The 72089-nt window shown below is 40.0% G+C and overlaps 1 long non-coding RNA gene across 1 annotated transcript; it reads right to left on the minus strand.

The window, feature by feature from the left end:
• Positions 1-11185: 11185 nt before the first annotated feature.
• On the minus strand, positions 11186-60390 carry Gm34346. The gene is made up of 9 exons (XR_871991.2): positions 60112-60390; positions 59473-59731; positions 52830-52908; positions 51803-51916; positions 50886-51568; positions 49942-50032; positions 14511-14644; positions 12274-12357; positions 11186-11760 (listed from the first exon to the last, which is right to left on the minus strand). It is a non-coding gene; the product is annotated as a predicted gene, 34346 (long non-coding RNA).
• Between the last annotated feature and the right edge of the window lie 11699 nt (positions 60391-72089).

The raw sequence follows: 72089 nt of genomic DNA on the forward strand, positions 1-72089 counted from the left end.
GGGAGAGGGAAAGACAGAGAGACAGGGAGGGAGAGACAGAGGGGTGAGGGAGAGAGAGGGGGAGAAGGAGAGAGAGGGGAAGAGAGAGACAGAGAGGGGGAGGGAGAGGGAAGGAGGGAGAAAGAGAAAGGGTGGGAGGGAAAGAGAGAGGTAGAGAGAGAGAGACCCCCAAAATAATTGTCAACCCCAGAAAGCCAGTGATGGGAAACCATAGTCTTGAAAACTGAAGATTCTAGAAACAAAGAGACTTTAGCACAACAGACAGTTAGTGGGCAGCTAAGCAGAAAAACCTAGCTAGAAAGGCTCCTGAAGGGAATATCTCTATGGTAAAGACAGAGGAAAATAATGGAATTAAATGTCAGTTGCTATGTTTTAAAACCTGAAAGAGATTCATACCTTTGCCAGAGAAATAGTGGGGGAAAAAAATCAGCAGAGGCATACAGAAGAGTAAGCTGAAGAAAGTGAGATAGTTATTGCCTTGAGGGGAAAGCAATTATCACGTACGAGAAATGAAGGAGACCCTTAAGTCGCACTACTCAACTGTAAATAATGTTTTCCCACTTGGTACAGTTTGGATGTGTCCATCAGAGCTCCTGTATTGAAATATCAATGCCTACTGAGATAGTGTTGCGAAGTGAGGCCTAATGAGGGGTGTGGATCGTGGGGTAGAACTTCAGGAATGATTATACGGTAGTAAGTTAGCGTACATGACGCACGTAGTTGCATTGAGTCGGCCTTTGTGCTTTGTCTGTGTGCAAGCACTCACTTGCCGCCTCTGCTCTTCTGCTACAAGAACAGCAAACAGATGAGAGCAAGTGTAAATATGAAAGGCCAATAAAAACTCCGTATCTATGTTTAAAAAGGTGAGAAAGCGAGTGTGCGAAGGTGATTACAGAGACATCAGAGAAGAGCTATTCCGTGTTCTTTCAAAGAAAGTGAAGAAGTAATGAATCCAAGTGGAAAATAAGCAAGAAACAACATAAAAATGCTACTTAGAAATAAAAAAATATGAGGACCAGAAGAAATGGAAAAATGTATACAAAGACTATGACTCTCAGGAGTCAAAAGATCGATCCCAAATCCCAGCACTTGGGAGGCTATGATGAGAGAAAGAAAGAAAGAGAAGGAAAGAAGGAACAAGAGGAGAAGGAGAAAGAAACAAATGGAAAGTAAATACAAAATTTAAAAAAATTATTAGTATGTCTCTCACAAAAAAAAAGAAAGATTGACTTTTGAAACCTCAAAATGTATGTACCATTGGTACAAATAAGTAATTAAATTAAAATCATGAACAGCAGCTCATAAGCAAATTTACTAGTTCCAAGGTCTTTGAGTTCAGCTCATTTCTCTCCCATTTTCTGGGCAGGGTTTTTAATGGCTGTGAAGTGTTTCTGGAAATCAAGGGAAACACTGCTTTTCGAAATTAGTAGAATTAGGTTGAGAAGACAGACGCAAGCACTCTTCTTTGTCTAATCACAGTAGTGGTTAATACAGAGAAACCAACCTTAGAGAAAAATGGATGATGGGTTGGAGGGTAAGACTTAGTCATAGACAGCTTCCAGAAGTGACTCTCTCCTACAACAATGGACTTACGTGTGAGCTGCTACTCCTATCACCATGGAAAATTAGGAGAAAGGGAAAATGTAATTGCCTGTCCCACCCCAGCCAAAATCCACACCTGCCCAAGAGTTGTTTAAAGGGTGGCCACACAGCACCCTACTGCAGAAACCCAAACAGCCAGGGATCAACTTTTCCAGAACAACAATGGTACCACCCCACCTCACATCTGACTTTCAGTCTTACCCATGAGCCCCTTAGTGAATACTTCTCATCCTCTTCCCTTTAATGAGGCAAGGCCCTCTGTTTGGAGAGAAGTTGGGTGAGCCAAAGAACAGTATGTTTTAAGATCAGTATATGATGCTAAAGCTGCCAATTTACTAATAGGCCCCAGATGGTGCTGACCACCCACTCAGGTCTGGACTAAGGCTAGGGTAGTTAATCCTTATTATGGAATTGTTAGAAAGGTTTCTAAAAATGACCCTACTAGAAAAGACAGAATTTTATGAAGTGTCATTAATAAATGATAACGAATAGAACATACTTACAGATAAGTATGTATCATACTATATTATCATGCCTATTGTTCTAGAGACTAACAGACTTGGTAGTTACAGATTCATTGAGAAGACTCTCATGTCAGTCAATCTGGACAGGAAAGAATGAACTTCTGATGGTCCTCGGGAAATGGGGAAGAAAGATAAATTAACTAGAAAATTAACTCCATATACCATTCAAATAATGGCTTCATTAAGAAAGCTCACAGTGGAATCTAAGAGAGTGTCTTAAGATGGGTCCTAGCATACTTGTGGCTGACACAAAATGAAAGCTTGGCATGTCAGTAAGTGAAACATAGGTCTTGTTTATAGGCAGTGTGGGAGTCTAAACCCTGCCAAGCCAGGAACCTTATTAACCCATTCTATGATTTGAAAGAAAATCAAAGAAATGACTATCCATGTTCTAAAGTCTGAATACACCAACCCAGTCTTAGGCAGCTCGTTTAGTGAAGGAAGAGGATTAGTTAAGTTAATATTAGATACTAGAAGAATCTCTTTGAAATCTTACTATAAAACCTGACTACAGTGGTCCTCTTGTTTTATGCTCCAAGGTGACATTCCCAGACACAAGTAGATACTTCAAACCACCACTAGAACTAAATGTTATGTACACTTGCTGCTATATTGTGACAGTGAGTCTGACTGATAGGAGAATAGTTTATACTTTGTGGATATGCTAGATACAGAGATGATTTTCATGCTAGCAGAAGAGAGAGCTGATAGTTCAAGCCATCATCACACTACCCAGTCTCTTGTGAGACTAGGCCGGGGCCTAGCAAACACATAAGTAGATGCTCACAGTCAGCTATTGGATGGAGCACAGGGCCCCCAATGGAGGAGCTAGAGAAAGTATCCAAGGAGCTAAAGAGATCTGCAACCCTGAAGGTGCAACAACATTATGAACTAACCATGAGTACCCCGGAGCTCTTGACTCTAGCTGCATATGTATCAAAAGATGGCCTAGTCGGCCATCACTGGAAAGAGAGGCCCATTGGACACGCAAACTTTATATGCCCCAGTACAGGGGAATGCCAGGGCCAAAAAATGGGAATGGATGGGTAGGGAAGTGGGGGGGGGGGGTATAGGGGACTTTTGGGATAGCATTCTAAATGTAATTGAGGAAAATACGTAATAATAAAAAATATTAAAAAAAGAATAATTTCACAGGAAACATCAGAAAAAAAAGAGCATACAATTTAAATCTTTAAATTGTTCTAGAATTTTCCATTTAGAATTTTCAGACTGTGGTTGACTGCATATAACTGAAATTGCACATGAAAGGAGGCTGTTAGGCAGTGTTTGGAGTAGGTTACTAGTTAGTCAATGACTATGCGTGTGCACCAAAAACATACATATCCTATACACAAGCACATTTAAGATTAAAGTCTCCAAGCAAAGTGGCATTAGAATGAAGTGGCATGCATGAATGATTCTCCTCACAGTTTCATCAGTGAAAACCTATACTGTCCGAGAGCAGCATGCTAGCTGGTCCCTGACCTTCTCTCTCAGAGCCATAGCTTGCTTTTGGTGTCTGCTCAAATCTGTAGGCTAAAAAGTCTGCTCCCGGGGCTTGTTTCCCAGCCTCTGGTGTCAACTGTCATTCTGGTGGGCCTAGTTGATGAGCAATTCTGATTAGAAACAGAAGAAAGCAGGCAGGACAAATCTGAAGAGAATAAAGAGCCATGAAGAAGGAGGGTCAATTCCAATTGTGTGGTCAGAAAAAAACAAGTATCCAAAGCGAAGAACATTTCACAATGAGACCAGAAAGATGAACATCTGGTCAGCAAACTGGGGAATAGGAGCGTGTGTCTTCATGAAGTTATAAATTATTTGTCCTACTTGTGGATCAGTCAAATTTGACACAAACTGAAAACTCCAGGTAACATTGGAGAAAGAGATAGGAGTCATCATATTCGGGTCCTTGTGGCCAAGTGCTGCTTTAATCAGAGAAGTAACACTTTGGAGGATATTCTGAGGCAATTGCATCAGAAAGGTTAGAGGAAGGCAAAGAAGAAAGACAATTTGAACATTAAAATCGTCAAAGACACAATATGTTATGAGATTCTTGATTACTGATTTTTGTCCTAGGCTATTTATATATAATCCATAAAAATAACATTTATCTTCACTCTGGGGAAAAAAGAAAAGGCAGAGTATCCCCCTACCTCCCTACTCCAACTCTCCTACCCTACTCCCCACCCTGCTACCCCCATCTTCCCACTCCCTCCAACACACACACACACATACACACACACAGAGAGAGAGAGAGAGAGAGAGAGAGAGAGAGAGAGATATCTCTGCTTTGGGAGTATTTCTGGCAGCAGCTGCTTCTCCCCAGTGGCTCCTGCTGAAGTGGGAAAATACCACAAAGAGAAGGATCTGGAAGACCTTGAGCAAAGTCTTACAATTTGGCAAAGGGCCAGGCTTACCCTTCCTGAAGCTGGCTTAAACTAGCCAGTGCCACTCTAGATGCAGAAGTACTGTAGAGTGACTAAAGGGCCTTAAGGCTCACTCTAGTAATAAACAGCAAAGCTTGGGATGGAGAGTGGAAATATGTGGTGCTGTGAATGTGCTGTGAGCCCCCATAGGCTTATATGTTTAAATATTTGGTCCCCTGTTGGTGCAACTGTTTGAGATTAGAGGGTGTGGCCTTGTGAAAGAAGGTGTGCCGAAGGGGAAGCTTTGAGGCTTCAAAACCCTCCTAACCATCTGACCTGCACATGCGCAGTGTGGCACACATGCACACAACATATTCAAAGAAGGATGGCAAGTTTTTAAAACCTAAATTCTTTGTACAGCAGGGCATTCAAGCTACTGAACTTGCTCAGGGGTTTGCTTTAGCTTGCTTCCTCCCTGGGAACTTTATCCTGTTTTAGTAAATTCTCACTTTGCTGGTTACCATCTGTGTGTATCTCTTCAACTGTTTATTCAAAGACACAAGAAGCTGGAACTCCCAGCAAGTGTCCCCTGAATCCTCCCTATTGACTAATATCAATTAGAGATACTCTGATTGATCCCACCTTGGTTCTAGCTTCCTTCCTGAAACCCAGGCTCCTGGTCTGTGATAGCTTCAACAGCTCTTTTGGGTCTTCCTGCAGCTTCCAATCTCCTCCATAATACTTGCATCTAACACCCCTCACTAAACTATCTACCTTAGCTGATTGAATCCCAGTAATATAGTTCCAGAAATTCTCTTGAGCTTATCTATAGATAAATCAGAGAGTTGATACTTAGCCAGTGAGTCTCCTGGGTAATCAACTTTTGTTCTTTTCTCTCATTTAAGTTTATTGACTTTTTCTAGTGAGGTAGAATGCGTAGGTCAAGGGGTTCATGTGAGAGGTGAAGGGGACTGTTTTATTGCAACTATGAACCTCTGGAAGTTCTTAAGCAGGAAATAAAACCCAGCCATCTAGGACAATAGTTCTCAGCCTGGCTCTCCATTAAAATCATCTGGGGAGCCTTAAATCCTCCCCTCCTCAGAAGAATCTGATTTAGCTCATAAGGGATGAAAAAAAAAAAAAAACACGTTTAAGCCGTGGTCTAGAGACCAATAGTATCAGTATGGCCTGGAACTGGTTATAAATGCAAAATTGGGGGCCCCACCCTAGAATTACTGAGTCAGAAGCTTGGGGTTGGCCTGAGAATCTTTTTAAGTTTTACCAAGTGAAACGATGCACACCACAGTTTGAGAGCCATTATTTCAAAACTACTGAGATGAAACTAATGTACAGCCCAATTAGAAAAAATAGGAAGTAGACTATTCAGAAAACCAGCACCTAAATTACGTGTAGGCTTGTTAAATGCCTAATACGTGTTGTAATTTCCTATTGTCCCAACAACAACAACAGCAAAACAATATTTGAGAGCATTAATAGATGATGCCCTAAATTCTAAAAACTGGAGAAGACACAAAAATGTACTCAGAAGACAAAAAGGAAAACAAAGAAAATCACTTCTGCCAGATGTGGCACACATCTATAATCCCAACATTCCAGAGAGCAAGACCACCCTAGGACACATACAAGATCAAGGCCAGTCACAGATACATAGGAAGACCATGTATTAAAAAAAGTAAAAAATACTCTTTCTGAATTGAAAATTACTACCTAGATAGTAAATGTATTTCAACAATAAGGCTAAGGTTCCCTGAAGAATGCATAGCCAATCATCAAACAAACATGTCTCCCTCCACCTTCTCAAGTCTAGCTTTTGTTATTCTTGATAAATAATAAAGCAGTTACTCATCAAGATGAACTTACATACCATATATCAACTCATGAGCCCCCAGGGCTGACCAAGGTTCTTCTGGCCACTGAGCAGTTAAGGTGGTTTCTGAATCAAACAACATTCATTTGTCCTGGCATTAATGTTCAAATGGATATTTGTTTCACATACAATATATACAAGCAATAGTGTACAAACAGTGGTGGTTTCAAGTGAAGTTTGACCTTGTAGACCTCAACTTCATTTTCCTTGGATTTATCCCCCTCATAGATCCTGGTTTTTCTTTAATCCGGGTTGCTTCTTGGGATCAACCTGGATTTTGACCCAATTCTACAGCTATGGGATGAAGTTCTTTTCGCTTGAGACAAACAGAAAGCTGAGATATTGCTGCCATGAAAATGTGCCATCATGATGCCAAGAAGCAAAATATCTGCTTCGGGAGAAAGAATGAACATATAAGGTTGGGAAATCAAGGGGCTGCTTGTGCGTTAGTCTTTACATGAGGAGCAGGTTTGAGTCACCAAGAGTTTATCAAATAAACACTCATGGCAGTCAACGGTGACTGGAGAGGTGTTGCCATGACTCACTCACTTAGACCCAGGTTAATTCTACCTGGCAAATGTTTTGCTTATCGTTCAGGTTTACATAATTTCATTCTTAGTCATTTATTATATAATTTAACTATAATAATGAATGACTAAGTGGGAACCGAGGAAGCCTGTGTGTTAAGATGTGTTATGCCTGTTTCACTCAGCATATCCCAAAGACAATACTTTTCCCTTCCTCTTCCTGGGTTATGAACCTAAGAGGACTGTCAATCCAATATAGGACTTATTCCTAGAACCAAACAGTGACCACGTGACTCATCGCTTTTTGTGAGTATGAGTCTTAACCTGAGTTATCACAGATAAGAGAAACGCTGATATATGTGTGCTGAAGACTATCAGCTAACCCTCTCCGACTAGACTATAAAGACCCTAACAATGTTCCAGGTTCCACTCCTTCCTCAAACCGACTCCCTGAGCTTCCTTTCAACGAGAGTCATTCAATGTCTTCTTGTCAATTGCCAATTAAAAAATAATCTTCAAGCATCTACAGCACACAATCTGACATGAATTATATGGGGCTGTGATGGTGCCTCAGCAGCTGGAAGCCCTTTGCCACCAAAGCCTGGTTTGAGCTTGAGTTCAGAAAACCACAGTGGAAGGGAGAGAACCAACTCCTGAAAGTTGTCCTTTGACCTCAATGTCTGCATTGTGGCATGGGAACGACTGAGCTTCACACGCACACACGCACACACACAGACACACACACACACACACAGACACAGACACACACACTCACACATACTCACACACACAGACACACACACACACAGACACACACACAGACACACACACATACACACACATACACAGACACACACTCACACAGACACACACAGACACACACACACAGACACACACACTCACACATACTCACACACACAGACACACAGACACAGACACACACACTCACACAGACACACATTCACACACACAGACACAACACATTCACACACACAGACACACACACATAGACACACACATACACTCACACACGGAAAATATTTTAAACTTTTTAAAATTCAAATAATTCTACATTTTTTTGTATGATGAGTCACATTAGTTTTATAAATTGTATGTATCTCATCAAAACGTTTAGCAATTTCATCAGTATGTTTCCAGTCATTTAAAAACTAGTATTTAATTGAAAATTATAGTAGCATTTTATCCAATTTGACTTAGAACTTGTTAGCAGTATAGACTTTCTACACACTCAGTATGTTATTTGTGGATAGCTGCTTGGAAATAGCAACTTGAATCCTGATACCCAACCATTTAGGAACAAAAGAAAAAGATTACAAAAATAAGCTAGCTTTTTTAGAGCAATTGTAAGAATTCTAAGTATAGGAACAAAAGCAGCTTTCTGTCACAGCTTGATGCTTTACAGAGAATTAAATTGACTGTGTATTTAATATCTATTTAACCCTATACTGATTAACTGAAGCCTCACCAAGCTATGCTTTTTCTGATATAATAAAATTCAGGAAAATGTAAATGTTTTTAAAGCCAAAATATACATTTAAATATACATTAGAGAATACATATAAAAACAAAACTAAATGAGGTAAAAGGGCTTGTCATACTTGGGAGGTAGAGGTCAAAGGTTAAAGGTCATCCACAGTTAGTAACTTCCAGACCACCCTGGGCTACATGAAGTCCTGTTAATAAGAAAGAGAAAGAGGAAGGAGGGAATTAAAGTTTATATAGCAATTGTTAAAGATATACTGATCTCAAATTTTTGATCCTCTTACTGAACCAACAACCAAGGAGCCTATGTGGGTCTGACCTAGGCCCTGTGTGTATAAATTACAGTTGTATAACTTGGTCTTATTATGGGACTCCTAACAGCGGGAGCCGGGGCTGTCTCTGGTTCTTTTGCTGGCTTTTGAGACCCTTTTTCTCATACTGACTTGCTTGGTCCAACCTTAATAAGAACGGAGGTGCTAAAATTGATTTGAATTTGATATGACATCTTTGGTTAATATCCATTGCAGCCTGCCCTTTTCAGGAGAAAAGGGGAGAAGGAGTAGGGGTGGGGTGGGCAGAGGTGTGGTGGGGGTAAGGGGGACTGGGAGGAGAGAAGCGAGATGTAAAAAAAATTAAAAATTAAAAATTTTTAAAAAGAACAAAAACATTTTTGTTCCTCTTTAAAAATCTCTTCTTTATCATATTAAGTTGTGAGAAACATAACGAGATTGTATTGGTCATAAATAGGTGTTTGAAGTAAAGAGAGTGAGGAAAAAAACCAAAAACCTCTGGGAAACACCAATTCACTCTCTGGCCTGACAGGAATCTAGAGGGAAGATGGAAGGCAGAAACTTTGTAGTGAAACACAAGGCGAGTAAGCCCTTATCCTCAGCGGTCGTCTGATGTTCCTACTTCCTGATACTATAAATCACTTCTGTTTCCGCACTGCTGGCCAACAAGTCAACCCCAAAGCACGCGCTTTTACAGAGTTAGCATTCCATAGGAGTGTTGGGCCTCCAGTGAGTATTGCCCTGGGACTGGATACTTGGCTTTGGGGGTTGTTCGCTTTTGTTTTATTTAATTAAAATAAAATTACATAATTTCCCCTTCTCTCTTTCTTCCATCCTCATCTCCCCTCTCTCTCAAGTTTATGGCCTCTTACTCTTTAACTATTATTGTTTCATATGTGTGAAATAACCACATAAACCCAACCCGCTGAGTCCATTTGGTGATGTTTGTATGTATATGATTTGAAGCCTGGCACTTCAGAATGGATAATCAATTAAGGATCTCATCTCTGGGGAAGACAACTTCTCCCTCTCTCAAAAATCTTGTAGGTCTTTATCTCTGTGAGATTTCCCCATCCCCACTGGCGGGTCAACTGGTGTTGTCACGGTTCATGTCTTATTTGAACAGCCGAATTGTTGAGATTTCATGAGTTTAGTCTCCCAGTTATAACTAGGGCACACGATCTTAGAGCAGACTTTCTGGGTCTCTGGATTTTATGGTCTCTCCATCCTTCATCTTTGATGTTCTCGGAGCCTTAGGGATAGAGTTGTGTTGGAGGTGTATCCAGTGAGGCTAGACACTCCATAGGCAGTCGTTCTCTCCAACTATCTGTGGCAATAAGCTTCTGTGATGTGGGGGGAGAGCTACACTTATAAATTATACTGGTTTCAGAAAGTGACCATAGGAAGTTCTTCTTTAATAGCTGTCTCTTGTGAGACTATGCCGGGGCCTAGTAAACATAGAAGTGGATGATCACAGTCAGCTATTGGATGGGTCACATGGCCCCCAATGGAGGAGCTAGTGAAATTACCCAAGGAGCTAAAGGGAACTGCAACCCTATAGGTGGAACAACAATATGAACTAACCAGTACCCCGGAGCTCTTGTCTCTAGCTGCATATGTATCAAAAGATGGCCTAGTCGGCCATCACTGCAAAGAGAGGCCCATTGGACTTGCAAACTTTATATGCCCCAGTAAAGGGGAACGCCAGGGCCAAAAAGGGGGAGTGGGTGGGTAGGGGATGGGGGGGTGGGTATGGGGGACTTTTGGGATAGCATTGAAAATGTAAACGAGGAAAATACCTAATTAAAAAAAAATCATAGATTTTTTTTTCCAGCCATAGGTAGTATTAGCTAGGTTCCCTGTATCAGTCATGATACCCCTTCTGTTACTTGGGCCCCAAGTCTACTTAGGTAACTGTCAGCTACCACACAAGAAGTGCTACCACTGTCCCTTTAGGAACAACCTGCAGTTCTGGTCATTGTTGCAGATACCAGAGTTGAATAGGACTATTGATTGCTTTCCTCCCTTAGCAGCTTATAAAACACCTTCTTCCAGTTCAATTAAACTAAATCCTCAGAGATGGAGGTTTAGGTCAGACTCAGCCCAAATTATCTGAGTCTTCGGACCAAAGTAGGTTGTAGCTTCAGCCCTGCGGATTTACTTTCAACCAAGGAAGCAACCAAGGGCAAAGGTAATAGCTGACTTTGTTTTAGGAGTCTCTTGAATTTGCCTGCCCAACAAAGCAAAAGTAACTTTCGGATGCTTGGCAGAATGAATCTAAGAGCTGGTTCTTTGAGAAGATAAACAATGGCTGAGGAGATGGTTCAGCCATTAAAGGCTAGGCTCACAACCAAAAATAGAATATAAATAAAATCAACAGATCCTTGGCCCAACTATCCAAAAAAAAGGACTATCCAGATTAACAGGAATAACAGGGAACTATTACAACAGACACTGAAGAAACCCAGGCATCTATCAAAAAATATCCTCTTCCATGATCAAGTTGGCTTTATTCATGGTTCAACATACATAAGTCAATGAATGTAATAAATCATATAAATGGGCTGAAAAACAAAAATCACAGTATCATTTCAATAAATGCATAAGAAAGCTTTTAACAAAATCTAACATGTCTCTAAAGAGACAGGATAGATATAGGTATAGACATAGATATAGATAGATACTGAAGAATAAAAAATTACTGAACTCTTCTTCACCCCAGAGCTCTGGTCTATGTGCTTTCTTGCTGTTGCTTTACTTGTACTTTCCCTGCCCCGCTCTCCCCCCTTGAGTTTTTCCTATATAAGCCTGTGAAAAATTTGGCTCGTCGTCGATTCTCCTCTACACCATACTAGGTGCATGAGTTTCGACCCCAGAGCTCTGGTCTATGTGCTTTCTTGCTGTTGCTTTATTAAATCTTGCCCTCAACATTTTGAGTTCGGTCTCAGTGTCTTCTTGGGTCCGCGGCTGTCCCGAGGCTTGAGTGAGGGTCTCCCTTCGGGGGTCTTTCAATACGAATATATGTATACATCAAGAAGATATGGAAGTATCAGCAAGAACCTGGAAACGAATGGAAGGTGGATCCATAAGGAGAAATGGGGAAGAAAGATGAGGTAAATGATTGAAATACAGGATTCATATATGAGATTCTAAAAAAAAAATTTTTTTAAACTGTGGAGTCAACCCTCCTATTCTGTTTTCTGACTAGAGCTTTGGTCTTATACAATAACCCAGCGCTAAGCATGGCACACACTGAACTTCACTCTTTCTTTTGGTTACTTTTGTTCATCTAACCACTCACTCTTAAAATTTTCTACTACTTCTGAAACCAATATGAAAATTTTTGATAATTCAGATTCCATGACACCAAAACACCTCAAAATCTGTAATAGAGTTTTGAGTGCCTAGGCACAATCGCTAACTTTTAAAATGAGCTATCCCGATAACCAATAACTGGATAGAATCGGATGCCTAGAAAGGTTTTAGTAGTAGAGTTTTATAATTCGTTGTTTAAGAAAACTGCTATAGATTGTGCCTAATGGCTGCTGCTCTGAAAACTGTCTAAAAACTCACCAAATGGGCTGCGCATGGTTGTGTTTTCTCGCTCCTTCGTGTGCAGGGTGACCCCAGCATGCTGGAACAATAAAACTGCTCTTGCTTTAGCATTGAAGGAAAAAGAAAAGAAAAGAAAAGAAAAGGAAAGGAAAGGAAAGGAAAGGAAAGGAAAGGAAAGGAAAGGAAAGGAAAGGAAAGGAAAGGAAAGGAAAGGAAAGGAAAGGAAAGGAAAGGAAAGGAAAGGAAAGGGAAAAGAAAAGAAAGCTGTTATAATAGTTTAGGGATTCACTTGAATTCCACGGTTCAGTAAGTGCCTTGTGGATAATATAATCTCATTCTGGACCATAGTTTCCATGTTCTTTTAAAGTGATTCAAGAGTCCCATGATCTGCAGCTACAAAACCTTCATGGATGAGTAAGCAAATAAATGGGAGGACGCTTTGGATTGCTGTCACACTGCAGGTGCCACCTACCCAATTCATTGGCATTCTTGATGTTTACTATTTCTAAATTAAGTCACAAGAGCACATGTTTCTTGGACCCCCTGTGGCATGGCCAAGAACACAAGTGTGTCTGGGTTTTTGTACTGCTGTGAAACTTGGATTCAAACCTACTGCGTATGTCTAATTCCATCTCCATCTCAAAAACAATGACTTTCTTTTTTTTTTTAATTTATTAGATATTTTATTTATTTACATTTCAACTGTTATGCCCTTTCTTAGTTTCCCCTCCAAAAACCCACTATCCCTTACCCCCTCCCCCTGCTAACCAACCCACCCACTCCTGCTTCCTGGCCCTGGCAGTCCAATGACTTTCACCTCAATTCCAGAACGCTACGGATCAGAGTTTTTCATTACCGCAGTATGACAGTCCTTATACTTCTGACAGCGTCGTGCCCATGAGAAATGGTCAACCTTTCCCTTTTGTGATCTGTCAGTGTTTGACCTGACAGTTAAGTCCTTGGGGCCTCCTAGAAAAATCTGCTTAATGGATAATAACCCTGAACTATGGTATTAATACTATCATATCTTAACATGCAGGGTGTCTGCCTGAAGAGCTAATTACACATCTTCCTTTGCTACAGTGGAAGGATAGATTTAAAAGCTGTATGAAAAAAATGCCTTAGAATCAGGCTTAATCTACTCTACTATCTGACTTTATTGTGGAATGGACACTAAGTAGGCACTGCATAAACTTTTCTAAGTTTTCTTCTGCTAAATTTAAGGTAGCATTGCATACACGTGTGCACTGGCACATATGCAAACACATAAATAAATAAATAAATAAATAAATAGTATAATATAATATAATTAAAATGTAAAGAACTCCCAAAACTCATAGCCAGTAAAAAGAAGTATGACTAGGCACCATAATGTCTTCTATACTTCTTCTATTTATATGTCCATATATTGATTACTTGGGTGGTGAGTATATCAAGGAAGCACAGACACTCAAGAGAGGTCTATGTTTATTTATCCATCTCTACACCTGAGCTATCTGATTTTTGAAATTAGTGTTTTCTTCAGAGAAAGCAATGGGACACGCTTTAGACTATTGGATATTTTACATATGGACGTTGTAGAGCATCTGGTGGTCTGAGAAGGTATAAATAATACAAATGCTGTCCTAGATGTGAAACAGCACAGATGTTCAAAGAGTAAAAGCACCTAGGTACAGGATAAGAACTGGGATGTGTCTCAGATACCTTTGATTATGAATTTAATGTCTTCATATAACAGACCATCTAATTGTAAAATCAGTAGTCGACACAGCTCTTAATTTCAAATATCTATTCATCCTACATCTGTTCATGCTTCCATTTTCTTTATCTCTAGCAAATGAAATAGCTTTCTGATCAGTACACAGACTCTTTTAAATAAATATAGTATCTAATCCATAGCTTATTGAGTATATCTATATGTGTGTGTGTATATATATTTACTTAGCTATTCAGGAAACACAGCAAAAATTCCCTATGTTATTTATCTAAAAGCAACTGAAACAACAACCTTCTGACAATTGTAACAAAGATATCTCAAAAAATGACACTGAACATCAACATAATACTGAATGTAATTTTATCCACATATTCCAAAAATTTATGAATTAATTATTACCTATTCTTTAATTAAGTAACCACCAAATAAAATAATTAAGCCAATCATTGTAGAATTACAAAGGAAAAAATATGTATAGCATGGATCCATCATTAATGCCTTGCTTTGGATAACCTAGGTGTATGTGTGCTTGGCTGACCTGGTCTTTCTCTTGCTGACAACTAGGGCTGCACAATAGAAAGGGCACTGGTCCAGGAGCCAGAAGATCAGACATCAGTTCTGCAGCATCCCTGAGAAAAACTTTCAGCCTTTTTCAACTCTCAGTTTTTTCATCTGTAAAATAGAATAAAAATATCTTCTGGCTTGCCCTGCTGGGCTGTCAAGAGAATTAGGAGGTGCATATGAGAGCATTTTGGAGATGCAAAAACATTAGTAATACACTTTTTTTCTTAAGTGGTAGTTGATAGTCTCCTGATTTAAACCCACATTTTCAGAAACTAAGGCAATTAATTAGTCATGGCAGTTGAGATATACCCCAAAGCTAAATGTGACATGAAAGCATCAAGTTCAAAGCCACAAAGCATGCACCCTGTCCTTAGGCCTGAAAATTATTCAATGCCTTCTAGAGCTGAGCTCGGTCAGTTGGAGCCTCAGGATGGTCTCAGCAGCATGCTAATGATACTCTGCTTCAGAACTGGACCAGTTTTCCTCTGACCTCAATGTTACATTGTCAACTGGCACATGTGGAAAGTCTGAGAAGCTGATCAGTAAGAAAAATGAGACGGGATCTGAACACCTGGGGTACTGACACTTTACGTGGGGTAAGACTGTTAGAGGTCCTCAGCCCCGGGTCTTGTGGTATATTTAAATTGATGCCAACCTTCAAATAATCTATGAAGCTTTAAGGACACGAAGGTAAAGCCTCAGTGAGGTCTTTGAGTTCAGTCGTTGAAAGCACCCATCTCGGACCCATGCTTTAAATGAACATACTCTCAACTGTCCCCTGGGGTATTCAATAAAGACAGAAATGGTTCCCCAGAGTCACACTGAATGTTTTCCCCTTTAAGTGGACAAGGGAGGACAGCCCTTCTAAGGCATGATTTATGCAAAGGGATTCTGAAGAGAGGAACCTGCTGGAGAACGTGTCACGATAGCAATCTCATCATCAAGAGTTAAAATTTCAGCTTTTTAAATCCCAGGCGTCAAAGCAGCAAGACAGGTTTCTATGAATGACCTGATACTTTTCCCTGCCCCTGCCACGTTGCGGCCACGTTATATCTGGAAGCTAAGATATGGGCACAGAACTTTCGGTGTTTCCATTAACAGCTTGGTTTGCACCTCTAGATAAAGATGTCTGGGGGAGTCCAAATCTCACTTAGCACAAGGCTCCTTTGTATTTTTCCACTCGCCTTCTATAGTGTGTAGCTCGACAGTTAAATAGCAAAGATTTCCAGATCAAAGGCTAGCAATAAATTAGAACAAATCTACAAGAAGCAAATAATAGAGAAGCAGAAATTGTAACAAAAGCAATGAGGAGGAGGAGGAAATTTTATCTCGAACATATTTTACTTCTTGTACCCTTCTGCCTTCTGTTCAGTTATCCTTTATTCTACTATTGCAACCTTTGCTTTATAAAATAACAACTAACTAAGTCTGTGACTGCCTCTCGCAGCGACTCAAAATATATGCATATAGATGAAAGCAGAATTATTATATTACTTTCTCTCAGCCATTACATCCATAATTACTACTGTATTATATTGTTAGCAGAGTCCTAGTGTAGCTCTGGCTTGCCCAAGAATTTTCCTACTCAATGTGAAATTCAGAGTTGAAACAATCATTTTTAGCACCTCTACAAGTGCTGGCATCCTTTGATTTTATTTCAGATAACAAAAGGAAGGAAAAAAAAAAGCTCTTGAACTGACTGGGATGAAATCAGTATACCTCATGTCATGTAATTGAGCATACAAAAAAACTAATTTTATCACTTTATTTTTAGCTCTTCGTCTCCTTAATGATTTCTCTTGATTTTACTTATTCTTCAGTGATTGCCCAGCTTGGGGAAAAAGAAAAAAGTACTCAATTAGATGACCCTGGACAAAAGTATCAGCCAAGTAACACAGAAGTTCTGTATGTAATCAGGAACCCGTTCATAAAATTGTTAAAAATTATCCCATGCCTGTTTTAAAACAGATGCTTTAAACTTTAGAATATTGTCATGAGGGATCCTATGTCACTAGTTTTCTTACTAATGAATGCATTTCACACACAATGATAAATATTCGACTCACGGGAGAGGGGAAAGGCAGTCATTGACAATTCTGCTCTACTCTTTGGTGCTACTAGTTGGCCTCAATTTTGACCTAGAAGGAATATCTTCAAAGTTGAAAATTAATTCAAAGTCTATTCCAGGTCATTCTTTGGCATCTGTGCTGGGAAGATCTATTAACGCCAACCTCAACAGAAATAAGCACTCAGGCCACACTAGGAACTGGACCAAGATCATCAGTCATTTAACATGAGATAAACAGTAGCAAAGTCTAAGTCCTGAACTTCCCCACTCAAAAGGGAGTGTAAATAGCAATTCTAAAACATCAGAGCCAATAATAGTCCACCCCCAAGCACAGTTCAAACTTATTTCTAAGCAGAGTAAATCTATTTCTAACGTAACAAACAGTATTAGAAAACTGCAGGGGCTGAAGAGATGGCTCAGTAGTTAAGACCACTGACTGCTCTTCCGAAGGTCCTGGGTTCAAATCCCATTAAATCCCAGCAGCCACATGGTGGCTCACAACCATCCGTAATGAGATCTGACACCCCCTTCTGGTGTGTCTGAAAACAGCTACAGTGTACTCATATTCATAAAATAAATTTAAAAATTGTTTAATAGTACCAACTGTAAGAAAAAAAACAGAGCAAAAAGAAAAAAAAAAGCATGTAATAGAAAACTCCAAATGTAAGTAATTTATTTCAATTTAGGAAACTTTGCTGTGAATTCGCCTTTGTACGTGGTACAATTGAAGATATTCACAAAGAGACATTTCTGGGTTATATAAAACTTCCATTATCTAAAACACAACAATAAGCTAGAAATATTTTTTAAAAATGTGTCCAGGCTTCTACTAGTTTGGTTTTTAACACACTCCATCTATGGAGGGACTTACAGGCTTATCTGGAAAGCCAGTAAAATCAGATTGAAACTTATTTATACTTATTTTTCAGTATGAAAAAATGTAAATTTAAATTGACACATGGTTGGTAGACACTGAAAAGAAAGACCTGGTGGTCTGTATGTCAAAACAGATACATTTCTGCATCCATACTACAACAAGATTAAATGGTTCTGTGGTCCTTCTTCATCTCACAAGGGATAGGTCCAAATTAAAGTTTGTCTCGTGTAGCTTTCAACGAGAGTCGGGTTCTCCCTGAGCAAGTGCTGCTTCTGCTGGAAGGCATGCTGATACTCTAACGGTGAAAGTAAGCAACAAGGGGACTGGAGCCAGGACTGGGCAGGAACAACACTGGGAGAAACTGATCCAGCTACAGGGCAGGTGCCCAAGAAGGTAGTCTACCGTCGAGTAGCCGGTTCCGCAGAGTACGATAATCTCAAATTGGATCACAGGAGGTATCTGCGGTCTGTAAGTCTCAGACCCACAGAATCTAGCAAAATGAAAACCCCCAACACAGAAAAGGCAGTCCGTAAAAACTGTATCAGGCTGGGTCCCAGAAGGCAGCCTGTCACACCCAGGTTGGAGTAATTCAAGAAGGTTTGACAAAAGGGACACAGGACTTTACAAGGTATGGAATTAAACTTCAAAGCAGAATGCGGTAATCTGGTACCCACCCAGGCTGTCGTCATCCTTTGGAAGTCAAGGGAGAGCCGGAGTAAAGTTTCCAGCTTCGGTAGGTTTTGATTATTCGCTTTCATCACTGAGTTTAGAGTTCAAGAGAGAAGCGGGACACTCCCATATACGCCCATTAACTTCACTATAGATAACAGTTCTGACAATGTTTCACAATGGTAACAATTACGTTGTTTTTTCAGTAACTTTGAAGCAGCTCAAACTGGTTCAAACCATTAGCCATTCATCTGGGCCAGCACAAGTGGCTAGTGGTGACCTTTTTATGTCCCTGGGCTAAATTTCCACCTTCAGAAAACATTAGGCTGCCATTATCTGAGCAAGCGTCCTTTGAGGAGCCATGAAGTCTGATTATGCGTCTGCAGACCGTAAATTACCTTACTTTCCTTGCCTCCCAATCACCTTTCCCCGTGCCTCAGACCATCCTGCTTCTTCACCTCATAATTATCCGTAAGTGCTATCCTTAGGAAAGTGGTACCGAGGCTTGTTCTCCGATCATCACAGACGGCCACTTCATTAGATGGTCTCCCTTTAGTAAAATCCATCATTTCATTGATTGGCATACTGCAGGAAGAGGCCAAAACAAGTCCAATAACGTTTAGGCCAGATGGTGAGAAGATGAAAACGAATGCCTGGAATCTGGAAGCTGAGGACCACCTAGAGAAAAACTCTGACCTCTGGCGTGAGGAGGCAAGGTAGCTCCAAAAGGGGGAAAAAATAGAGTAGTTATAGCCTCGTCTATCAGTCTTTCGCTCAGTCTCTTCCTGGAGTCTCCAGCAAGAGGTCCTGATGGTCAAACCCAGTTGGAAGCAAGCAGACAGACTCTGGGTTCCCTGACTCCCCCGTGAGCTGTTGTGCACCTGTGGTCTCAAGGTGCAGACTATCCTGGGAGCAGAGTCTCTCTGGATAGTGGTGAGTACAGCAGAGGCAGTACACTTTGTCAACAGACAGCTTTGTCGGAATGGCAGGCTCGTTTATAGGGCTCGAGTCAAGGGGGAGAGGGGAGGAAAAAGAACAAGAGAGAAAATATGCCTAATTTTAAATATGCCTAATTTGCATATGCAGGCCTGACAGAAGACAGGCATACCCTAGGGATGCACCAATTCAAATAGCTAAGCTTTTGGGAGGAGGCAGGGACTTTCCAAGTGTATCAGTCAGATTAGCAGACTGCCAGTCACATGGTCTCTGAAAAGCTAACTCTCTAACTGAGGGGGATGGAGGGTGGAGGCTGAGGATGGAGGACCCCAGAAGCCTAAATGGCTCAATAGTGTTTTAGGACCTTTGTCTCTATAGGGTTGAATAGGCCCAAGCCTGATGTGGGTAGGGAGTGGCCCCACTCCAGCTGTGCTCTCTCAGAGCTTGTTAAGGGGCCTGGCAGTATGGTCTGCACTCTGCCATCCCTCATGGGGCTTGAGAACCTACAACAAACTTACAGAACCTTGGAACTGGGCAGTCCTAGCTACACCTACTTTCAACTCCCCTTCCTAACCAGTTAATGTCCCCTCCCTTCTACCACTTCCTGAACTGTTTGCAACGCTTCCGTGGAAGATGATATATTCATTCTAAGAGTGTTTAGAAGCTCCCCCTCAAGGGTTGAGATGTTAACTGCTCAAATCTTTCTTTCTTCTTTAGATGCACCTTGGCCATGTGACCTCTACAACGTTCTTCCCTGAGTTTTGTCCCATGGGAAACAGCACAAAGCCTGTGAACAGCCATGAATTTTAACTGGAATTAGTCCCCAGAGTTCAAAGTCCACTTCAATGATCTATCCAGAGAAGAAAGAAGGAGACACACAATCTAATGAAGGTGACCCCACTAAACACATAGCATAGCTTTCCTGCCCAGCTCTCATTCCCCTCATCTATAAAACAACTGTGTGCCTCCTGATTCCCTGTTTCCACAGAGACTGAAGAAATCACCCTTCTATCTTCTTCAGGGCTAACCTTTGAGTAGTCTGCTACAAGTCTCATTTTGCAAGCACTGGCCTTTGAAAAGTGGGCAGCCTGGTCTTATTCTGGTAACAGTTACACTTGGGTCAGTACAAAGAGGAGAGAAGCGTGATATTAGAGTCTCTGTCAGGAAAGTAAATACTACTTGGGATTTAGATCATGGCTAAAAGAACACGAGGCAGCAATCTTTGGGTACAAATTACTCCAGGGATGTGAGAGTAAGGCAAAGCCCCCAGACATGTTAGGGAGCTGGCTACAGAGCAGAACAGGTAGATCCAATTCCCTGATGCTTTTTTGGCACAGAAGGTCAGGATTGAAATAAAAGGCAAGTTGTTAAGGAGACTGGAAGTCCAGCAAGCACTATGTGCAGTTGAAGATATAGGAAAGAAGAAGCTAATGATGCAATAGGAGCTTATACTGTACATATCAGGGCAGGGAAGAGATGACACATTAGAAGTGGGAGGTGTGTGGGCAGTTCATAAAGGGGAAATGTAAATAAATCACAAGGCGTGCATTCTTCACACCTAGGCTTAAAGCAACACAGAAGAGTGGGCCATTACAGCATCTTGAGCTTCAACCTGAGAGATGAACTACCTGACCTTCTACTGACAATGAAACATGTCATAGGGGTAGAGACTATAGAGAGGAGACTAAAGTAATATATCCCTGGACCTCATTCTACCTTTCTCGGTTTTCCCATTGGCTAACTCTACTACAAAAGTCCCAAGTAGAATGCAGACAGGTGAGGAAGAGGATATTGTGAGGCTGGAGATAGATATTGAAAACAGAGGCTCTCATGTGGTACTGATGAAAAATCATGGATGCCTCCTCATGGAATCCTAATTTTGATAGAGAAACAGTAACTTGACCACTTAGAAATGAGTGGACATTTGGAACAAGTGATCAAGGAAACAATACCAGTGGTGGTGCAAAGGGACATCATATGCCTCTGATACATTGAAAATAACACACCACCTGCTAATCGCTCCTGACAGAAAGACTGCTGATACCTAGGCAAAAACATTCTAAGAAGAATCACCACATAAACTCAGATGTAGGAATGGTCTATAGAATAGTTGTCCTGGTCACTTAAAAAAAAATGTCAAGGTCACTGGAGACAAAAACACAGGGAAAAGCTGAAGAGATGTGACAGCTGAATGTAGAACTTGACCCAGAATCTTCTTCTGATTCAAAGACTTTAATAGGGTAAACTGAGAACATCCCCATAAGGTCGGTATGTTAGGGGAACATCATGTCCCAATGTTCATTTCGAGACAGGCCAGATAACATCATAAAAGAGGCAGGCACATACATGACAGTGAAATGTTGGTGCAGCAGGAGAGCTGGGTTATAGTACAATGCCAGGCATCTGTTCTACTCGTGAAAATCAAGACTCAATTGGAACTGGTTGTGACCAACTTGACCAAGAGTGATGACTGCCGTATTTTGCTTCATTATAATGCCTTCGCCAGGTCATTAATTAGCCTTGCAGAATGTTCTGCTCCCATGTGCATCTGATGTCATGACATACCAAAAACCTTACATGAAGACAAAAGTGAAGAGAAAAACTCTCTTCTGTAGGAAACTCCTATTCTATTTCAGAAACCCTTCACTGTCTCCTAGAGCTTAGCTCATGAGCTCCTCCTCCATTACGGACACTGATTATAACATGTGCCATCCCAGTCTCACAAGACTCATTTGGAAACACTGGCCCTCTTCACTCAAGTGTTGATGTTTTGCTTGGTAGTGAAAGCTCTCTCCTAGTTCCTTATTTTGCCTTATCTCTGGATTCTTCCTCTGATGGTAACAAGAACACAAAGATGGTATTAGTAGGTAAAAGGCCATCATAAGAAGGGTCCTTAGTGACCATAGCACTTACGAGTTAGACACCAGATAGTACAGAAGTAATCATTCTGAAAAGACCTACTGAGAATCAGTAATGTGCTTGGGTACTATTTTCAATGTACTCCTTGTGAAGGATCCAAAAGCCTATATGAGCTCCCTAACTTGTTTATTGTATTTTATTGCATTGACTTCAGGGGGACTCAGTCAATTAAATATAAGTGGCTCTTAAACAATATGCTAAATTTCTACTTCATCAGTAATAATGAAAATGCAGTCCTTCCTTTTAGGAAACATTGGGCACTTTTGGATCCACTCAACATGAGAAGAAAGAACACTTCTGGCAAGTTGGGCCTTCTTTGCCAGCGTCCCTAATGTATAGTCAGAGATCTTTCAAAGCATGAAGAAGACCTTTAGAATACAAAAGTAACTCAGGTCTGTGAGAACCAGAGTATCTGGGACAGAGAAGAATAAGAGAGCATTCAAAATCTTCTGTCCTTGTGTGAAATTCTCTTTTATCCAGCACAAAGAATTAAAATGAAGTTGTATATACCAGGCCTCTGTTAGTTACGAATAACTCTTGATATGAGAAATTAGCATCTTCCTTGGACCTCCCAAATGGCTTATTCTAGGGTAGAGCTGAGTAGCTTAATGTGTACATATTCCATGAGCATGGATCCTGTACTAAACAACAGCCTCCGCCTTATAATCAGTGTCAGAGTGACAGGTAGGTATAATATATACTTTACAGTAAATAGTAGCCTAAGGGCCTTGAGGCTGCATTTCTCCCATATTTCTTATAATAATGTATCATGGGACTGATTGTAAATGAGGTTATAAATGCTCAGTGAGCAAAATATCCTTATCTGTTTTTATTATGCACCATCTAGAAAATCTTGGTTATAACTGAAATGGCTAACTAGTTTCAAGAAACTTAGCATGTAGGCCAAGAAGGAAAGGACATTACAATTAATTTTTTTTTAAATAATGGTCAATAGTTGATGCCTTCTGGATCTCTTCCTCTATAAATTCTGTTTACAATTTGAAATAGTTTCCTTTGAAATTATTGTGCTTACCAAGTTCCCTACAAAAGGCTGTCACTGAGGAAAAAAAAAAAAAAGCATGCTCAACAAGAATACTTATGTCCCTGGAAATGAAAGATTTTGGGGGGAAAAAAAAGGAAGTACAAATTCCCAGAAGAAAAGAAAATCTGCCTGCTGCAACAGCTTTGGCTAAGGCCAGACCTGGAACTAAGGTCATAAGGAGGAAAGAAGTGTTTTCCTTAACTTCGTCCAACCAAGACATTTTCCTTCTTCCAAGGTGACAACATCCTCAAACTATAACAAAATACTGACATACGTCAACTCAAGGGATGAATGTTTGGTCTTGGGTCATGGGTTCAGAAGTTTGGGATCGACAATGACGCAGTATGTCATAGAGAAGCGTGTGACAGGGGAAACTGTCATCCTTATGACAGCCAGGGAGCAACAAGAGAAGCAATACGGGGCCAAGCACCCTACATTTCCTTTAATGGTACACCCTTAATTGTCCACCTTCCTTCTGTAGGATCCACCTCCTAAAGGCTTCATTGCCTTTCTATAGCACCATGGAAACCATACCTTTAGCACACGGGCTTCAACAGGCTATGTAAGACCTAAGCCATAATACACATTCTATTTAAAAATAAATTGAGGAATGAGATTCCAGTCATTCAACAAGAGTACTAGACATTTTAGATCATGCACCTTACTGACAGCATGCTTCAACTGTAGGAAGTAACTTCAAGACCATTACATATTGTGATACTCCACATTTGCCTGTGTTTTTACTTGGGGGCTACAGCTAGCACTTTCTCTGCCCAAAACAAGAATGATTCTGACTACATGTAAGAACAGCACTGAAGGCCGTGGCAGTGGAAACATACCTCCAAGCCCGAAGCTGGATGTCTTCGATTAATTTTCAAAGGATTGTTATTTTTTTTTTAATCTATGGAGCTATGGTCAGAATTTCAAGCCAGCATGATGTGCTTTAAGCTTTGTTTTTAAACCAAGCACGCTTCTTTAGTTTCTTTTATCACACAAAATGTACACACAGTAGAAGATAGCTCACTGAGACCTTGTCTGATCACTGCTCACAGTTCACCAGGGCACATCTTCCAAGCCAAGATCATAAAGTAAACTGTACAATTCATGAACATCATTCATATATAATCACTTTAAGCACTGTATCTCTTTTTCTGATAGTTTCTATTTTAATTTTCTTCTGTAGCATTCAAGAATAAAAGAGCAAATAAAACATATGCATGAAAACTTTCTCCAAGTGTTTTGTTACTGGAGCTACACAACTTTCCCATGCTGACTAGTTTTCCTCAAGATAAAGTCCTTAGAAATATAAATTTTTCTCAGTTTCTTCAGTGTGAATCAGTCATTGTTGGACTATACAGACCACATCCTGTAAGCCAATCTAATAAATCTCCTTCTAATAATGTGTGAATGTCAGGGGAACTACTCATCTGTTATCCCAGCACATAAACGACAAGGAATTTCCCCAGCAAGCTGGCTACAAGCTCTGAGTTCTTCAAGTGGGGCTGCCTCAGTCTACAAGGAGAGGAAGGTACCCCATGTCAACCTCAGGCCCCATGTCAACCTCAAGCCTTTACACGTACCTGTGCACACATGTACCCACATACACACGAATAGAATACACATATATATATATATATACCATACACACATATATGTGATATGTTTATGTGTGAGAGAGATTTTATGAATATTATAGAAATCCAACAGCATCAAAATTCTTGACATGTCTGTGGTGGTTTGAATGAGAACGGCCTCCAGAGGCTCATATATTTGAATGTTTGGTCCCCAATTGGTGTAACTATTTGGGAAGAGTATGGAGGTATGGGCTTGTTGGAGGAAGTGTGTCACTGGGGGTGAGTTTTGAGATTTCAAAAGCCCATAATATTCTCAATGTTCCTTTCTCCCTCTCCTACTTCTCTGCCTCTCCCTCTCTCTCCCTACCCACTTCTCTCTCTTTGCGTTAGGCTTATGGATCAGATGTAAGCTCTTAGCTACTATTCCAACACCATGCCTGCTACCACGCATGCTCCCTGCTGTGATGGTCACAGTCTCTACCTCTCTGGGTCTGTGATCCCCCAAATTAAATGTTTTCTTTTATAAGTTACTTTGGCCATGCTGTCTCTTCACAGAAGTAGAAAAGCCACTAAGACTAAGACAGTGCCCATATGTAAAATTGCATAATTATGCTTTCTGTCTCTACTGACACAGATGATATTGTATACCAGTCAAGTTGCCAATGAAGGTTGATATTGATCAGGAAGAGGTCCCCTTTTGAGAGACTACACAAGTAGAGATTAAGGCTAGTTAAATAATCCAGAACAATCTTCCCATAGAAGTTTGCAAATTATATAGTATATCCGAAGATTCCTTTTATCAAGTAACATTATACATTCTCAAGTTCCAAAGAAAAATGCATAAACAACATGGGATGGGCATGTGGGCATTTATCCTTGATCAGTTACCACATTTTATATACATAAACAATAAAAATCAAAAAGATAAAGAATTATGATGAACATTAAATAAACAACAGAGAATGAGCTTAAGTCTCAAAATCATTTTATTCTAATCCCAGGTCAGTGTTCTTCTAGTGAATTTTGTTTTGTTGAAAATAACCATCCAGAATTATCCTCTTGCTTACTTGCCCCTAGTCCCTACCTGCATGTAAACCCATGCCGCCTAACCCAGTACCAAGTGTGGCATCTGTCCCCTCAAGTGGTTGATCAGAGAAGTTATGAAAACCTCCAAAACCATACAGGTTACCATCATTGCCCTTGCTTGCCTACCAAAGCTAGATGGTAGAACGCTATTGCTGACAACACAACATACTCATCACAGGATATGGAAAAACCAAATCAGTACTGACCAGGAAGCTTCCTCCCTGCCAGCTATCTCTCATAGTACGGGAATGTGTTAGAGGATTGCTGGTGGGCAGAGGAGTCATCAACGGGCTTACCCAGCTCTCAGCTCTAACAATGACTTGCATCACAAAATATGCTCAGGAGTGCAAGAAAGGACAAGTGGGGCGAGCCAACTGCTTTCTGGTTGGATGTACAGGAAATCACACATACCTGGCACTGTGAATCTAGCTAAAAACCCATAGTTGAAAAGCTTGTAGGCACTGAGAGTGAACCTACCACTATTATTTTGTTAAATCATCACAGTATCAAATTACCCTCCGAATTAATATATTTCCACCCATAGATTCCTAGCACTCTCAGAACTCATCAGGGAAATTTCTTTGTGCAGTAGAAGGTGGTTAACAAAAAAAAAAAAAAAAGAAGGTGGTTAACATAAAAACCCACAATTGATTCAAGTGCATAGATAGGTACTTGAGAAGGGAGGGCTCAATCACAATTGGGACATCTGTATCACATCCCCTCCCAAGGGACAGAAACCATCTTGAAAGAATAGGAAGAAATATTGTAAGGGGACAAAGATCTGGGAGGACCAAGGCAACACAGGGTCTTCTAGACCTGAGATCACCATGTTCAGAAAATCCTAGCAGCTATGGTCCCCTCCTCAAAACCTGCATGAGATTAAGCCAGCCAACATTCTAGCACAAAGTGGTAAGAGGGCTGGTTCATCAGCTCCCACACATATGGGCATAGCTCCCAGTGAGCTATGGACAGTTGATGCTTTTGGAGCAAGGGAAAGTCAGTTTCCTTTAAAGGTATGACTTTAGAAGATCCACAGTACTCCAGTGGATGGCCTCAAACCCACACATATATGGACAGGAAAAAAATGGAGTTGATGGGTTATTACATTGTAAAAGGAGAACAGAAAGTTGGAGGAGTAAGGAGGTGAGGGTCAATCTGTAGGGAATTAAGGGTATGAAATTCTCCAAAAAATGTTTATCTTAAAAAGTAAAGTTAGAAGATTGAGTCATCTTCTATAGAGCAAAGGCATTTGTGTAAATTTATCAAACATAAACTCTACACATTACATGTAAATACATAGTCATAGTCTCCTGGTTAGCTTTTTGTCAACTTGACACATGGGCCAGGGTCATCTGGGAGAGAGAACTTCAGTAAAGGAGAAATCCCTCCCCCAGACTGGCAATCGTGTGGGACACATCTTGATTTTGATTGATTTGGGAGCTCAGCCTACTGGAGGTAGCATCACCTGGGGCAGGTAGTCCTTGGTCACGTAAGAAAGTGTGTTGAGCAAGCCAATAAGCCGGGTTCTTCTAGAGCTCTGCTTTAGTTCAGGACTCCAGATTTCTGCCTTGAGTTCCTAGTGATGAGTTCCTAGTGATGAGTCCCTTAGTGATGGATTCTGAGTTGAGAAACACAAGAAGCCATCCCTTTCCTCCCCAAGTTTGGTCACAGTGTTTGTCAAAGCAATAGGAAGCAAACCAGAGCATATAGATTTATAATAAAATATAAAAGAGGAGAAAGGGTAATACTTTTGAGGAATAAACACAGTTTTTCATAGCTCTTGTTAAAGAAGCCAAAGTTTAGCTGCACTTGAACAGATTTTGTTCTCATTTCTCCTGGAGCATACTATCATAAATGTTACCTTTTCCAGAAAGTAGACATATTTTGGGCTCAATTTGTTTAAAGGAAGATACCTATTTCCTAAACTGGGTGTGGTAGCACATGCCTTGAATCGACAGCACTCAGAAGACTGAACCAGGAAGGTCACAAGTTCATAAGATGTTTAAGAACACAGAATGGCTTATCTAGACTCTGTCAAGAAGGCCACGGAATCAAAACACTAACAATAGAGGGGTACAGGTTTGTTGTATTAGACATGTTATCTCCCCAAATAATATTCCTCTAAAGATACATTAACAATTTGATATGGATATGAGTAATAATCATTTGAGACAAGATCGATCACTTTCTATTGTCTAGAATATACATTCCTAGACTTGCTCTTGTCAGTAGAGTTTAAAAGTACAATTTAAATTTATTTTAGCATAAGAGACATCCAGTAGATGCCTACTGATAATTATTAAGTTGAAACTGTCTCTTGGTAATTCAGAGAAGTGTGTTATTAAAAGGCAAATTGTGAATCTCTGTTTATATCTGAAAACAGTCGTGCTGAAATATATGAGACTCCTGGTTAAAAGCAAAAAGTGCTTTTAAACCGAATATTCATTAAATAAAGGACAGACAGTAACTTTAAGTTGGTCAAACACAGAGATCAGAGAGCATGCTCAATGCCTGGCCATGACCAGGTGCTTACAAGTACAGCATTTAAGTGGTTTTATGGCTAAGAATGGTGGTACATACCTTTAATCTTGGCACTGAAATGGCAGAAGCAGACCACTCTGTATGAGTTCAAGGCTAGCCTACACAGAGGTCCTGTCCAGCTTGGGCTACATAATGCGATGCTGGTTTTTGTTGTTGGTTGTTGGTTTGTTTTTCTGAGACAAGGTCTTACTATGTAGATCTGTCTGTTCCGGAACTCACTATGTCTACCAGACTGGCCTTGTACTCACAGAGATCTGCCTGCCTCTGCTTCCTGAATGCTGGGAATAAGGATTAAAGGCATGGTGCACCACCATGCCCTGTGAGACCGTCTAAAAATATAATAATACATTTTAAAAGTTGTTTTTATTGACTTCCAAGTCTTAACACACTTTATCTTGCTATAGCAGGGTGTCATGGACTTTATAGAGAAAACAAATGTATTGCTTATAGTTTTGGAGCCTTAAGAGTCGAGTATCAAGGTGGCAGTTTCTGATGAAGAACTTCTTGCTACATCCCCCATCATGTGGTGAAAGTAGATGAAAGAAAACAGAACACAAAGAGTGATATCTGTGCTCTGAGGGGGAGGGGTGGCACAAACCTTCAACCCTACCATGCAGAGGGTAAGGCAGTCAGATCTCTAGTTCAAGGACAGCCTAGTCTACACAGCAAGAATTAGGCCACGCAAGGCTATAGAGTGGGAAAGAAGGGAGGAAAGAAGGAAAGAAAGAAGGGGAGAGGGAGGAAGAGAAGGCAAGAGGGAGGAACGGAAGGAGGGGAGAGGGGAAAAGACAGAAGAAAAAGGAAGGGAAGGGAAGGGAAGGGAAGGGAAGGGAAGGGAAGGGAAGGGAAGGGAAGGGAAGGGAAGGGAAGGGAAGGGAAGGGAAGGGAAGGGAAGGGAAAGGAAAGGAAAGGAAAGGAAAGGAAAGGAAAGGAAAGGAAAGGAAAGGAAAGGAAAGGAAAGGAAAGGAAAGGAAAGGAAAGGAGGACGGTAGGGCAGACCTCACTTTTATGACAACCCACCCTCACAGAAGCTAACACAGTCTCATAAATATATCACTCCATTCTTGAGAGTAGAGCCCTTAAGAGCTAGTCAATTGTTATAAGGATTAAATTTTTAGCATACAGTCCATTTTGAAATAAATTTCACAATTCTGAATTTAAAAAAAAACTCAGTAAGACTTGGTTCTAAAACTCAAGTACTGGAGTTTTGAGTAGATGTAAAACAAACCAAGACATTAAAAACCGTTTAAAAAGAAAAGGAAAGTTAAAGAAAAATAGTCTGAATGGACTGAAAAAACAAAGAGAAAGAGAAGTCTCTCCGCCCTCTGGCTTGCGATGCTGAAGCCAGGCCATCCTAATGCTCAGCTGGCCCTGCAGTTGGATAACCGTTATTTTACATCCTTGCTCTTCCAGTTGGATAACCGTTATTTTACATCCTTGCTCTTCCAGTTGGATAACCGTTATTTTACATCCTTGCTCTTCCAGTTGGATAACCGTTATTTTACATCCTTGCTCTTCCAGTTGGATAACCGTTATTTTACATCCTTGCTCTTCCACGTATCAGCTAGCCACCTCCGGCACGTCACTGGCTAGTTCTGAACCTCAAGCTTCCCATGAGATGAGAATGAAAACATTGATCCACAGGCTGGGATTTTGAGATTTAAGTGAGTTGGTATCTATAAAGTACATAGTGTCTGACACTTGACTTTTCCTTACTGTTATCATGACCAATGAGAACAGTGGCCATGGAAAGAAAACAAAAAGGAAAAAGCTAAGTTTAAAGAAAAATATTAGGAGATTGTAAATGACTCCAGACTTTCTTATGATCACTCAAGCTGTGTTGTTTGAATAAAAACATGTGATCTAAACCTCTCTCCAATATAGGTCTTGTGATCCACTAAGGGCACAATCTAATTAAGGCCAAGCTATAGAGCCTTCAGCTTTAACAACATTGTCCACTCAAGCTGCCTGCTCTAGAAGATATGCTCTTGTCTTAGCTGACCAGTAACCAGAGGCCACCACTGATGAGTACCACTGAGGAATCGATGTTTAATTCTACCCAGGAAACTGTATTCTATTAACTAGGTTGCTCTACATTTGACTCTAATGGAGTCTGAATGGTTTCCTGCGGCTAGCAAGCACCACCTGAAACAGCAAGTTACACCCAAGATAGACATGTTCAGGATGCAAAGGGACCTGAGTTGCCCATGCATTGCATATCGCTGGCGATAATGAGGACTAAGGATACATATCGGGGGTTCTCCAAAAATAGATTAGAACAGCAGCTGAAGCCAGGATCGTTTGAGGGTTAGAGAGCCTGGCTCCTCCTTCTATGAAGCTATTTATAAAGCATACTCCCAATGTTCAGTAGTTTATTTAACTCAGAAGTTGGAAGAACAACTACTAACTGCATCATCTGCCTACCTTCTGCAGTACCAGTAACAAGGAAAGTAGTCTTGGATGTTCTAGAAGCCTGTTTGCCTCCATACTCTGGCCTATGGCTGTATTCTAGTAATGCTTACAGCTTCATTTCTAAACCCTCTCTAGGCTCTAATCAAATCCTCATAGGTTTCTGATGTGTGAGAATTAAGCCCAAGACTAAACATGATTTCTTTTTTATTCTGTCTTAAGTTGAGTTTGCTGGTAAGAGATGCTCAAGTATGTGTTTGGAAAATTGCAAAAGCAGACATGTTTTGATGCCATGTTCACTAGAAAATGATATATATGAGAGAGAGAGAGAGAGAGAGGCAAATTTTGTCATACAAGATATAGATCTACATCTAATTGAACACTCAAAATTTTCATTCCCCCACCCACCCAATAGAATTCACATTTTTAAAAACTATGTTGTTGTCCTGGAAATGTTTTACAAGCTATCCTTTTTCTACCTGTATTTGGTAAATATAAAAATATTAAATAACTTCCAGATTTTTTATAGAATATAATCAATATTCAGTTTTATATTAAAGTACAAACATTCTTAAATTAAAAATTAAGTTATTCAATGATAAAATAAAGCTTAAAGTGATTTAAAAACAAGTAATAATAAATGTTAGCATTTAATGCCTTGTGTCCTACACAACAATATTCCCTAGAACCACGAGACAATTGGTTGATCAGATGATAAAATAAGCATACATTTCTGGAAATAAGTGGAAAACCTTGGACATTATTTCTCTCCCCATTACCTATTTTATTTTACAAAGAAAATGAAACAGAGAAATACAATTCACTACCTAGGATCAGGCAAGGCTGTCAGGAGAAGTTGCTTTTCAACGCTATTTCTATAAGCGCATTTCTTTCTTTCCCAAATGAATCACCGTGTTCCAGGGTAACAATTACAGCCGCCATGCCCTTTGCATCGGGAAGCTGCACCCACACAAATCAAGCCAATATTATCAGCGTGGAGACAGCCAAATGCCTCTGTGCTTGGACCCTTCTTTCAAGGAAGAATAGCTATCCTGCACGATTCCATCTTTCAACATAAGAGTACCTAGTAACATTCATTGTTAATTCACTTATCATGCTTGCCCTGGTCAAAAGCTGCAAAGGAAACCTGACCTATGCTTGCAGGTTATTGCCTACAAAGTCTCTAAAACTGGTAAACTGGAACAATAACCCACATGACTATAAGGTTTCCCAAAGCCCCAGAAAGGAATAACACCTAGAATCAGGAATGTTTTACTGAATAAAAAAGGAACCAAAATGACAATATTAACCTATTAGGAGCTTTGGTTATACTTTTTAGAAATTTTAAAAAAAATCATCCCATACATATGGATTATGTGATATCTCATACTTGGCTTACTAATATTTATGACGTTTGATGTGTTAAAATTTAGCCCAAGACTAAACATTAGTTAGTTTTCATTCTGCCTTAAGTTGAGTTTGCTGACAAGAGATGCTAAAGTATATATTTGTATGCAGGGAAAATGACCCATGTCACATTCATGGGGGCAGGGAGGAAGAGAGGAAGAGAGAGAGAGAGGAAGGGAGGTAGGAAGGGAAGAAGGGAGAGGCAGGGGTGGGGTGGGGAGGCAATCTTGTTAAGTGAAGATAAAGATCTACGTGTTTATATCAATGCTTTGGCAGATCTCATGTAGACCTCAAGGGCTGACCTGATATGTTTATCAGAGCAGGAGGATTGAGCCTTTGAACTGCCACATGGGCCAGCCAGGGACTCTTGGCTTCATAGAAGGAAGAAGTGGGATTTAGGTGAAGGAGATCCCCCACAATTGGAACATGGGATCTTACAGCATCTAACACTCACAACAGTTAAACATGTGCCTTGATCAGGGTGGAACACTACTGTACTGGTTTGGCTGTATGGATCAACTTGTTTTATGTATGTAATGTTCACCTCCCTGTCACAGAATAGGCACTCCAGATTCAGGACGGTAACTTCCTAAAATGATCTTGTAAGTCAGAAGATCTGCTTCTGACACCTTGGCTATCCTCAAAGCCATAAATAATACATACGGTCTCCCTGCCTTGCCCATTTAGATTCCCCTCATTAGCAATCAGTGCTTCTGTTGTCTACATAGCAATCTGTGGACTGTTGACTCACAGCATTTCCTAATGTGAAATATCCTGCCTCTAGGACCCAAAGATGCGCCCCCCCCCCCGAGCCCTCAAAAGCTTCACTCAGAAGTCCTCTAAATCTGCACCAGCCCTTCCCCTACCCAGAGCATTGCTATCCAACGAGTTGCTCTGATGACAGAAATATTCTGCCTCTGCTCTTTCCAATATCATACGATGAGCTATTGAAGTGTGCTGGATTTAACTGAACTTTAAAAAGGTTTTCAATCTTAATGAATTTTAATGTAAACAGTCATATTAATTGAGGCTGCGGGCTACAAGACTGGATATTGTAATTCTAGAGCTTGTCTGTCTCATAGAGATTCTTAATATATTGCCATCACTCTGATTAACAGGGTGTCAGCCATACACCCTAACATATATTGAGTGGAATAGCCACACAGTTCTCATCAGACTATATTACAACTGATCACTAAAGAATCAATTTTGCATTTAGACAAACTCTAAATGTGTACTGCCACCTCACCTAAAGAAGAACCATTATTTATTTGGTTTGGTTTGATTTGGTTTGGTTTGGTTATTTTGGTTTGATGAAAAGACCTTACTATGTAGCTGGTTTTGAACTAATGATCTGCTTCAGCCTCGTGTCTGCTGGCATTACAGGTGTATGCCACCACACCATGTGACAACGTATGTTTAATCCTCCTTTTGGTAGGGATAAAATCGAGTGAACCAACCAGGTCAATGGTTACATGCCATAGACCTGAGCTTGGGTTAATGAATTCTAACAAAGAATGGCCCCCCATAACTGAAGCTACAACTTGGGTAACTTTGTCAGGTTGAAACCAGTTTGTGTGAGTGTGTTTCTATGTGTTTATATTATTTTATTTTGAGGAACAAGACAAAAATAGGTACAAATGTGATAGAACTCAATTTTAAATCACTAGCATATAATTTTTAAAAAATTCATCTAACATGCCGTTTCAGAATCTTCTACTTGGGCATTCCCTTTGCAATAGGTCTCACCTACAAACAAAAGGTGCTGAGTTAGAATTTAGTGAGTACTAATTATGTCCATTCTAATTATATTTGCAAGGACAGGTAAATGGCCAACAGACAGAGCCAGAAAACTCCGGGTAGCATTTGGAAGTGAAAGGGCAAACAGCTTCTGACTTAGTATAGTCAATTTAAAATTTCCAACTTTACAATGGTGTAGAAGGGTAGATGCTCAGTAGAACTACACAACAGTTTTAAATTTTTGATCTTCTCCCAGGCCAGCAACAGCCTGCTAAAAAACTCTTGGGATGCCAGCTTCAAGCAATAAGCTCGAGTCCCCAGTCACCCTTGCAAGCACAGGGATAAAGATGGACAGTTTATAGTATATTGTGTTGCCCAGACGTGATGTTTATCAGGTAGTAAAATTATATTCATCTGAATTATAATATTTTGATTTAAGACGAATTTATTCCTATGTAACTCCATTGAAAGTCAAGGATGCTCCCAGTCAGCTAATGGATGGATCACAGGGCTCCCAATGGAGGAGCTAGAGAAAGTACCCAAGGAGCTAAAGGGATCTTCAACCCTATAGGTGGAACAACATTATGAACTAACCAGTACCCCTGAGCTCTTGACTCTAGCTGCATATGTATCAAAAGATGGCCTAGTCGGCCATCACTGGAAAGAGAGGCCCATTGGACACGCAGACTTTGTGTGCCCCGGTACAGGGGAACGCCAGGGCCAAAGGGGGGGAGTGGGTGGGTAGGGGAGTGGGGGTGGGTGGGTAAGGGGGACTTTTGGTATAGCATTGGAAATGTAAATGAGCTAAATACCTAATAAAAAATGGAAAAAAAAAAAAAGAATGGATCAACAAGACGTTAAAAGGAGGAAAAGAATATGCTCAGAATACACTGTCTGTAAGGGCTAAAGTTTAAAAGGTTAATTAAAATATTTTATATATCTGTAAAAAAAAAAAAAAAAAAAAAAAAAAAAAGAAAGTCAAGGAAACTCAGTATCATTAACTGAGCCAATGAAGGGTTGTTGATATATGAAGAACAACTACCAATAATGAGGTTTTCATAGACAGCTGACCAGTGAATGACCCACTTCCACCTATAACTGTCTTCTTCAGTTCACTGGTGGCCCTAACTACCATACTCCAAGTCCCTAGGAAGCAAATTTAAATGCTGATTGCTTGCAGTTACCTTTTAGGGAATTGACCAGACAAATACCTGCCTACAAAGGACTAAGAAACCACTGCTGGTCAGATGTTGAAATCCAACTGTGAAGCAATGGAAACAAAGGCCTTCATGAATTCCTAGAGAACTCCGGAGCTGGCACAGCCCTTAAGGAATTCTGAATTTAGGCCAGAAGTTTGGTTCTTTGAGTTGTCCTCAGTACTAACAGCCATCAGTCACTGAATGCAAGCTGTCCCTGGGGAGGAAGCACGGACTTACACAAGGAGACTCCCTTTGGCAAAGGACAATGGCCAGAGAAACAGGGTGATTTCTGGAGAGGAAATCAGCTGTTTGCCTCAGGAACCAACACTCCCAGCTGTTGACAGATAAAGTAAGTGAGCGTCTCACACAGAAGAATTGGCAGTAGGTGCACAGAAGGCCTGGAAGCAACAGGAGCCCAGCAACCACCAAAGTTCCTTGCCTGGTTTTGCCTGAGCACCCCTCCTGCCTTCTTAAGCCTTCTCTTGCCCATCTAGATGAGAGGGCAGAGAGCTGAATTCCCATTAATTGCTTTTTACTAATTATTCTGATTTCCTATTCTATACATTTATAGTTTTTTCAGATGGTATTTTTCAATATAAGGAAAGGGGGGGCATTTATGGAGATTTTTTTTCTGATTCACACATTGTTTCACTTAACCTCAAAGTCAAAATCTAATTTTTGTTGCTGATGCTGCTGTTGTTAAAACACTTTATCCAGAGGCATGGAGAAAGTTTGGGAGAAGTCCACACTGTCTGCTGTCCTCCACAGGGCAGATCTTAGAGCTCTCCCCATCTCTCTTTTTATATATATATATATATATATATACATATATATATATATATGTATATATATATATATATATATATGCTAAGGATGTCTTTCTTTTATCACTTTGCATGTTCACAAGGTATCTTAAATCTTATTTTCCAACACAGCTTTACCAAGTATGCTGTGGAATCTATTGGTTTACTTGTTATCAGAGGTCACATCTATCTAGCCTTTAAATACAAACTGTGTGTGCTCGCACTCGAGTGCATATGTGTGTTTGTAGACATAGATAGACAGATCACACAGATGTGTCAACTGTCTCTCAGATGCATCTAAAGAAAAACCCTCAGAATCCAATCTTATGAATGTCGATGAGACTGGACAGGCTTACTAACTTCTGTGATTAAATATCAGGACCCAAAACAAGCTGTGAAGGAAAGGATTTATTCTGCTTACAATTTTCTATCGCTGTTCATCACCAGAGGAAGACAGGACAGGAACTCAAACAGGGTAGGGACCTAGAGGCAGGAGCTAATACCAAGGTCATGGAGGGGTGCTACTTACTGGCTTGTTTCCCCTGGCTTGCTCAGCATGCTTTCTTATAGAATCCAGGTCCATAAGCCAGGAATAAATAGCTTCACCCACAATGGGCTGGGCCCTCCCCTGTCTATCACCAATTAAGAATATGGCCTACAGCTGTATACCTCTTAGGGAAGCATTTTCTCCTTTCAGATGACTCCAGCTTGTGTCTAGTTGGTATAAAAACTAGCTGGCACAACTTCTGTTATGCACCCTCAAGGAAAATATTTCGATTCCATTCTTAGAAGTTTCTATGTACCTCTTTAAATAGCAACCAGCAAAATTCACAATTAGCAAGTGTTCTCGGCTATCGAGCTAAGCCCCTCCCACTGCAATTTCATACCATTCCTGTTTTCGTGCTCATGACTTGAGAGGAGCCGCCAACCACTCTATATTGACAGCCATTATTTTTCATATGCTGAACTTTACTATGATGAACTTATGCCTAAGCAGTCTCTGACACAATGACGTACCTTATTCAGCTATTGACTACTTCTAAATTATTTAGTAATGTTAATCTTATTAATACCTTCTCTGTAAATACTCTCACAATGTAACAAAGTTCATGTTGTCCAATAGCATTTGATTTGGAAAGACAAATGTTTTAAGTGTTGCTAGTTCAGTAATCAATCCTTGGAAATATAGCTCTTTTCCCCCAGTGGGCCAGTTCAATCTTTGGGGTATCATGAACAGATGCAAATTTCTTGATATGATTCCTCATATGTGACAGTGTTCAATGTAACATGTTTCCTGATGTTTACAAAATTAGAAGAAGAAAAAATGAATAAGTCTGTCAAACACATTTTCATTATATGTAGAGTTAAAAAGAACTGCCCACACAAAGACAAAACAAAGGTCTAAATTCACATTTTGAGGAACATCTAGAGGAAATAATGATTAGAATTCATTTTCACCTGACATATAAAATATAAAAACATCTGCAGTGGTTTCCCCAGTCTTTATAAGGTACCCTTACATAGGAAGTGAATATATCATATGCAGTCATATGTCAGGACACAGTTCCCACTCCTGAACCTGTACTAAACTAACCTTGACTTCTCATTTTACAAGTTGCCTCCCACAAAAGGCTGCAAATCTAAGAAGCTCTGTACCCTGTGCTTGTGGTCCCTCTGTGGGATGGCAATGGGTACCTTTGCGTCTTAATTTCATATTATTCTTAAGCACCTCCCAACTCTAACTGTTGACAGTGGGCCAATCTGTCTGATGCTGCTTCAAACTTCAAGTGTCCTCACACAGGGTCAGGAGGGCAGCTGTGAGGCTGTGCAACGCCCTTTAACAAAAATGCCTGCCATTTGGCCACCCAGCCAAACAGTCAAGCACGGGAAGAAAGTTATTAGTTTATCATCATTACAATAAAGTTTGAATGTGAGTTATATTGTTCCTATTCTTCATCTAGGAATGGAAGTGTCAGAGAAATTAAACATTATACCCGAGCCACACAGTCAGAAGGGAGCGGAAGTGGACCTTGAGTGTGTGTCCAGGATTCTACAACACAGGTATTTCCCATTATGCCCTACAGATCCTCACTCTCTTGTTTTGGCGGGACACCCTAATGGTTCATAATAGGATTTGTGGAACTTGACTGGTTTCTGACTCTTTGATTTGCTATTTCCTAAATCATCAACTACTTAGTACCTTTGTATGTTAGTTCCATGATAGTACAACGCAGTTAATGTAAGTATATAATGTAACATTGATATAAGGATAACACATTGTAATAGAGAAAAAAATTAGAGAAATAACAGAGAAATAATTAGGATATACAAATATAATTTGGGAATAGTATAGTATAGAAGGTGATATCAAATTAGCAGAAAAGGCCCACACTGGAAATATAACAATGTGAATGAAGAAGGGCAGCAACACACTTGTCCAGCTACCCCATTTAGACTCTAACAACCCTCAACTGGTGCTCCATTAGCGCACCCAGGGGAATGGGAATGTCAGGATATTCTGCTCCTCTGTTGCATGTGGTGGAGTGCAATAGAATCAAGAGTAGATTATAAGGGAGCCCTGAAGCCCAGGAAAGGCTGGAATCAACAAGAAGGTAGCCCATAGATTCTGCTTTTAAAATGTTGCTTAAAAGCTGTACCAACTGGGCTGGAGATATGGCTCAGTGGTTAAGAGCACTGACTGCTCTTCCAGAGGTCCTGAGTTCAATTCCCGGCATACAACCATCTCTAACGGGATCTAATACACTCTTCTGGTATGTGTCTGAAGACAGCTATGGTGTACTCACATAAATAAAATAAATAAATCTTAAAAAAAAAAAAGACTGTCCTGACCATATTTGACACCAAGTTCTTGTCCTGTCTTGACAGTACCTGCCTCTCCAGTGATAAGATTATAAGCTCCCGCCACCACACCCAGTTCTTTTCTTGTTGTTTAGATTCTTTAAAAATGTAGATTCTAGAGTCAAATTCAGGCCCTCACCCATGAACAGCAAGAGCTTTACCCACAGAGCCATCACCCCAGCTTCCATTTTTAAAGTTAAATATGGTAAGTGTGAATAAAAACAACAAAATTATATGGCACTATGCATGGTACCTCTCTAAAATCTAGGCCTTACATTTTTTCACTAGTTCCTCAAGATCTACAGCCTAATAAAGTTCACAGCATGTTTGACAGCATTTTAAATATACATTATTCTTCTTGATTTGAATTGCAACATCTTTATTTAGCATTCAAACTCTTCACTGCCTCATGCCTCAAAGGATGATATTCTGCCCTAATAGCAGACTTTGTGATAGTTTTCAACTGTGCTCCATGTCTCTTACTGAGACTTTAAAGTCCTTGCTATCAAATCACTCGTCTAAAACTTAAAGTTTCTGTGGCATGATCAAAGGCTGAGATGCCATCGGAAACTTCTAGTAGGATTTCCTCTGGCCCCCGTAGAGCCTGGGTGCGAACACAGAATAAAGATCTTGAGTCCTCGATGATTCGTTGTCAAAGAACTGTGTCATGCAAAGAAAAGAGGTGAGAGTCAGGGAAGATTGAATCATCAGAGTGGAGACGAATCTCCTTACACCTTCCCTCCAACAGCTGGTGCACAAGAAGTGAGAGGAGCCCAGGCTGTCAACTGCAATCCGAACAAGCAGCCTCGTTCTTAGAGTACCAGGAACCTGAATGTCTACTCACAACACAAAGCAAGTGGAAGGAAACTACGTTGTTATGAATGCTTCTGCAAATGTTTAATAATAGCTAGTAGTCACTCCTTTCTATCTCTGCAACAAAAAATAAACTCAGTGTCAGGACTATAATAGTGTGTATATTGCTTGTGCACTGAAGACATCAACTAGTGTTACTTTATTTTATTTTATTTTTTGGTTTTTCATGACAGAGTTTCTCTGTATAGGCCTGGCTGCCCTGGAACTCACTCTGTAGACCAAGCTGGCCTCGAACTCAGAAATTTGCCTGCCTCTGCCTCCCAAGTGCTGGGATTAAAGGCGTGCACCACCATGCCTGGTCTAGTATTACTTTAATTCAAGTATATGCAATTGATAGTAAACCCTCCTTCTCACGGTGCTAACACTTCAGGAGATCAAAAGGCCTAGCTTTTGTTTTGTTTTGTTTTGTTTTGCTTTGCTTTGCTTTGCTTTGCTTTGCTTTGCTTTGCTTTGCTTTGCTTTGCTTTGCTTTGCTTTGACATGGGGTCTTACTGGGTGGCCTTGAACTCACTGTCTTCCTACCTCTGATTCCTAAGTGCTGGGATTACAAGTCATGTGCCAAGACGATTGGCTTGTGAAACAATTTTCATCAATGCTATTTCATTGGTCATAAATTATCCCTGTGGCAGGGAAGATAGGGACAGTATTATTGTCCTCATTTTTAGAGCTTAACAACAGAAACACTTCAAAATAATTTGCCTACAGTTAGAGCTAGTAAATTATAGGGCTGGGACCCAAGATCTTGGATTTTTGACTGTGGCAAAATATGCCGGAAATATAGTACAGTCTTGAAAGGAGGCAGATAATAAATAGCATGTAGTTGCCCTAAGGACAAGAAAAGACAACATAACCCTCATGACAGAAGATAAGAAAGGTCCTTTGATTCCTCTTCTTGGTGACAAAGAAAATCTTTCTCCAAACAGCTAAAATTTAAACTAGTCTCTTGGGTGTTTTTAAAATGCACAGAAGCCAGTGAGAAAGGCCTGGGCCCCGTTTGTGGCCCTTGTAGATAAGATTAGCAGTCATGCATCTACCTGGGGGGTCGTAAGATATTAACCATCCTGGGGTGGGTGGGGAAAGAATATCTCACCGTGCACAGTAACAGATGCCAGAAGACAAAGCAGATGATAAAATGATAGAGATCTTTGTGTCCCGCAAGATATTTGGCCTGGGGGACCATTGAGAAACCACACACAGTTGGAGTGATGGTAAAAAACTAAAAAGAAAGACTGTTTGGTACATGGCAGCCAGTATGTGTTAAATGCAAGAGATGTGTCTTCCCGGGAATCCAAGCTATGAGTACGAGAGCAAAGCTAAGTAGGAAGTCACACTTCTAGAACTGTGCCTATGTGTGTATTTGGGAGTACACACGAGTGAAACTGCTGTTCTTCATAAAGTCACATCCTTTTTACTAAAAGCATACTACTTACTAACTCAAGGCAGGTTTTTGTTGTTGTTGTTGTTGTTGTTGTTGTTTTAAATTGAAGGCAGAGGAATGATTGAGCTGTGCACAGTTAGCATCCTTTTCAAATAATTTTACTAGCTCGAAGGAACAACGCTTGTACGTATTTGGCGTCATTAAAGGTTAGGAAGTGACAGTGGTTAGGAAGCGTATAGGAACAAGGTCAGACGTTCTCTGAATAGAACTGTAGTTTGTAGACTCCTCTACAAGGGCTGAAGCGATGAATCAGTGGTTAAGAGCACTGGCTGCTCTTCCAGAGGACATGGGTTCAATTCCCAGCATCCACATGTCAGCTCATAAGTGTCTATAACTCCAGCTTCAGGGGATCCAACACTCTCATATAGACATATATGCATATATATGAAGGATTTATAAAGAAATCCTTTATTAGGTATGTGAGGCCTTTGCATCTCTCATCCCATTGTTCTGATGAGCCCTACTGTAATCATCAACAATAAAGGATTTGGCAGTGTAGGTGGAAGCAGGGCTCCAAGAAGAATAACATTGGGTAGGTAAGACCCAAACCTAGGTCTCCTGAAAAGGTAGCATTCTGCCAGAGGGAGTTCTTGTCTCTAAATAACATAGACGACACAGGAAAAGGACCAACTGCCAAGAGTCCTCCCAGGAGAGAAAATGAATACCCTGGCATGGGGGCACACTTGCAGTCCCATTACTTGATAGGCAAAACCAGAAGATCTGAACATTTTAAAAAAAGGGAGAAAGAAAGAAAGGAAGGAATAAAGAAAGAAGGAAAGAAAAAGGGAGAAAAAGAAAGAAAAACAAAAGTAATAAAAATGACCACAATAGAAAAAGATACTATCTTCAATTCTCAAATAGAAACATAGAAATTAAGAAATTATATAAGATAAAATAATAGATTTTTTTAAAGATACAGACAAGATGTTCTCAAAAGTCACATAAACTTGTTTTCAGTCTATTATGTGTCAACAGAATCCAAAAATTGTCTACAAGACCATGAAGAGAAACTTCCTGAGGTTAAAAATAAAAGATTAAAATGGGTGACAAAATGCCTTAAATCTGACGTTTTTATACTGAGTTCTTCATATTATTTAGAAATGGAACACTTCTTTCATCCGAGAGCATCAAATGCCTTGCATGGCGTCTCTTCCTCAGAAACATAGTTCTTCAGCGTTTACCTCAGTGCAGGGCTGTCATTATCTTCCAGCTTAGTCATCCAGTTCAAGATGGTCCATATAAATGAATGTTTAACCTGTACAGCCCTACAGAAAACAGTGTGTCTCTTTCTAATGGGTGAATCACAACATAATAGAACCCTTCCCTCCAAGGAGCTCAGCACCTTAATGCACTTTCAAACGGCTTAGTAAGCACTGAAGAACTCAGTCAAAAACCCTTTGACAAAGTCCTTCCATGGGCTGTTCTATTCCAGAGGGCCTCCACCTTGGTAGCAGATCCTTGTCTCCTATGAAGCTTTGTAAGACACACATTGAGTCAGGGTATCTGAAGGGCAGCCTGGCCCTCACTGTCTAAGAGCTCCACAGCTGATTCTCAGTCATAGCCCTGCCTGAGAGCTCAGAAACAGGCAATGTATCAAATGCAGTGGGGCAGGTTTTCCTTGAAAGGAATCGGTGAGGATATTACCCTGCAAAATTTTCAAAAGCGCTCCCTGAGAAGGAGAAACTGCCTGCTAAAAAGAGTGGCCCTAATTTGACTGTTCCCTGAAGTTGCTGTGGCTACACAACCAGGGCAGCTCCAGGCTATACCACTTCAGCAGTAGTAACAAATTCCAAGCATATTTCCAGCGCAAACTGACCTGACCTTTGAATCTAAATCTCTCCAACTCCCTCCTAAAGTTTAACTGTAAATGTTCACTTGGGTTCAACTTGCCAGTTTGCCCTGCATTATTAGTCAGCAGGTGTGGTTTAAACATTTATAGGTAGAAAAGTTCAAATGTGATTCAAGTTTTGTTGTAATCAAATGCTAACTGACTTGTTTGTGCTACTAAGTCTCTTGACTCCTATTGACCTCGGAGAATAACCATTGTCAATGAATCTTGGGGGTTTGGGTCTTTAGAAATTAACAATGGAGTTTATATAGGTTTATAAATATAAAGAATATTTATTGAGACTGCAGTCCACTGTGTGTATGCTGGGAATATATAAGCATACCCTTAATTTATTTACATTCTAATAGAAAGTCTTTATTCATCTAGTTTATTGTATGGATGCAAAGATGCTGTCTTAATTGAGGTTACTACTGTTGTGATAAAAACACCATAACCAAAAGCAAGTGGGGGAGGCATTTATTTCAATCACATTTCCATATAACAGTTCATTAAAGGCAGTGAAGGTAGGAACTCAAGCAGAACAGACACCTGGAAGCAGGAGCTGATGCACAGGCCATGGAGGGGTGCTGCTTACTGGCTCGCTCACCACAGCTTGCTCAGCCTGCTTTCCCATAGAACTCAAGGACCACCGGCCCAGGAATAATACCACCCACAATGGGTGTGGCCCTCTCCCATCAATTAATAATTAAGATAATGTCTTATAAACCTGTCCACAGCCAGATCTTATAGAGACATTTTCTCAATTGAGGCTTCCTCTTCTCTGCTGACTCTAGCTTATATCCAGTTAACATAAAACTAGCGAGTACAGGTATCACTGTCTACACAAAGGAACAAGTTTGCAAGCTAAGACTTCTCTCATTTGGTGTCATGATAGAGGTGATTACAAAGAACCATAGAATCACAGAGGAACACAGATCTTTATAGGGAGAATCACGAGAGGCCTTACACAGAAAATGACATCTATATAGACATCTCGGGGTGGGGGTGGGGGCATAACACATTCAAGAATGGGTGAGAACTACATGGACTTCTTTGCCCATGAGATTGTCTGTTTAATTCCACCCTGGTCCTCATTTCTGATATTTTCAACAGTGCTGTAGATATCATCCCAGTTTCTTGGCTTCTAAGCTCTTTATTTCCAACTGTTTTCTCACTTGTCCCAGGCTCTGGCTTCTACCATTTTATCCTTATCATGGCAATGTCTGTGCAATGTCTCTTAGAAGCTCCAAAGTTCATGTTTCAGGCATTCTGAGCACAGAGCTCCACCCCACTCTAGTACAATACCCTTGTCTTAAAAACCTTACTTCAGAACTCCTTTAGTCTGGTTAGGATCTCTAGTCAACTAACCATCTCATCTGGTCTGCATCACTCATCTCATTGGCATGTATTCCCTGTTTCTTCCTCCCTGGACCAAAAGCCCTGGTGAGGCTCAATCCTCTTATCTATTACAGGCCCAGACTCTAACAGTTGAATACAATGGAAGAACAGCACTGGCAACATTACCTATTTAATTCTGCTGATCTCATGGTCAGTGATTGGGGGGGGGGGTGGGGGTGGAAATTACTTTCTCCATCCTTTTGCAGTTGATGTTCCTTTTGCCTAGGAGTCTTTCCCCTGCAGATAGTCATGTGACAAGCTACTCTGATTTACTCAAGCATTGGTTTATATGTCAACTTCTTAAAGAGGCATTCTCAGGCCATCCTGTCTGAGAGTGTCACCTACCCCAACCTGGCTCCCCTAACTCTGTGTCCTTTTACTCTGCTTTACTTTCCCTCATAGGACTAGAAAACATCTTCATCATTGCCGATCATACACAAGGACAGTAAGGACAACTGTCATGCTCATCGCTATGTGTCTCTGCGTGTGCCAAATGATGAGGGATGTGGTGAAATGTTAGCGAACTGGGTCAAGGTTTAGTGCCCCGATATTCAGTTAAACATTATTTTGGGTATCTCAGAAGATCTTTCTAGATATTAACCTTTCAAACAGTAGTGTGGATGGTTGCCCTTTCCAAAATGGTTGGACTTTGTCCAACCTCCTGAAGTCTTGAATGGACAAAAAGGCAGAATGAGGAAGAATTTGTTCCCTCTGATTCCAAACTGGGACATAGTTTCTCTTGCCTTTGGTCTTAGGAATAGACTAAAGCACTATTGGCTCTCTTGGGTACCCAATTTACTAACTGTAGATCTTATATCTTCCAAGCCTCCACAAGGATACATTACAATTCTTTACAATAAATCTGGAAACGTGTGGTACATAGAACACGACTTGCTTTCAAATGACAATATGAAATGCTAGTAAAGGCTTTTACTTTCTTCCCTCAGAGGTGTGTCAGTTCTCTAGCACTCCATCATAACTTATTGCAAAAGGTTACTTTCTTACTCGGGGGGCCATTATGAACCCTGGCTGACTTGCAGTCTTCCTGCCAACTAGGAGCTACTGCATCCAGCTCAAAAGCATTTGGGTTGAGTTTTTTCCACTTCCACAAGCTATCACACAGACATATGGTTAGGGCTGTTGTATGTTCCACAAAGATCTGGAATCTTCTACTTCAGTGAAATTGTGGGACTTCAGTGGTATGAGATACATCCATATCAAGAACACCCCCCATGCTTTTAATTAAATTATTCTTCTCTTAAAATACCTGTTTAATTTTTATTTATGTTTATGTGTCTATCTTACATGTGTACAGGTCCCCGCAGATACTAGGAAAGGATGTCAGATACCCTGGAGCTGGAGTAACAGACAGTTGTAAACAACTGGATATGATTGCTGGGAACTGAATCCTGGTCCCCTGGGGCTACTTTTAACCTCTGGATCATCTCTCTAGCCCCCCAAATACCCATTTTAAGATTAAGATTAAATGGTTGTATCTGGCTCCTCTAACCCTAACCCTAACCCTCACCCTGGCACCACACCTTTTAAGACTATTTAAATTTTGGAGGTAACATATTTCTCCTCTAGAGTGTTTTTCAACCCATATACCAAAACAAACAAACAAACAAACAAACAAACCCTTGTTAGTGTCCAATAGAGTCCAGAGCAAGAGAAGGGTTTACTATAGGTCCAGGCTGCTGTCCACACTACTCTGCAGTGACGTTAATGTGACAATAACAGATAACCATCATACTTAGTATTAATGATAGATGAGTGAGTGGCTGCTTAAAGCCTTTGATGGGACATTGCAAATGAACTTCAGTGCAAGCTCTTAGGGTGTTGGAGAAAAGCATTCTCATCTTTCTCAGGTAATGATCTCCTTTTGAGAAATAGTGCTAGGCTTCTTTATAACCACAGGCCAGCAAGTAACCAGGCAATCTAATCTACCCATCAATTACTGAGTGTTATCTCATCCCCGAGCCATAAAGCAGGCGAGAACAGCATTAAAAGAACAGGTAAGTAACCTGGGGAAGTGTTTCAAATGTCCACAGTTTCCATGACATTGCTTTTTTTCTTTCTGTGTTTGCATTTATGGTCCTTTGGGAAGTTCACTCTAATCACCTGACAGGCAAAGATATAGCTGACATATAGTTCTAGACAGTATATTTCCTACAATCCTAAGGAAGCTGTATGGATACAATCAGTGATGAGACCTTGACATGCCTTTCAGGCCTGGGAAAGCATTTTCCGGAAGGTTGTATATGGTCTGATCAGCATCTCACACATGGTGCTGTCAATTATACAGCCTGCAGCATTGGGACTACAGGTAGAAAGGTGTGGCCATGGGGTGGGGCCGTTCTATTATCCCTCATCAACGTCCCTCAACATTGCTGCTCCCTGTCCCTACAGTCTTATGCTTTGCTCTCCCAGAGGTTTATACTCAAAAAGGAAAAAGGAAAAAGTTCTGACATTAAAAGACCCAGCAGTGATCCCTTTGGACTGGAAGTTAAAACTGCCATCTGGCTACTTGGGACTCCTCATGCTTCTGAATCCATAGGCAAAAGAGAAAGATGCCCCTGTCAGGAGTGATTGATCCTGACATTGCAGTGAATTTAGGCTCTTTCTACATAATGAAGAGAAGGATGGCCATACAAGTAGCTTCAAGGCACCACTTAGTATGCTTTGTAATTTAGACCAAAGGAAAAATAAAAACAAAAACACAGACCTAGCCAGGCAGAACCATGAAGGACCAAGAGTGAATCAGATATTATCTACCCTGTGACTCACAGGCCATGGATAACTATGAATGTAGCCCAATGCGAAATTATAAATTTACTTTAAAAAAATGAAGGCTTTGTATTTTGTTGTTGTTGTTGTTGTTTCACTATTTTTAAACATTTGATTGTCCATGAGGCTGACAATGCTATGTTGTGATGTCAAAAGGTGGACACACCTGATGCTAGACCTTTCAAGAATGGCGGGGGGGGTTGGTCTCTCTACCAAGTGAAGAACCAGACCAACTCAAGTACTTCCTGAAGGCAAAGGAAATACAGAATAATTAATAAATCAGGTAGGTGTGACCAGCAGCTACAACCATGTAACTAGCTATAGAAAGGCTAGAGTTGTTATGAACATTTTCTCCTCGTTTGGCCTTGAATGTGCTTGTGTATGCGTCTACTTGAAATACATATGTACCTGTAAGCATATGCTTATATGTTTATTTACATACTTAACAAGCAACCTTATTTTCTTTTCTCTGTTGCTCACTTAAGTAACATCATGTGTAGTGACTTTACAGCAAGTGTTTAAATATTGCTACTTTTTGTGTTGTAGTGTTTAAAAGTTAGAAGATATCAAGAACAAAAATATATATTTCTCTTACACGCGTTCGCAACCGGCCAGGAAAGACGCAACAAACCGGAATCTTCTGCGGCAAAAGCTTTATTGCTTACATCTTCAGGAGCAAGAGAGCAAGAGCAAGAGCTCTATTGCTTACATCTTTAGGAGCCAGAGCGCAAGAGCGCAAGAGAGCTAGAGAGCTAGAGAGAGAATGGCGAAACCCCGTCCCTATTAAGGAGAATTATCCTCCGCCTAGGACGTGTCACTCCCTGATTGGCTGCAGCCCATCGGCCGAGTTGTCGTCATGGGGAAGGCAGAGCACATGGGGTGGAGAACTACCCTTGGCACATGCGCAGATTATTTGTTTACCACTTAGAACACAGGATGTCAGCGCCATCTTGCAACAGCGAATGTGAGGGTGGCTTCCTACATATTTCACTTCCAAAATTGTATTTCCCCTTTTAGGAAAATGGTTAGAGCACTTTTCCTTGTACACAGCATAATTTCATGGTGTCAGTTGGAGTTCATACTATGGACTCTATCTGGAAAACACATATGCTCTGTGGAGATTCATAAGGTGTCTTGGGTTGACAGGGAATGTGGAATGGACTTGCTATACTTAATTTTACATGTCAATCTGACAGGGTCATAGAATGTTTGATTAAACATTTCTCAGGGTGAGCCTGGGAGGGTCTTTCTGTATCAGATCAACATTTTAAATCAGTAGATAAACTAAAGAAGATTACCCCTTCCATTGCAGGTGCGTCCAATAAAAACCTAAACTGGATAAAGCAGGGTAAAGAAGAAGCCATTGTCTCTGCCTACCATTGATCTGGAACTCATTGTCTTCTGCCTTTAAACTCTAACTCAGAGTGGAAACTACATCATTGCTTACGCTGGTTCTCAGATCTTTGGTTATACTGTAAATCAGGCCCTACACCCATGAATACGTGGACAGCACAAATTCACTTCAGTGAATTACCAAAACAAAATGGACAGAAACAAGAGAAGATGGGGCTATATGAGTGGATCTGGGACAAATCAGAAGGAGGATACAATCAAAATATATTATATACATGTATAAAGTTCTCAAAGAATGAATAAAAATATATGAAAGGTTAAACAGATCATCGGCTGTCCTCCTGGTCAAGTCCCTACACTTGAACAGAAACTGTATTCCTAGTTCTTAAAACGTTGGCATCTTAAAAGCTCCACTCACACTCATAAAGGCTCCCCAACATAGCGGCCCAATCATGAGCTGAACAAAGATGACACCAATAGACACACCAAAATGAAGAAGGAAAAACCTACAATGCCTCAAGTCTATACCAAGAACTATAGGCAACTAAGGAATAGTAGAGAGGGAGAAATAGTCTTCCTGGGAAACACACACTGACTGGTTACATTCAAGCAGCCTCAATACAGACTGAACAGGTTATATTTAGGAATGTGTGTGTGTGTGTGTGTGTGTGCGTGTGTGTGTGTGTGTGTGTGTATGGAGAGGGCATGAATGTGAAAGAGAGCAAGGAGGGGTGTATAGAAGGATTTGGAATGAGGAGAAGGAAGAGAGGCATGTCATAATTATATTCTCAAAAAGAAGGTGGCAACTTCAGACCTTAGGACTCTTTAGATTTCACATAATTTCTGTAATAAATCTATATATATTTAAGTCTTTTATTGGCTGTAAACTTTAACTGGATGAGTGGGTAAATGAATGGCTTTCCTTATATCTAAATGGTATCAGACAGATTAAGTTATGAAGCTAAAAAATGATATCATTAACGGAAATTACCTGTATTATATCGTAACTAAAAACAATATACTCAACACATTTAAATAAGTTATTCTATTTACTACTCATAACCTTATACAGTTGCTATTTTTATGATCTCTACTTTACAGAAAGCATACAGGAGATGACTCTCTGTTTCATACCCCATTCTCTTGAAATTTTATTTCACCAATAGAAGCTGTTCTAATATTTATGTTCTTTCAGATCAATAACCTAATCAACTAATCAGCAATAGCCTTGACCCTATGTGATTTCCTGTAAGCAAAACAAGTCATTGGAGATGAGCACACATATCTTCCTGGTTTCAGAAGTCACTGGATCAAATAATCTGAACATGTAATAGCTTTGGCCAACTCTTACACTTGTCAATTCTGTAACTCACAATTTCTAATAGGAAAAGAAACAAAAACCATATGAGTTAAATAGCTACTGATGACAACCAACTATAAATGAAAAAGAATGAGCTTGATGAAGCACATGAACCTTTTCACAAGTATGGACTCAGATTAACAGCAACATAAGGATTATGTTTTACTCTAAAGTATAAAAAGTCTATCCACAGTGCAAATGTGTTTACAAAACAAAACTCCTCCCACAGTCATGGCTACCTTGATCAGGGGTCAACAGGTTCTTGTTTTTGTAAATGTTGAGATAGTAAATAATTCAGGTGTGTCGTTTCCATCATGCTAATTTCTGCTCCTGTCACATGAAAACAGACCACAGGCTAGTAAATGACTGATGATAGGATATCACACACACACACAGAGAGAGAGAGAGGAGAGAGAGAGAGAGAGAGAGAGAGAGAGAGAGAGAGAGAGAGAGACAGAGAGAGAGAGACAGAGAGAGACAGAGAGAGACAGAGAGAGACAGAGACAGAGATGACAGAGACAGAGACAGAGTCAGAGACAGAGTCAGAGAGTCTAGCTTTATAAAACTTTGAGCACAATGGTGGAAGAGACTAGAAGTTATAGTTTGTCTGAATGTCCCCCTCCCCAGCCCTTATCTGGAATTTAGGAACCATATTGCCAGATCAGAAAAACAAGCAGAGAGAGAGTCTTCATTCATCCTGATGCAAGCTAGGTGCTGCTGAATTCTAATGGTGACAACTTGGAGTGTTGAATACATTGAGAAAAGGTAGAGGTGGGAATGGATACCAGACTTTATCATCTACTTCACGCAGTGTCATCTACTTAATTCCTAACTAAACTAATTCATTCAACAGCAACAAAAACTTCACCACCAAATTTTCAAGGTTTCTGATCCCCGCTGAGTTCTAAATCCTAGGAGCAACAACCAGAAGTTGGTACTAAATTGTAAGGGATGCAAACTGCAGCAGGACTGACTTCTCAGAAGCAACTCCCACCACCTACATGGTTCCCAGGGAACTGTATACTCCACCCACAAGCCATCATTTTAAAATTCGATTTCTAGAGGACTATAACAAAGTTTCATATACTCAACTGTGTAAATAAAAGAAATGCATTGTCTCCAGTTCCTGAAGGGAGAAGTTTGAGATGAGGTTGACCCTGAGGAATGTGAGGGGTGAACTTACAGGCCATCCTAGCTCCTGGTAGTGTGCTGGAATTAGTTTGCATTCCTTTGTTTGTAGGTGCATCATACTCTCTCTGCCCCCACCTTAACATGATATTCTCCTCCACGTACTCTTCTGTTTCTGTATCCAAATCTCTTATTTTTACAAGGACATCAGTCTTAGTGGATTAGGACCCATTTGAATAAAATCATCAAGTTAGTAATATACAAAAAGTAAGGTCACACTCATAGATACAACCTGAAAATTAAATATCGTGTAGAAACACACAATTCAACTCTTAACAATTCTAAGGTCTCCCAAGCAAGGCCAAAGAGAGACATCCTGGGGATTTTTAGAAAGACAATTGAGAAATCTCATCAGGATAACTAAAAGTGGTGCTATGTTAATCTCAAGAGCACTTAGTAAACATGTTTTTGCCCTGTATAGAAATTCCAGCTGCAGTAATAAGAAAACTAATATACATAAGAGATGAAATATTTTTAAATTGCTAAAACATACAGAAAGCAAAACATCACCTGTGGATGTGACAGCATCTGAGTCACTGGTTCCAGATGTTTCACGGAAGAGCCTCCAGCTGTCGGGCCCATTCCAAGGTTTCCTTACATCTCAGTGGTCTTTGCAATTTTTGATATTAATATTTTTGCATCTCTCAGTCTTCAATTATTTGTCCTCCACTGTATTCACTTAGGAGATTCCATATCAAATGTAATTATTAAAAATATTATAGAAATATATACCACCAAAAAAAAGATTGTAAGCTACCCAACAGGGAATATAATAATAAATGCTCTGGTCAACAGAAAATGAAAAGACATCCAGAAACATTAGCAATGCTAATAATAACAAAATTATCAGTCGGGACTTTGATGTTGTGATAGAGTTTGTTCTGAGTTTGGAGTTCAACAATAAAAGCTTACTTTATTTAGAGTAGAAAGTTCGGTAATCATTCTCTGCTGGTTGTGCCTTGGCTTCTCATAGGCTTCATATATCCTTCTTCATATATCTGGCAAGTGTCTATGATCTTGACAGACCTAAAGAACCAGTAAAACAGGAATTCTAGGGGATTATTATCTATTTGGGGTGTAAAAGCTAACAGGGAAAGAATTCATCTCAAGGACAGAGAAAACCAAAGGTTAATCAGAAAGTGGTAGCCACTAACAATTTTACACACACTCAGAAAACTGAGAAAAGGCAAGTTTATTCCCTTAAGTCTCCACGAATCATTGAGAGTTCTGGTCAGCCTCACTATCATTGTCTACTATCTTGGCAACAGTACATACAATGATACTGCAGCCTGTTAGTCATGTTTACCAACAGCATTGGCCAACCAAAAGAGAATGCTACCAGCAATATTATCACCAGTGATTTTATGGATAAGAGTTTGAAAATGTTTAGTGTCATCACCATTAAACAAAAGGGGGGAGGAATGGATGTATATATACCACGTGGTAGTTAAAACTAGTTTGGAGGCATATCTGAAACTAGTCCCCAGTTATTTCAGTGAATATATTAAGATTTTTACAGCCTACAAAGAAGACAAAAGTAAAAACAGACTGGTCCTGTTTGTGGCTATTATTATAAGCTTACTTTTTCTTCTGTTTTGTTTCAGCCCAGAAAAAGACATTCATTCTTTTGAGGTAATCTCTAGGCTAGCCTTGAGCTACAGCCTTTGCTTCATCCTCTCCTGTGCTAGTACTAGAGAGCTATGACAATATGGTTAACTAAAATCTAATACTTTGAAAGAACAATGAAAAGAAATTGTATGCATTTTCAATTATTCTTTACTATTTGTAGCTTTATATTTCCTTTATAGTTGCATTGTGATTACACATATTGAATTTATTTTTACTAAATATCAATAATTTTATTTCAAAAGTCCCTAAGGAGCAATTTGAAAAGCACTAGTAGACAGAATAACAGGAAAAAAGAAAACAAAATACTCACAAGGTGTAAAATGAATCTCTACCCCAAGGAAGCTGAGAAAGGACGGGTACTCCAAGTTCCTGGGCTACAGGGTAAGATCCTGTATTAGAAAAGAAAACTAAAAAGAAAAGAAAAAAAGCCCACTCTACCCCCACCCCCAAATGGACATTGTGGTACAGCTCTGTAATCAGCCCTTGGAAAGTGGAGGCAGGGAGATCAGGAGGAGTTCAAGGTCATCTTCTGCTATGTATGGAGTTCCTGGCCAGCCTAGGGTACAGGTGACCTTTGTGGTGGGGTACAGGGAATATAAAAGAATTGGAACCCCTATCTCTGGCTAACTGGGTACTCAGCTCAGAGAGAGAGGCAGAAATCACTGAACTCTCCCTCTGTGGTATGTGGATCACACAGGTCTATAGGAGGCTCTGGCTATAGATGTAAAAATCCTCAGAGCCTACCTTATTTGCTATCAGCTATGCCAATCCTGTTCAACACCAACTCTGTCTTGACACCCTAGTGTTGAATCATAAAACTTCATTATGTTTAAACAATAACGGGTTTTTTGTTTTTGTTTTTTGGGTTTTTTTTTTTTTGTTGTTTTGGTGGGTTTTTTGTTTTTTGTTTTTTGTGGTTTTTTTGTTTGTTTGTTTGTTTTGGTTTTTTGGTTTTTTAGTTTTTTGTGGTTTTTTTTGTTTTGTTTTTTGTTTTTTTTGTTTTTTTTTGTTTTTTTTTTGTTTTTTTTGTTTTTTTTTTTGTTTTTTTTTTTTTTTTTTTTTTTTTTTTTGAGACAGGGTTTCTCTGTATAGCCTGGCTGTCCTGGAACTCACTTTGTAGACCAGGCTGGCCTTGAACTCAGAAATCCACCTGCCTCTGCCTCCCGAGTGATGGGATTAAAGGTGTGCACCACTACGCCTGGCAACAATAGTGGTTTTTAATGTTTTATCTGAATATATCCATGTTTCAAAGATAAAAATCTAGGCATGGAAAAACTCTTCAGTGACAAATTTTGGCAGTTTTGTTGTTATTGTGTGTTTGTTATTGTTCTGTTTTATTTGGAGACTCAAGAAGTTTTGTTGTTTTGCTTTGTTTGTTTTTTGTTCGTTTGTTTGTTTATTTTGTCTCTTTCTTTTTTGGTGCTGGAAATGGAACACAAGGCATTGCACACACTAAGCAAGAGTTCTACCACTAGGTTGCATCCCCAGCTCTTTAAAATAAAACTAGAAAAAACTTTCTTGAGGCAGATTCTCTTATATTTTTAGTTGTGAACCTAGCCTTTAATGGCTGAGCCATCTCTCCAGCCCGAAGCAGATTGTCAATATACAGCCAGATTATCCTTATACCCAAGGTCTTTCTGCCTCAGCCTCCTGAATGCCAAAATTAGACATGTACCACTGAGCTCTTGTTTTAACTTCAAAACACTAAGTAAATTCTCAAAACTTATAATCAAAACATCTGAATCATAAATCCATTAAACATTTTGGATATAATAAAATAGTAAATTTTCAATTCTAAATGTTATTTTTCAGCATAAAATAAAATGTCATTTTAAAACTAAAATTCATTTTAATTACTCTTAAAATTACATTCATATTAGACAACCACATATTTAGTTTTTACTTATATATTTACCACATGCTATCATATTTAATGTTGAAAATAAGATTTTACTAACAGCTGGACTTTTATTATTTTAAAGTTGAAACCACCTTTAAAAATCATTTGATGTAAGCCTTAACATCCAGCATAGAGTCACTAAATTTTAATTTCAGAAGTGACCTCTATGGAGCATAAGGGTCACTGTTTTCAAGATGTTTTGCTATTTAAATACATGCTTCATGTTGCGTTAGTTTAATACATAGAAGAAATAATGTTTACAGGCAATTAGGATTATAAAACTCCTGGTTAATATTAAGTAGGTTTTAGAAGGATCTTCAAACCTCACCTACCCTGTGTGATATACTCTATGTCAAGCCGCGGAAGGATTGTAGGGATTAAACTAGTGTCCTTTACCCGGAAAAACAAGGCAGACACAGGGTCAAGTACATCTCTGAGAAAGGGCTCATCTCCTTCCTAACCCTTGAAACACTCTGACAAGCAATGCTGTGGAATGTACTGAGGGAGACCGTCTCCTATCCTTCCGCACCACTTTATTCTCTAAACTTTGTGCAAAGAGTTGAATTGAAAGTTTATCAGATCACAAAACGACACCTTTCAATGTAAAAACTATATCATATTCTATAGCATTATTATAATTTTGGGTTATAAATTATTTAGACAGAACTGTTAAGAGTACATTTGGAGGTTGTAGGATTTTTTTTAAAAAGACTATTTTGTAAATACACTGCACTGGGTGTGGGGAGGGGGAACTATTTCTTTAAATAATAAAGTGAGTGGCCAGAGATGTCTCAACAGGCAAAGATGCCACCAAACCTGACCAACTGACCATGATCTTCTGATGTCCATACATACACACATATACTGACTCTCTCTATCTCTCTCTGTGTCTGTTTGTCTGCCTGTCTGTTTCTCTCTCTCTCTTCTCTCTCTCTCTCTCTCTCTCTCTCTCTCTCTCTCTCTCTCTCTGTGTGTGTGTGTATCATTGCCAGGGTTCACTTTTTAAATTTTATTTCTTTTTCACATTTATTGGTGTGTGTGTGTGTGTGAGAGAGAGAGAGAGAGCATATGTTGTTATTTGTTTATTTGGGTTTTTTGTTTTTCATAGGGTCTTATCTTGTAGCTCAGGCTAGCCTGGAACTTTTTATGTAATCCTGGGTTGACCTCAAATTTGCAATCATCTTGCCTCTGCCTCCCCAGTTCTGGTTTACAGGGTGTTCCACTACGCCCAGTTGTTTGTCATCGTTACCATAGAAACTAGATGACTGGCGAGTTAAGTAGACACCTTCTCAGAGGTCCTCACCCTAATTTCCATACCCTGGCAGCATGACTTTTGTACATAACATGTATCTGCTGAGCATCAACAACTGCCTATGTGAAACCAGAGTTCAGATATGTGGTTAGACACTACCAGGAAAGAGAGAGAGAGAGAGAGAGAGAGAGAGAGAGAGAGAGAGAGCTTTCCATTTTTCAGCTTTAGTAAAAGAATGTATGTAGCTGGCAGAACAATGCTTTTTTTTTTTAAAAAAAAACAGGGTACAGCTGGGATGCTGACAATTACTGGAGAAAAATACTGTGATAACTCTTAAAATATATTATTTTTTTCCAAAACTATGTATTTTCTGATGTGAAGAGCTGAGCTGGGACCATATATGTCATAACTAAAAGTTACTTCCTAAAAAGAAAAAAAAAAAAAAAGAAAATCAAAGTGAAAAACTGCTTCCAACTTCCTCAAGTCCTTGTTCTACCAAGAAAAGCCAGCAGGACAATTGTGCCAGAAGAAAACAATGTTAAGAACTGGTCGATTAGAAGAGATAGATGAAAGAGTAAAAAACTTGGAGAAAATTTTTAAACATACATTTAGTGCCTTTGATGAAAGATCAGGGAATGAGAGGGGAGGGAAAGGGAGCAAAAAGGAGAGAAAACGGTGCTAAAGAGGTTGTGTTGGTTTAATCCTTTTGTTCTTCCCCTAAAAACACTTTTAAAAACAGAAAGAAAGAAAAGCTAAGCTATGGAAACTGTCTCCACCCAAAGTGACAGAATTGAAACTCACTGTCACCAGAGTAGCAGATTTGCTTCACCATTACATGCCCTGCCTAGCACTGGTGGACCCTGGCATCACCTGAGCCATTCCTTCACCTGCATCTAACTCCATAGTTGGCTTCCTGCATCTTTTACAACTGCAGAGTCCCAGGGGTGTAAGATCCTGGCACAACAGAAACAAGGAGAGATAATGGGGATTTGGCACCCACCGCTGAAGTAACAAATCCAGGTAAAGATCCTCCCTGGATGCTGATGTTTTAGGCTCAGAAACACTCCACAAAACACATTAACCTAAGATGAGAAAGTGTGGTCCCACAATGAAGAATCTTGAACTTCTCGCCTTGATGAAGTTAAATGTTCAGTCCCTCAACACAGGACCATAACCTGACATTCACCTGTGTGCTATTACTGCCCAAAACACTGAAAAGACTTTAACCTAAATCTAATTCTGAAGAAGCAATCAAACAAACAGAATTTAGGACTCTCTCTATGACAAGTGACCCGGACTTTTCAAAAACAGTATCCTTTTTCAAAATGGAAAATAGCTCTATTCAAAGAGATGGAAGATACTGTACTCAAATATCACACAGTATTCTAGATCAGTACCTTCAAAGTATAAAATAGCTAAAAATGATATTAGGTGCCAGTCCCACATTTTAAATATAGATAGCATATGAGATAACAGGTTTTTAAATTATTATTAGTTATCTTGTATATGAGATTTGTTTTGTAGGATAGTAGTCTAATTCTTAAAAGATGTAGGTTAAGTATGCTTGGGCATGACAGAATGCCTGTAAGTTACTTTCAAACAGGCCATTAAAAAAAAGTGTGTGTGTGTGTGTGTGTGTGTGTGTGTGTGTGTGTGTGCGCGCGTAAGATATAAATCAAATATGGCAAAATAACAATGGGTGGAATACATAAAAGAAATTTATGTGTTTTGGTATACTATTATACATTTTTAAAGTTTTAAAATGTTGAAAATAAAAAGTTGGGTGACAAAGAGCTGTTGGGAAGCTCTTGCCCTGTAAGTCAGAGATCTTGGACACTTTAACTGTTGCCTCTGCACTGAGCAAGACCTCTAGGCCTCAGAGCACAAAAAGGGTAACCTCACCAGCCTGCTCGACAAGAAATGTTCTGAAGATGAATAATGATATCATGGCTAGAGAGTGTTTGTGAACTACAAAAATCCTCCTGTGGTCTCAGCTGTAGGGCAGAGGCTAGGAAACTCTCTAGTCTCTAATTGCAATTCAACATCTCCTTTAACTACGAAGGTAGGCATGAGTTAGTACACCACGTATCTGGCGTACAAGAAGAGCTTAATAGTTCTGGCTCCGTTTTCTTAACTTGAACAAATGACTGTCACACAAAGCATGAGTCAGCAACAGAGCCATTGATACTCTCCTATCTTCTTTCCCTTCTCCATCTCAAAGACACGCCTACTCTGACCCAGTACTACAGGAGGATACTCTCTCACTGACTCATGCTTTCCATGGCCCTCACTTGTGCAACTTACAGAAACAAATGGTGATAACAAAGGGAACACAGAACGTTCCACCCTGAACTCTCAATCTCCACACCCCCGAAGCAGTTCACTAGGTGCCTCTCAACCTGATGGCATGACGAAAGCCCTGACACCCAACACAAGACTTTGCCTGCACCCTGGATTCTCCTTTTCTATTAGCTACCTCTGGTCATTTAGAAAGAAATGCTGCTGGCTTTTTAAAAATAGATAGAGAGAAGTTCTAATTATTTCTTGCCATGTCTACTATCACTACTCAAAATGCAAGCCATCTCCACCTCTTACCGAAGATCAATACAACATCCTTCCAGAAGGCTTTCCTGCCTCCTCTTTTCTTCCTACTTAATTAGATGCCCTCTACATATAATTATCCTTTTAAGAAATGCCACATTGTCCATTTCTCTATTTCATACCTTGATATGATTCCCATTTTCTTCAGAGTAAAAGTCAAAGTCCTACAAATGATCTTAAGAACATATATCTGTATACATGATAAATAGAAACCTAGACTTCCCCCTTCCCCCTGTGACCTCAATTCCTGTCTCTGCTTTGCATGCTGCCTCAGCCACACTCACTTCCTTATAGTCCCGTGAGCATGCAGACATGGTCTCACTTTAGGGCTTTAACGCTAGGGATTCCCACTGCTTTAAACTGCTTCCCTCAGATGGTGACACCCATCATCTCTTTATCTCTGACAATCCTTATGCCTGTTCTGGCAAGCCTTTTAAAAATAGTAACCAACTCACTATTCCTAATCCTTCTTATTCCTTTCTAGTTTCATCTATAATACGTATTGCCTTCCAAAACATAAGCAAGGTATATGTTGTCTGTCATCAGATGGTATTTGTGGGCCATATTATAGTTCACATGCTTCAAAGATGGTTTCTTTGTTTTTGTTATTTTGTTTTGAGACAGGGTAGCACTTGCCCATGCAAGACTCTATCTCACTGTGTAACAGGATGATCTTGAATTCCTGATCCTCAGCACTGCTACAATTATTGATTACCACCCTGTACCACCATAGCTGGTTTCTCTGACGTAGCTGGCTTCTCTGAAAGTTAATCGTATTAGTTTCCAAAGTGTATGCAGGAGCATATAAAAGATGTACAGTAACCCCATACGGTTGCACATAACTTTAATCCCAACACTGAAGAGGCTAAGGAAAGATTGTGAGCTTGAAGACAGCCTGAGGTACATAGCAAGTTCTTGTCTTAGCAGTGCAATGATGAAATACAGTATCTGAATCATGGTTACAGTATCTGAACCATCTGGAACATTGGGCCAAGTCGGCCAACATGTGTTCAGTATCTGAACTGTGTGGAATTCGGCGGTATGCATCAAACATTCATGCTGTGTAACCATCAGACCACCCCTCTCCAGAACATTTTTCCTTCTTGCAGAACTGAAACCATCGACATTAACGATTTCCTCATTCTCATGTCCTCACATTGCACAAGAACCTAGAACAGTTTCTACCACATGGATGCTTACCATGTTTTTTCTTGTTGTTGTTGACCAAATAAATCAAATACTTCACTCAGAACTTCGGATGCCATCTCTATGGGGAATGTTTCCAAATGTAGACCTCGAGCACAAGATCCTAGGTCAAATTCCTCCAGCTTTATCTGAATCATGCCCCCTTGTTGCCATCAGAAGCACCCTGTGTGAAGCACCTGTAACATTTGTGTTATTTGAAGTATTGGCTGCACCTCTTGAGCCTCTGTGGTCTCCATTGTCACAGACAGGTCATCTGAAACATAGCACACCTTTGCTAAGATTCCAGAAAATGAATACATGACAATAGCAGAATTATAAGTATTGGGCTTCCCCTTAACCCACACGTTTTGGCACTCACTCTGTTGTTCCAAGTCAGCCAACATGTGCTAAGGATGAGATTCTCTGAATAGAGAGAGAATAGATAGAAATGCATACAACTATTGCTTTAGTGTTATTAAAAGAAGATCAAAGCTTAGTAGTACATGTTAATAGCCTTAATATATTAATATTATATACATGCAAATATGTGTGAGTGTGTGTGTGTGTGTGTGTGTGTGTGTGAGTGTGAGTGTGTTGAGGCTCAGTGATGGAGAAGACCCTGGAAATAAGGAAGAGACGACTCAAAATACTCACTTTGAAAATTTAGTATAGAACGAGACCAAGCTGCTGGTGAGTTTGCTGCTTTTCTTGAGCGAAAGCTTGAGATGGAAAGCTTGGGCGACCACAATTGACACTCTCCCACCTCACCTAAAGTAGAAGGTCATGGTGTCTAGAGTCCATCCTGGGAAGCCTATTATTAGCAGTGAGGAAGCCAACTTTTTAGGAAGACATATGATTGTGTCAGTCAAATTTACTTGCGTGCAGCTGGTAGGAAAGGTTCCAGAATCTCTGGCAGACGTGTCTGTAAACCAAGAGGCAGGCTAATGCTGGGATCCGGAAACAAAGTTTCGAGCAGCAGTAAGGAAAAAAAAAAAAAAAAACCCTTCCTCTCTTCTGTAAGAGTAGAGGGGTGGCAGCTGCCATGGAGGGTGCCCCAGAGCCAACTGGGTAGGGACCCGGCAGAGACAAGCAACAGCTGCTACAGCATCATGGAAATGGCCTCAGCCAGCAAGTAGAAGGGTTTAGGGGTTTGCACTGGACAGTTTATAATTAGACCCTTGAAACTCTTCTCCTCCACCTCCCCCCACCCCCAACTGGTGCTACAGGATAATTCCAAGGAAAGAGAAGTACAATTAGACCAACTCAGTTGAATTATTTCTTCTCTGGATTTGTCAGCTACGAAGTAGGTCATAGAAGGCCTATATATGCCCTAACTCTTACATTTCTGTATCCCAAAATTCCACTCCAGTTGAATTTTTCTCAAACTGTGAGCTAAACATCTCCATAACCTTAGATCTGAAAAGTTGGAACTAACTTCTGATGGCTATTCAACAAAAAAAGAAATGGCCCCCTTCATATCCCAGACCCTTGTTCCTCTATTTTTAAAGCCCTCTGTTATGACACCTAGATGAAAAGCTGTAGCATTTTAGAGGTCAGAGAAGTAGGAGATTGCATGGTGATAAAAATAATAATAACAATAAATCCAAATCTAAAAACCTGTCTGCTCTCATATGCTCCTTTAACTTGCCACAAGGCAAATACACAGGCAGCTCACAAGAGAATTCCTAGCGCATCTTTCTTCCAGGCCCAGTGGCCTGTTGGAGAAGGGACGCCAGACACATGAACAGTGTGAAGCCAGGAGACATCCTTAGCACACATTATGGAATATTTGTGAATGATGTTCAACCAGGAACAGTAGCACACATTTGTAATCCCAAGAATGAGAAGGTAGAGCGAGGAAGATTAGGAAGTTAATGTCAGTCTCAGGTAAATGTGAATTGAGGCTAGGATAGGGTCCATGAGACCTTGTCTCAAGCAAGTATGGGGGTCTGCGAGATGGATCAGGCAGTAAAATATTTGCTTCTCAACCATAAGGATCTTCGTTCAGCCGTCCCAGAACCCATGTCAAAGAGCTAGGCACAGTGGTGCACATTTGTAATCTGAGCACCGAGGATACAGAGACAGGAGGATCCCTGGGCTTGCTGACCAGGCTATCTGGCACGTTCCAGGTCCGTGATGCCAAGACAGACATACCCTGTCTCCAAAAACTAGATAGATGGTGTCTGAAGAATGACACCTTGGTTAATTTTTCCTCCTTGTGCATAAACACACACGTGCACCCACCTGCACACAAACATTCCTGCATCCACAACCATGCATGCACACATGAACACACACATGTGTGCACGTGCACACACTCACACGTACACACACATTCGTATGTGCGGTTTTACTCAATTAGTGAATCCTATGTTGTATTCCCTCCAGAGCCTTGGAGTCTGAAGAATTCAAAAGTTCTTATAGTCTAAAAGATGTATTAAGAGAGAAAAAAATATATAGATGAGATGTCACCAATGTTTGGGTAGATTGGTGGAAAGACAAGGGGAAGGCTCTAAACTGAAGGTGTAGAAAACGTTTTTCAAAGAGTACATCTCTTGGCCAATGGTAGACATTTTCACTAACTTAACCTAGAAGTAATCGTATAAGTATATGGGGATCTCATATGCTGGTTGTCATCTGAAGTTAATCTTCTTTCTTTTTGTTTAAAGATTCTTGGTTTTGTGGTAAGTGTCATGGGATGAGAGACAGTCTCTGTCAGAGAAGGGAAAACTTTCTGTGCAGAGCCAGGTAGTAAATATGTTACACTTCGAAAGGCAGATGGTTTCTGTCACAACTGACCAACTTTCCTGTTCTAGTACAAAAACAGTCATAAGTGATATAAACATGGACATGTATGGCTGTGTCCCAATAAAACTTTATTTCCCAAACAGGCCCCAGCTGGGTTTTTCCACTATCCACAGTTTGTCAACATTTGGTCTAAGGCCATCCCAGAAACTTCATTTCCTTTTGCTAGTGACTGATCTAAGCAGAGGTAGGTGACCTAGTTCTACAGAGAAAGAAGGGAAATTCTGCTAGGCGGTTTCTGATAAAGATTTTGTTTGATGATAAAAGAAAAGAGGAGGTTGCTTTATCCTCTCTCTCTCTCTCCCTTTCTGCTTTGGATACTTGTTCAAGGACATCCAGCTTGAAGTGATGGTAGTCATCTTATCCTAGGATACTTTATGTTGGAAGACAAAAGCCAACACACTGAGGGAATGGCAAGCAAAATGAAAAGATCCAGGCTCTGATCCGTCCTGACTCATGGCACTTCTACCTATCACCGGGTTTCTTAAGAAAACAGTAACCATCTTGGTGGCTGAGTCATTGCTGGTCTGATTTTGTTCCTTGCAGAACGAAAGCAAGGCTATGCCGATCTGACAGATCCACAAAAGCACATATGTGAGTGAAGCGATTTTGACATCAGCATTAAAGCTTTCTACAAGGCTTGAGTTGTTTTCTACCATATGATTGGGGCATGAGCTCTTGACTAAAGAATACAAAGACTAGTAACAAAATGGACAGGATCTCTATTGTAAATGCTATAGAAGCTTCTCCAGTTACTCTGACATTGGCTATGGGTCCTGTGGAGGAGTCACCATGCCTGTAAAAGCAATCACTTTCACATGTGACATAACCTTAGGTCTATATGTACAAAGAAGGTACAAAATAATTATGGCCTAGGCTTGGAACTGGCCAATCACAGCCCACTTTTATTTAATAAAATGTGATTTAAGTACTTCTATCCCCAAGTTCTTAAATATAGTATTGTCCTGTTATTGACCATTTTGCTTTCTGCAGTTATGGTTACTCCCTGGCCACTGTAGTAGGGAAATAAATAGAAACTCCCAGAAATGAGTAATTCATAAGTTTTAAAGTCCTTGTCATTCTGATGAACACAATACGTTCTTCACCATGCCTAGCCATCATTCCCAGAACACAATCTTCTGGGCCAATGAATCCACACAGTATATGCTATCTGCCTCTTAGTCACTTAGAACTCTCAGTTATCAGAAAAATAGTCACAGAGTCACACTATTGTTGTGCCTTTTGGTATTTTTCCTTTCTCTGTAAGCCACTGGTTTTTGTTGTTGTTGTTGTTGTTGTTGTTGTTTTTAAATGCCTGACTGTGCTGAATTTATAAGTTAGATTTTATCAGGGCTACAAATATATAGGGAATCTCTCTCTCTCTCTCTCTCTCTCTCTCTCTCTCTCTCTCTCTGTGTGTGTGTGTGTGTGATTCATTACTAGCCATGGTTGTCGTAGAACATATCCAACACAGATAAGAAAACAGGACTGTGTTTCCTGTGTTTGTTTTGAGATACAAAGGACAAATTGAGAAATAGCAACAAAGTACACAGGAACTGCAGCCCCCTAGTCCAGACCACAGTTATAATTACCCCCATCTAGGCCCCAGATTTAGAGATTATTTAGTCAGTCTCCTCATGCCTCAAGTGGAAAAACAATGGCCCAAAGCTTAAGTATCTTGCTCTGTCTTGTAAACACTTAAGGCAGAATCAAGACTCATTACATATATCATAAAGAATAATCATCAGATGGTACAAGCCAAATGCTTCTAGTTTTGAGCTTTTTCAAATGTATTTTAATGAGCAGGCTTTCTGAGCTCTCAGTGGCTTGTATTTCTTTACAAGAACTCATTCTGTTCCATTACAATCAGTAATCTGTCCACAATGTTTTATTTTCACTAGCGACCATTTCTCTTTGAAATGGAGGCACAACAGATTTTGCTGGTACTCAATGACTTTCTATGTAACCCTGTTTATTTATCCTTCTTTGTATTCTCTCCAATAGCAGAACGTGAGTCCACTCAACTCCTTTGTTTACAGCAGAACCAAGATTCTAGAAGTAATCTGAGAAAATAACTTATAAGTGTCTCAATATTCATACACTTGAATTAAAGTACCTTAATCAGAAAAGAAGGCCCAAGATCCTCAATATGAACTTACTCTTATTTGGGGTAGAATTATTTGTTGATGTAAAAGAAGTCAAAAAAGGGAGGGGAGGGTCCATTAGGACCGAGAGGGGAAAGACTAAAGGAAACTACAAAGACAGACACAAAAATCTGAATCTAATGAAATTCTTACAATCAAAGAGACTGACACCTAGATGTAAGATATAATTGTGTGGTTAATAGCATTTAACTCTTGCGCAAGACAGGAAACTTCTTTCATACTGAACACACTAATCTAGAACTTACCCTATTCTAATGAAAAAGCTGCCTTAAAAGATGGCAATAGGAGTCACAGGCAAGATTTCCTAGAAAATGATACATAACACACAACATACACTAAAAATAGTAACATTTCAGAAAACACATTAATTAAGTGGTTCTGAAACCAATGTTTCCCAACTTACTAAATGATGAGTCCCATATCTTTGTACTTTATTTGGCTATTAGCATAAGAAAAAAATTAAGTTTTACGTCAAATATTTGAAAGTGCCTAATGAAGGTGATTCCTGAATTCCTCTTATATTTTTAGAAATCAAGTATTTAGGGTTTTTTGTTGTTGTTTTTGTTGTTGTTGTTCAGCAGGTATTATGTGTAAAATATTGTAGGTACTATAAACAAAGACACTAACAAGGTAAAGAGACTTCTGCCCACATGGATGGGTTATGTTCAGGATCAGAATAACAGTTACAATACATAAGTTGAGTGAATGCTAAGAGGTATGAGCACACATGATAGGAAGACAGGAGTATGAAATGAATGAAGGAATTCTGGAGAGCGATATGGGAAGGCCTCTTTTGTGGAGGAATCTCTGAGCTGAGGCAGGCATGGATGGGGTGAGTAAGGATGTCAGGAATGGATCTGAGAAAAGGAAATAAGGTCAGAGGAAACAAAAGTTACAATAAACAGGCCACAGTGGCTACTGCAAGGGAGAGAGAAGGGATCAAACAGGTAGTAGGGAGTCAGTTCAAGCAGGCTCTTGTTGGCATTCCAATAATTTAGAGCCCAGCACAGAAAATGAGGCTTTTGTTACAAAATATTCCTCTAAGCCTTTATTTAGTTCCTGGGATGATGGAAACACCAGGCATTGGCCTTGAGTTCCAGCCGTAGGCAACTACAATACTAGATAAAATAAACAAAGAAATACTTCAAGGCAGTGAACAACTGGGAGTGGATGGTTGTCATCCTAGAGTAGAGGAACTGTGAAGGTCCTTAAGGGTACATTTCTAGCCAAGCATGGGAAAGCAGAGAGCCAACACAGTCTTTTTCTAGATAGAGAGAGAGAATAAAAAGAGGGGCTGGAGAGATGGCTCAGCGGTTAAGAGCACTGACTGCTCTTCCAGAGGTCCTGAGTTCAAATCCCAGCAACCACATGGTGGCTCACAACCATCTGTAATGAGATCTGATGCCCTCTTCTGGTGTGTCTGAAGTCAGCTACAGTGTACTTAAGATATAATAAATAAATATTAAAAGAGAGAGAGAGAGAGATTGAAGTTTGGAGCTACTGAGGTGACTGAAGTTTGTTAAGTTTCAATGGAAGATCCTACCATGTATTTTGGCAATTCCCAAACTTTTATGTACCTAGCAGACCTTTAAAAATATATAGAACTGCTATATTCTATAGTACATGTCTGCAATCCTCACACTCAGGAAACTGAGGCAGGAGGATTGCAAATTCAAGGCCACCTGCATTCTGTAGCATGACAGATTTATTTAGTGGCAGCTTCCCCGCCTTGGTTCTGCAAGGCCTTGGGTTTGTTTCATTCTCAGCACTGAAATGCCAAACATAACAAAGGAAAAGGGGAAACAGTCATATCTCCACAATGGCCTTCCCTCTCTCTTAACAACTGAAAAGAAAAAGATAAAATACCAATGCAGTGAAAAACTACATCAACAGCGTCAATGAATTTAACCTAAATGACATTTACATTTAACAAACACTGATCTTTTTATTTTTTTATTTTTAAGATTTATTCTATACATGTGAGTATATTGTGGCTCTCCTTGGACACTCCAGAGGAGGCCATCCTATTCTATGGTTGTAAGCCATCATGTGGTTGCTGGGAATTGAACTCAGGACCTCTGGAAGAAGAGCCAGTGCTCTTAACCTCTGAGCCATCTCTCCAGCCTAAGACTAACCTTTTAAATTTACCTTAAGAACGTAGATCACTATGGCAACCCAGGAATGCTCAGGGCAGGGGTGATGGCTCTCCACAATTGATCCTGAGGACAGCTCTGGATATAAGTGTACTAGATAATAAGTCATCTGACTACAAGGAGCACAATGTAGGAACAATGTTACTTTAAATAAAGAGATGGCATTTGTGATGTAGTAGAAATGAATCAATGTTTTTAAAGAAAATTGTCTCTAGGGTCCTGCTTGAGTTTTTTTTTTTTCCATGAATATTGAGCCACAAATAAATGATTTTAAACTATTGGCTATCTATTAGCAAGTAGTAAACTCTGAAATAATGTACAATTGAGTAACATGTGTGCTGAGCAGGTGGTGTTTATATACTTAGGAATATATATACATGTTTATATGCATATAACAATTGCAAAGAACATGAATTTGAGAGCAAATAAGGGACACAGGGAAAGGACTGGAGGGAAGGAACAGAAGGTGAAAAGTGATGTAATTAGATTTTAATTTAAAAAATTAAATGAGAAACAAAGAAGCAAGAAAGGGCTATATAAGATAAAGCCATCGTACTCATAATTCAATGTAGAAAGGGGGAAGTAATAATGGGAAAATACAATCTAAACTCTTCTTAACAGAATTTTGAAAATATTTTATGAAAATAAAGCTTGTAGAGGAATTTAATCTAGCAACATGGGTGCTCTGGCAAGGGATCATATTTAAATATCTCCTAGGTCTACATGATTTGGCTGGAATGCATTCACACCCTTAGAACGCACCATTAATCCCTAACAATGAAGGTAAAGTTAGTTTGGAGAAGGAAGCATCCACCTTTGATTGAAAGTGTTGTCTAACTGAGGGGTAGACAAAGTGACTAGTCAGAGAAAGATTTGACAGACAGTTTTAGAGATAGGATGCGCCCAACTTTCACAAGGACAGACAGGAAAGAGAGGCTACTTGTCGGGGAGGGGAGCAGCAGGTCAGTGAGTGTAATGGAGTTGGAGTTCATGTGTCCTGTTCTAGTCAGTCAGTTGAATTTAGGCAATGCAGTGGAGTTCAGTTCAGTTCAGTTCCGAGCAAAGCAATTCAGTCAGAAGCTGAGAGAAGCCAGTTTGAATCAGTTAGGTTAGCTTGGAAGATTGGGTTGTACAGGGGCTAAAAGCTTCCAGGCCTAGTTAGAATAGAAAAAGAAATGCTCTGGGTTCAGTTAAAGCTGTGTATTTACACAGCTTGGGTCCAACTCTCATCTCATCCCTCCATCTAATGACATAAAAGTTACTTTTACAAAACCTTTTGCTAGAAATCCCTCAGCAGATATCTGCCTGTGTATTGTTAGATACAACAGAGTGTCATGACATCCTTACCATGAGGGAAAGCTGAGAAAGAAAGAGAAAAACAGAATTGTTTTGAATAGCCCAGGCCAGTGCTTTCCAATTATATTTTATGCACACCACACACACACACACACACACACACACACACACACATATATATATATATATAATTTTAAAGTAAAAGAAGTTAATGATATTAACATATTTAACCATATATCAAAACAATTATTTCACCATGTACTCTCCATAAAATTATTAATGTGGTACTTTGCCTTTCATACTTTGTTTGCAAAATCTAGCATAGATTTTATATTTAAAGCACATCAGTCCGGACTTGCCTTAGGTCATGTGTTCAATGGCCACAAGTGATTAGTGGTTTGCTACATTAGATATCATGACTTTAGGACAATCAAATTCATTGCCTGGCACAAAGCATGTTGAAATACATATTAATATATCTTTGCACAGAGAGCAGTGTCGGGTGCATATGTCCACAGGCAGTGAAGAATGGCAGTTACATTGGAGCACCAACTGACATCATTGTCTATTGGCTTGAACTGTCACGTAGAAGGGGAATGCAGTTGCTTGCATTTACATGCTTAACAAATATCCCAAGCTGATTTGGAAAGTTTGTTTTTCAATTCAAAAATTGCAGATAGGCTCCCATTCCCAGACTTACTCACTCCATACCTGTTTGCTGGTGGCTTTACAGTATTTTTCAAGCCCTTCAACACCTTCCCTATGAGAGCTGAGATTTTTCATAAGCTATTTCTTCGGAAAGGAATCTGTTCCCTCCTTATCCCACATTCCCATCTCCAAATCTGAATGACTCTAATTCATCTTCTGAGTCTCAGATTAAATGTTCCTGCCTCGGGGAGACCTTTTTCCACCTCTGTATAATTACATTCCATACTTCCATGGGCTCCCGTCACTGCCTATCATTATGCTCGTTGGACTTTACTATAATTATTCCTTTTATTATCCTACTACATGGCTATATTATATGTCCCACAAGGTCTGTTTTCATAAGGCACTAAAGCAAGCTATCTGCCTCATATTTAATATGAGCTTATTGAATGAATAAGTGAATTACAAAATGCCATTCATTTCACTATGTAACGGGAGCAGGTTTAAGAAAGATCTCAATATAAATGAAAAGTACAGTATGATCAATACTATTTGTTATAAACAGGATGCCTGTGTTACAGAAGGAAGAAACCTTCAGATACATTTTGAGAAATGTGTCCAGATGGATAAGAGCATTTTAGGCAGAAGAGATGACAGTGCTTTTTGCTAGGAAGACATAAAATCCTGAGTCAAGGCAACTGGAGTGTAGGTGTGCGTGATGGGAAATTCAATATCTATTTGGGAAGCAGAATCAGTAAGATTTGAGACAAGATTGTGAGACTTAGGGAATGGACAGGGTGTCTAGCATGATTTCCATGTTTTTGACATCAGAGATGAGATTGGTGATGATGTTATTCCGTATGGAGGAATTCAGGAATAGCCGAGAAGAAGCAGGTACAGGGGGAATAAGAACTAGCTAAGCTGAGAACAAAGAGAATTTAGGGTCTTGGGGAAACTTTGAAGGAAAGACAGGAGCATAGAGAACTCTACCTCAGATGAAACAAATCTCTCCTGAATGACTGCTCACCACACAAGGTATGGTTATAAAGTGGTGAAAGTGTATCATTTCAACTTTCTCTCACATGAATGATGTTCCTTCCATAAACCACCTTAGGAGGTCCTGATCTTCCTAAGGCTGGGGTGATGGGTGGCTCAGTGGTTAGGGGCACTGTCTGCTCTTCCAGAGAATCTGCTTCAATTCCCAGCACCCACATGGGAGCCCACAACTGTCTGTAACTCCAGTTCCAGGTGATCTGATACTCTTCACACAGACATACATGCACATGACAGGCAGACATCAGTGCACATGAAAGAGGGAGAGGGGGGAGGAGAGAGAGAGAGAGAGAGAGAGAGAGAGAGACAGGTTCTGCTCTTAGGCTGACTGTGTTGCTACTGTGGGAAAAAACACTTTCACTACCTTGTTAAAAGATAGTGGTAACACAAACATTTACTGTTTTAGGACAAGCAATACAGGAAACAGAAAGTTTAGAAATAAATCTATTAGATGGAGGAATTGATGGCTTAGAAATTACATAAGAATATGGTGGCTCAGGAAGAGAAATAGCTAGGGGAAGACTTTCTCACAAACCTTAAAAACTGGACCTCACAGCCAACTTAATTCAACATCGTATCTTAAACAATAATAGCAGTAGCAATAGCTGAATAAATTCAGTTTTCAAACCAAGCTCAAAGCAACAGAAAAACTCTTCCCTGATAGTTAGTGCCAGAAGGCGCTACACAGATTGCTGAAGAAGAAAGGGCAGTGATGGGCTTACCTAGAGCTGGACCCTGCATGTTACATTACCAACCTACCAGGCAAAATGTACCCACTGTTGCAATGGCACCATAGCTGTTATGAGGTAACCAACTGCTCTCTGGTAGGATCTGAGGTCTATTTACAGAACACACCTCATGCCTGGTCCTGTAAAAGCTGGTTAAAAGTCGCTAGCTGGTGAGACCACAAACCTGAGAGAAGAACCTATCGTTATTTTGCTACATGTGCAATACTGACTTCTAAATATTTTGTTTATACCCATAGACTAATGTTTCTCTCAGTTTTGGTCAGAGAAGTTTCCTTTTGCAGTGGGTAGCAGTTGATACAGAGACTCATATCTGGTCAAGATGCCAAATGTAAGTAATTTTGAGTGCTTAGTGTGGCTAATCATCCATATTAATCTTTAAGGCCTGAGAAATATCCAGAAAGAAGAGGCAGAAAGAACCAAAAGTTAGGGCAAAGTGCTGTGGCATTTTGTCTTCTGAATGTAACAGGGCTACTGTGCTCTTGAACTCATAGCTTCTATGGTTACATGCATACGATCTATACAAGATCAAGACAACCAACATCCCAGCAGGAATGGGGAAGAAGCTCACCAGACCCTGCCCCTAAGGGATAGCTGCTAAGGGTGGGAGCATCATTCTTCTTGGTGGATGTGGCATTGGTAGTTCTCTTGGTTCCACCGGATGATTCCACGCATATGTGCAGCATTAATTGGACATATGTACTGACTGGTTTTGTGTGTCAACTTGACACAAGCTGGAGTTATCACAGAGAAAGGAGCCTCCCTTGAGGAGATGCCTCCATGAGATCCAACTGTAAGGCATTTTTTCAATTAGTGATCAAGAGTGGGAGGGCCCATTGTGGGTGGTGCCATCCCTGGGCTGGGAGTCCTGGGTTCTATAAGAAAGCAGGCTGAGCAAGCCAGGGGAAGCAAGCCAGTAAGTAACATCCCTCCATGGCCTCTGCATCAGCTCCTGCCTCCAGGTTCCTACCTTGTGTAAGTTCTAGTCCTGACTTACTTTGGTGATAAATAGCAGTGTGGAAGTGTAAGCTGAATAAACCCTTTCTTCCCCAACTTGCTTCTTGGTCATGATGTTTTGTGCAGGAATGCAAACCCTGACTAAGACAACAGAGTAGGTTCATTTAAAATGAGGAAGACATGAACTTGGAAGGGGATATGGCATCTGTGAATAACAAGGGTGTGGGGATTGTATATAGCCGTATTTGTTGGATGCACATATGAAATCCTCGGAGAATACATATTTTAAGTGAGACAGGAAGTTCTGGTGTCTTGATGACTAAGCTGAATTCCATTTTATTGTGCCAGACAGCTCTAGGTGTGTGTCTCTCTGATGGCATATTCCTAGAACGCTATTGTGATATAATGGTAACCTCAGGATACATTAGGATTATCTTATGCAATACTAAGCACAGAGTAGTTACTAAACACTTATTTGATTAAGAGGTCAATGGATTAATGAGGAATGAATGAGTAGCTGAGTATTTTTTTTTAATTCCTTTCAATTTTCCACCAGCCCCACAGGTCTACCCTGGCTGATATCTTTTTATGTTGGTTACTTGCTGCATAAGATTTGTGAGTTTTGGAAATTAACACTTAGATTTGTCTATTTTTATTGCCTGTGACTTTTGTAGAATGGGATCGAGAGGGTTAATTTTAATGTAGTGAAGTTTTCAACTTGACTGAACTAAATACACTCTGCTAGGTGGGGAAGCATTCTGTCTAGGTGTGTCTGAGGAGTTCAGAGAGAGTTAAACACAGTGTTACCC

This window comes from Mus musculus, chromosome 10 (assembly GCF_000001635.26).
Source record: "Mus musculus strain C57BL/6J chromosome 10, GRCm38.p6 C57BL/6J".
Classification (NCBI taxonomy): Eukaryota; Metazoa; Chordata; class Mammalia; order Rodentia; family Muridae; genus Mus; species Mus musculus.